Here is a 70,792-nt window from a genome sequence, read left to right as displayed (position 1 = left end):
CTACCTACGCTGGGAACACAATGACTCACAGTCCTTGCTCTTACATTCAGTGTAACAATAAGCCTGAGGCACCAGTAAAGATTGGATAACAACAGCTATAACCATGTTCCAGAATACAAAAAGGGGCACAAAGAAAACATTTGTAACAGTGTCTGATTATTTGCAAACTAGGCAAGGTTAGAATAGTGTTACATCAAATGTATTTGATATCTTTATTTGTTCCGCATTGGTAGGATTCAACTCTCCTAATCTTCTTTCTGTAGCTTTGTGCGACATGCACCCAATGAGGGCCCTTTTTCTGATTCCTAGGAACCCCCCTCCAAAACTCAAATCCAAGAAATGGTGAGTGAACAGTCATACTGCTATTCTTTTGGATTTATCTGGAATGCCTTTTTTCTTTGTTTTGAATGGCCTGAGTTTATTCTGTTCAGATATTAATCAAGTTACAAATACATGTGTATAAAAGTGGAATGTAAAGTCAGACAAAGTGGTTATCTAATGACTAGTGACAAAATGACTACCACACGATGTTAAGCTACATAAACTACCGAGCGCAAATTACCAAAATCTCTGAAACTAACCCAAAGCCATATTTCATGGCCTCACTAAACTTCTCCAACACGTCAGTTTTTGTTTTCAAAACATGGATCTTGAATTGATTTCACAATTAAAATCTTTGCAGCCTACAATGACCTGATACCACGTGCACTTATAAACACCTAATTCTTTATCATAGTTTTTGTTGGGATCAAACTTTGATTAGCAGAAACAGCTAACGATAAAACACATCCCAGGTCCAAATCAAGCTGGGTGCTGCTCCCATTAACACCCTTGCAGGTTTCATTATCATTGCTTACAATAAAGTCCCAAAGCTGAACAACTGAGGCCCTAGATGCACTGTCCAACACCCAGAGACCTTAGCAAAGCTGGCAACATTGAACTGCAATTGGGTGCATAAAAACAAATGTCAGAACCTTGACCTGACCCCAAGACACTGGGACATGGTTCTCTTTTTCACTGGGGGCAAAAAAAATCAGTTTTTGTTGTGTTGAAGGAGTCTACAAGTAAGCCTGTTCACTTCCTCCAGTCCTGTTGCCAGTTTCTGTAGCTGGGGATTGAACCAAGGATTTGCCTTGTACTGCCACCAAATCCACTTTTGAATCCATCATTAAAAAAAAAAACAAAAAAAAAAAACAGCATCATAATGCCAGTATTGTAACATGGCTCATAAATAGTGTAATAATAACGGGGCTAATTACATAGAGAATACAGAGAAAGGAAACGACAATGAATGTACCAGAAATTACTGGATAATTTGCAGCTTTCCAAAGCTGCTGATATGCTTCAGAGCACTTCCGATGCATTTATATCAGCTGTTCCATATCAGATTGTCTACTGAGACTGAAATATTTCAAACTAATTTATCTGAGGATTAGTTTTTCCTCCTTGTTCTTTTCCTGCTACTTAACAAACTCCCTCAGTGACGTTAATGGTCATTCAGCATTCATACTCCAGTGTTTCTTTTTTTTCTCCTTTTTATTTCCAGTCCATAAGTGCTCTTCATTGTCTTGACAATGTGCAATTTTAAAAACATGAGAAATGGAGACAGGAGGAACTCTTAACTGCATGTTGAATTTGAAAAAAAAAAACATATAATGTAAGAAGAATTCGTTTGGTATTCACAACATTGTGTCTGGTGCATTTTATGGTGATCTTATTCAGACATTTTAATGACAATTTCAGGTAAATTGAGTTGGGCAGCAGGTTATTTTTTCATAGTTTTTTAGACTCGTTGTAAAACTCATTATTTTAACTAGTTAAAACATATTTTCTCAATTGTAAATTGAACAAAATCTTTGTCAAAATGTCTTGTGTAATAACAAATGTTTTTTTTAGAAATATTTATTCTGTCTTTACTTATGTATAACATGATTCCCCCCTGGGAAAAACTGTGAAAGCTAAACCTTGTCACCGTGAATCTCATGAAAATGATTTGTCAAAAATAGTTTTCAACAATTAAAAGTCCTCTCATGTTTTCCAGCAGATTGATCTATTTCCAACTTCCCCTCCCTTGCAGGTCCAAGAAATTTATTGATTTTATAGAAGGCTGTCTAGTAAAGACATATACCAGCCGGCCTTCTACAGAACAGCTGCTCAAGCATTCCTTCATCAGGGACCAGCCCACCGAACGGCAAGTTCGAATTCAGCTCAAAGACCATATTGATCGTACGCGCAAGAAGAGGGGTGAGAAAGGTAATGACATAAAATGGAAAGATGTTTATCAGGTGCAACTCTGGTTCCATTGAGTTTAAATGACAATTAAATGAGATTAAAAATGATTTACTCATTTTACTTTTTTTTTTTTACTTTTCTTTATTCCTATTTGTTTTGCAGAAGAAACCGAGTATGAGTACAGCGGAAGTGATGAAGAAGACGAAAATCGTGGAGATGATAGAGAGTCAAGGTAGGAGTTTTATCTTTTCATGCCAAGTACTGAGGATTGAAATGATTGACTGGTGTGTTTGCCCCTGAAAATCCTCCCCCATTCTCAATCTTCATTTTTGGTTATTAGTTCAATCCTCAATGTGCCCGGTGAGTCCACTCTGAGGCGGGACTTCCAGCGACTGCAGCAGGAAAACAAAGAGCGCTCAGAGGCTCACAAGAGACAGCAAGCCCAACTGGCAGCGCAGCGCCGTGACCCAGAGGAACACAAAAGGCAACTGTTGCATGACCGCCAAAAACGCATCGAAGAGCAGAAGGAACAACGCCGTCGACTTGAAGAGGTAATAGTCACCTGTAGAACTCTTGCACAAAATCACGCAATTAAGACGATAATTTTCTAAAGAACCATCTGAAGTCACAACCAAGTGATGATCAACAAAGCTTAGCTATAAAGACACAAAACTTGTCTAATTACAATCATAAGAAATGCAGAAATGCACAAGACATTTGTCCTGGCAGCTACTGTAGATGTTTCTACACAAAATGCTCGATTTATTTTTATGAGACAAATGAGATTTCAGATAAACATTTTTTTAAAAGCTATGAATACAATTAGTCGTCAGTAACTTGTATCTCTTTTGGACTCTTGGTTTTAAACTTCACTGCTGTCACTTAGATGAGACCAATATCATTTACTGAAATTGACTTTTTGCTGAAAAGCCAACATACAGTAGTTACTCAAATAAATAGAAAATGAAAAAAATTCTTAATTAAAATTTGCGAAATTTTATATATATTATTTTAGAAAGATTCACTGCTTTTGAACTGTCGTTTAAGAGAAAAATGGAAAGAAAAAAAAAAAGCAAAAAACAAACTGGTGTGTTCAGACCAAACGCTGAACGCTCGACGCTGGTCACTAAACTGCCACTATTGTGTCTGACGCCCAAAACGCTCCCAACGCCCCTGCCGCATCTGCCGCTTGTCTGGAGCGAGCGGCAGAAAGAGGGGGAAATGCGGAGCTTTTCTTCCCGTCAGTCTGAGGAAAATCCATCAGCGAACAGTAGCTTAGGTGAGCGGATGTAGCTCAAGGAGAATACCCAAGCGCAAAATACTTTACTGCGAATAAAAGTTTCAATAGCGCCCCAACCTCCTTGCTTATAGTCCTCCACGCAAGGTCCTTTCTGTTCCTATCCCGGTAATGAAAATGAGAAACGTTGTATATTACCGGCTTTGCACATACAGCCACGATAAGTTTGTCTTCCATTTTCCACTTCCTCTCGCTGAAAAATGAGCCGTGACGTATATTGCTCTGATTGGTTGATGCCCCGCGTCAAACGGCAAAAGTTCAGCTTTGCCCGTCGAGCTTAAAAAACTCCTTAAATTTTCGGCGCCTCCCCATAGACTTTACAAACCTGCCGCTCTCGATGCTCAAAACGTGTTTGGTCTGAACACACCGTTAGACATTTTAGAGCACTTGATGGATGGGCAGTGGGCCAGAATACCTACCAGCAGGTGCAGAGGTCTGATTGGCATTTACAGAAAACACCTGATTGCATCGATTACCTTAAAGGGTCGTTCAACAAAGTAGCAGTTTCCGGGTCCCATTATGATTGTTTTTATTTTTAATATTCCTTTGAACCCTAATTCAGAAATTATGTCAGTTTTTGTCAATATCAACTCATTTTAGTAACGGCTATAGTACCTATTTAATAGGGGGGGAGCCACTTCAGTTCAATACAAATGTAAGCATTTCTTCCTCTCACTATCTCAAATTCTCCTTGAATAAATTATGTGTAAGCCACTGAAGAAAACTTGTTTCACCTTGACTAGTAAGATTATATTAGACTTTGGTTTTACCTACCTGTCACGTTGAAAAATATGGAAACAATTTGCACTAGTGTGAGAAGTAAAGTGAAAGACATTCCAGCTACATTGAAAATGTTCATACATTTTTAATAGCGAAAATATTTGGTGTAGTGAGATGATTTTTCAAACTTAGAAAGGGGTGTAGAACATGATGTAAATCTGTAAAATGCACTATTAAATGTGAAAAGGTTTTCTTCTCAAGGAGTTTGAAGTTTAGTGACTTGTATTATAAGCCTCGAGTCCTTCTCTACATTAACACCACTAATCTCTCTGTATTGAGGTTTAGCAGTTCAAACCAGCCCCAGAGGCCAAATCAGATTATTTCACTAATGTATTACATAAAAACAATACACTTTTTTCCACACAGTAGCTGGAAAAAAAAAAGTGTGCAAAAAAAGTAATAAATGAATATTCAACATTCACAGATAAAAATAAGCTATTCCAGATCTGGATTACTTGTGAAATGTCAAAATCCTCTTCTTTTATCTTTTTTGTTTGTTTTTGTATATAAATACACCCTACCACAATGTTTTTCCCAGTAAAATCTTTCATCTGTATCAGCTGAATATGATAGCAGCTAACAAAGTGTTATTATGCACACTCCATGAATGTTTATCCACTGCAAAGCATGTAATCTTCTCCCCTTTTTATCTCAATTTTCAACTTGACATTTAATTATGGTATTTGTAGAATGTTACCTATAATTTATGAACTGGAAATGTATCCTGTTGGAAAAAATTAAGACATATCTGCATTATATCTGCTAATAATTGGTGGACTGCTTGCTAAGAAGAAGCATCTCTGAAATTTTTTAGCAGATGTCTGAGATTTCAAAGTGGCGCATGTAGTTTCACCCATAAAGAGATAGTTTCTAAGTATTGTGCAGTAAAGTATTTTTACGATAGACATAAATAGTCATTTTTATAATACTGTCACCTTCTGCTGTCTTGTCTCTGGCTCTTTTCTTCCTCAACAGTAAAGTCAAGATCACAACTGTATTATTGAGGGTAGACAGTTTTGTTTTTTTTTCTGCCAAATTGAGACTTTTTTTAATCCACAAAGAAAACAATATTTGATTTCAGGGAATTGTTATAGATTGGACATTATTCTGTAAAGACTGCTTATTGTCAAAGGTGAGAAACTGACTCTTTAACCATGGATTAGAGCTTCACACTCGAAAGATAATCTGAATGCAGGTTAATTTTTGTTGATGCAAATGCTTCCTTTATCTGTTTTCAGCCCTTTATTCCTCCTCATTTTATCCATTTTTTTCCAGCTCTTCACAGGGGAGAAGTTCCACTCTGCAGTCCTGGCTGCTATGCTCATTTCTCTTTTCCTGTCACCCCTCTCTCCCAGCAACAGAGAAAAGAGCGAGAGATGGTGAGGCAGCAAGAAAAAGGTCCTCATAGGAGACTTGACGATATGAGACGGGAGGAAGATAGAAGGATGGCAGAGAGAGAGCAGGTAACCAACCACAAGAGGCGCAGAGCTTCAATCAGCCAATCAATGTGAAATGTGGGTGTGTCTTGGCAGCAGCACAGTGCAAGTTGCTCTGGTGGTGAAATTCCATGAGTAGGTTGCCATAGCAGCAAGGGTCTAAATTAGTGTATTTACTCAGAGATGAGCTTTATGTGGGTGAGCTCTGAATGTCTCCTGTGCTCTGTTTCCAGTCTGCCTCAGGGGCATCAGAGTCTGGCATCAGGGCACCTTTTATCGCTACTTACTGTATATATTTTCACCTGATACCTGACGACAGTCACAGTTTAATAATAAAGTATTGAATTATTCAATTATTTCACTTTGGTCTGGTGCTTGTAGTGCGTCCATGTTTCTTCTGCTTTGACTTAGTATCTCCTGTCACCACACATAGTTGAATCTTTGATTTATTCATCTGTTTTAATCCATACTCAATTTCTGTCAATAGAAAGGTGCTGCAAGGTGTTATTTGTTTGTCTTCGAGCTGTTACAGTTCTTTTGAAATGTCTTATACCCTGCCTCCTTACCCCCTAACAGGAATTTATCAGACATAAGTTGGAGGAAGAACAACGGCAATTAGAAATTCTTCAGCAGAAGCTGCTTCAGGAGCAAGCTCTGCTTATGGTAACCATTCTTTATCATTATCATTCTTTTGCTTTTTCTTTTTTTTAATTTTTTTTTTTTAAATTGTGCTTGTATGTTTTGCACTTCTTCATATACTTATTAATAAAGGAGATTTCTCTTCATTTTGGCCAGCTTCTGTTTAAGTAGGGTTTTTTGTTTTTTTTTTTTATTTAGGGTCAGATAATTTTTAATAAAAAGTCAGCTGATATATATATATATATATATATATATATATATATATATATATATAAAATGTATGTATATATATATATAATGTATGTATGGTATGTGTGTATATATATATATATATATATATATATATATAATGTATGTATGGTATGTATATATATATATATATATATATATATATATATATATATATATATATAATGTATGTATGGTATGTATATATATATATAATGTATGTATGGTATGTATGTATAATCTTTTTTAACTAGACTTTGTAATTGAAAGATGAGGAATACATAAATAATACATAATAATAATATATAGGAATACATACATAATAATAAATGAATCAATATGAGGAATACATGGTATTCCTCACACTAATTTAGATATGGTTTTAAATGTTGAGGATACATTTGTGAGTGCAGCTCACACAAAATTGCTTAAAAAGGCATGCAGTGACCTAGATATTCAGGGAGTTTTGCCAGTTTCCAGTGTACAATTAATTTTTTTTCCCCATTAAAATGTGCACTTACCATATTCCTGGCATATTTATTTTAAACTTGCACCTGTGGAATTAAGATGTGGCTCTCATTATTTTATGTATTGGTATCAGCAACGCAAATCTGACTGCTATATGTGTGAGGTAGTTCGCAATGCCAATATGATTTCTATGTATATGTATGATTTCATGTTGACCTCAGGACAGGGTCCTTGTTGCAGTTTTAGGGGATCACTGCATTGTCCAAAGGCCATTAGCAAAAATGGTTTAATTGTGCTTGAAGATAAATGTTGAAACACTGCTCTTATATAGCCATTGTACACAGAAAATATAAGTCATTTTCCTGTTTGCTCACAGCTGGAATACATCTGCAAGTAATGAACTCTCATCCTCCTCCTGCTATTTCAATTAAGTCTGCCAATGCATTCCTAATAACTTCCTGCAGCTGTTTCACTGCAAGTGCCTTTCATTAGTTGTAGTTGATCTACTGGTAGATTAAACCATAAGTAATGCAGTTCAAAAAGTTATTTGAAAACTAGCAGAAGTTATAAATCAAGAGCAAGCATTGGGCATAGTGGTAGCTAGATGAAGTGTCTTCTCAGCAACACCATACAGATTGATTCCTAAGAAAAGAATATTAAATATAAAATACTAGTGTTGGTGTTGTATTTGGGAGTAATGAAACATCAAGATTTTGAGTTTATATGATTGTATAAAAAGTAACAAAGTTCAGAGCTATGCTTGCAAATGCTGGATGCGAAAATTGGAGTAAAGGTCTCAATGTTTGGCTACATACATACAGTCATGTGCCCAATAACTATAATGTAAAATTCTCAAACTCCAATGGATTGAATACAAGAAGGCATTGCCTACCCAAAGAAACTGACATTCTTTGTATTCAGAATTGGTAAATCAGTATATACAATGAATTATCTCCCTTCTTAGTAAGAATGTAACATTATACAAGACAGTTGGCCAGCTGTTAATAAATAACAGATTGAAGTTTAATCTTCGTAGAAAATCACATTTAACATGTAGCTTTAATATTTTAGCCTGTGAATGCAGTGACTATCAAAAGGCTTAGAAACATTCTTTGACTTGAGGTCTAATAAGGGAAAAAAGAGATTTGTGTGTATAATGTTATGCATCTCGCAGAAAAAGTTTGATCTACAAATATGATTTCTCTTTTCTACGTAGACTGGTTTATATATTTAAGTCTGAATATATTGCTTTAATAAAGTCCAAAACGTTTCTCATCTTGTCATAAAGGCGGTGGACTGGTAAATATGCAAACCTCTGCCCAATTTGACGTTTTCATGTTTGCTGCTTTATAAGATATGTGACTCAGGCTGTATTTTGATTGACGTACTTTTCTTTACTCAGGAGTATAAGCGCAAGCAGCTTGAGGAGCAGCGTCAGTCAGAGCGGCTGCAGAGGCAGCTCCAGCAAGAGCATGCCTACCTGGTTTCTCTGCAACAACAACAACAACAAGAAAAGAAGCCCCAGCTTTACCACTATAACAAAAACCTGGAGCCTAACAACAAACCTACATGGGCCCGTGAGGTAGCAGTGAATCGTGCTTTTGAAATAATCCCATTGTCAACTGTTTGTACACTACAGAGTATTTCTCATTTTTGCTGTCCTTATTCCAGGTGGAGGAGCGAAGTAAGCTCAACAGACAGGGTTCACCTAAAATCTGCACCACTGTCTCTGACACTGCCATTCAGTCACGCTCGGACTCTATTAGCCAATCAGGAGTGGTCCAGTCTGCACAGACCCCACCAATGCAGAGGCCAGTAGAACCCCAAGGGGGGCAGGGCAAGGTGGGTGCTTTCAAAGGTTTCAAGTTCAGTTCAGCAGAATACGCAGCTACTTTGATGTTGTGCCCTGAACTCTTTAGCTGCTTTACCTTTGGTAGTCTGTGCTGTCTTATTTATGCCTTCCTTTCTTTTCTCTTCTTTCCTTGTCCATTCTTTTCTTACATGCAAAAACCTCTGAAACACAAACACATGTATGCATCCTTCTCCTCTTGGCCCACTTCCTTGGCGATCTTGCTTGCCCTACCTTCCACTTGGCTACTCCTTCCTGCTGGTGTGCCGCTGCTCCTACTCTTGTCCTCTGCAGTTCCAGATGGCTCACTTAGTTCCACTGAAGCCTTATGCTGCCCCTGTCCCTCGCTCTCAGTCCCTCTGCGACCAACCCACTAAGAATATGTCCGCCTTCCCCACTCAGGATCCCTCCCTCACCCCCACACCTCGCCCCATCCATTCCAGAGAGCTTGTACGTCAGAACTCAGATCCCACATCTGAAACCCCGGCACCACTGTCACATCAGATCAGGGAGGATCGTGGGCCCTGGATCCGCCTGCCAGATGTAGAGCTTCCTCCCAAGGTAGCAGCCAGTTCTTAGTTCTGACCCAATGAGGGGCAAACCAAAATATCATCTCACTTAACTAGAACATAACTTTCATATTGGGACACAAGTAAAAGCAAAGGCATTTTGTTAGTTTTCATTAAGTTATTGTTAATAAAGACGAATGAAAAGTGAAAATGTATCTTGTTACTGTCCTTAGATTCCCCAGAGGACTGCATCTATTGCCACAGCTCTTAACACCAACCTAACTTCTGGTATTAGGCATCCAGTAAGAGCTAGGTACTGAAGATGTTCAACTGTTTCGATCAGTTATTTCCTTAAATTAATGGCTTTTTTATGGCACTTAGTTGAAATTCCAACTTGAAATCATTGTATCCACATGGCAGCAACCCAGATCTCAGCCGCAATGATCGCTGGGAGAGAGGAGACAGTATGAGCATGTTATCCAATATGCCCCAGACTGGCTCTCTGGAGAGGCATCGCATCCTCAGTGAGTCCCTGCCTTCCCAACACTTGTTCTGACCAGACTCTACAGTAAGTTTTCCAGGATTGTAATTTTACTCAATGAATTGTTTTTCCTTTCAGGCACATCCAAAATGGATTCTCCCATTCTGTCCCATGAAAGTCGTCACAAACCAGGGGAATCTCGAACCTCTTCCCGTCCTGGACGCCCTGCGGTAAGTGATTATTTAAATAACAATATCAATAACTTTACTGAAGAGGTGCATGTCTTAGATAACCAGCTTTGGTAAAATACAAAATGGCACCAACTGGTTTTTCTGCTTACTTCGATCTAATATTCCAGACTGACTCAAAATTTTATCTACTAAAAGTCCATTTCAGATATGTTGCACTTTCTGTTAATATGACTCACATTAATGTAGGACTTTTAATACTGTAAAAGATTGAACTGCAGATAGCCATGTTGACATGCAAGCATGAGTATTCAGTCTCAAATGGCATTTATTCTGCTTTTAGAATGGTCTGAGAAATCACATTGTTTATTTTATTAACAGCAGTGTCTCAACTTTTCCTGCTCTACTTTTTCTTGTGGTTAAACTTACTTGCTTGTGCCAAATGAACAGGAAACAAGATTCTGCTGAATGCACATTAATTTTTGGATCCAGCTGCATCTTTCTCTTAGCAAATGCTGACAACACAGAGGTGGGGAACCCATGAGAAGTGATATACACATCTAAAGAACAGCTACTCTAATGAAAAGCCAGTGAGAAGCAGCAAAGATCATTGTGTTATGATCAATGTCTGAATAACTGGCTCCTGTCAGACTGAAAAAACATCAATACTAGATATATTTCATGTCTGAAAGAGGATTACTTTATATTTCAGGCATGACTGCTATTATTCCTTATGTGTCTTCTCTTCTTAAATCCCTCTTTGTTGAATTTACCTCAAATGTGCAGAGTTACAAGAGAGCTATAGGGGAGGTTAGTAACAGTCTTCTTGTGTTGGTGATGCTTTGTGCTCATGCATGAATCTTTTTATTGTATTTAAAGTTCATATACTAAATGATAAGCATGTCCTCCCTGTCTTCATACATTGGGTTAAATACGTTTTGTCTGATTTTCTTTTATTGCTGATAAGACCCTTATATGTGTTTTGCGTTCATCATGTTTTTTGGACACCCCACGCTTTTGCGACTCACTTGGAGCTGTTTCAGAGCTCATCTACTTGTTAGACTTAATCATTAGATGTTTTGGTTTACTTTTGTGCAAGTTGAACATTTATCTCTAAAGTGTTGGAGTTTTGTTTTTGTTGTTCTTGTTTTTTGTTTTTCTTGTTGATCTTTGACAAGTTGTGTAATTTTAATGTATTAAAGCCAGTTTAATGCTTTATAAACAATAATCTATCTGTGTGCAGGACCATGGGCTCTTTGCCAAGGAGCGTGCTGAAGAGCCACCAAGGCCCCCAGTCAAGGCCAATGATTACTCCTCTTCTTCAGAAAGCAGTGAAAGTAGTGAAGAAAGTGAAAGTGGAGAGGGAGCTGAGGAGGAAGAAAGCCCAACGGATCGGTAACACTGACCATCAGCTTGAACAGCTTTGTCCTATATAGAATAACTAACACATGGTTCATTAGTATGTCGGAACAGACATTTTTCATTGAGGCTGTTTAGCTGCTGTCACTACACAGATCTGTTATATGTGCTGCCACAGATTTCCAAGCTTACATAAACTATTGCAAATCAGCAATACAATTGTATTAATATGAATCCTTAACATGAGTGAAAGCAACCACTAACTTGTTCCTAACACTAACTTGTTATAGATACGTTAGAAAGCAACATCTTTTTTTTCTTTCTTTTTTAGTTTTTTTTTTAAAGAGAGTTTAATTATTTTAGTCATTTTCATAGCAAAGCTCTCCTAACCTTATATTCTCTTAGTCACAGGGATGCAGACACTGATTCAGTCAACACCATGGTGGTTCATGAAGATGAAGGTGAGGGTGGAGAAGGAGAGCAAGCTGGAGGATATGGGGATCAAACCATGCTGGTGCAGAGAGTGAGTCATCTCGATATGTTTTGATGTTTAAAATGCATTATGATTTTGCAATACGTGGCAGAAAGTATGGGGGAGCTGTAACTTCTCTTAATCCATTTTATTGGTAGGTTAGTTTGTTGCTATATTTATTTATTTATTCATACATACATACATACATACATACATACATACATACATACATACATGCATATATATATTTACAGAAAGTGAATGGCCAGTTGAGTGTAAGAAAATACCTGAAATCCAAAAGAGATTCAGTTAAGTGGATCCATGCCATCATTGTTTCCTGTAAAATTGTCATAAAAGCAGAGATTAGTTCTCCATGACTGATTCTTAGAACCGCTGACCCAAACTGGTTTTGGGGGTTTGAAGTAGTTTTATTAGGCAAGTGTGATGTTACAGGTTCTTTTCTGTTTTTCTTTTTATGTATTAGCCCCAAGAGCTGCACCCTTACATGAGATGTACAGAAACTAAAAGCTAAAAGGAGTCAGAGACATTTGCTAAGACATTTTTCAATTCAATTCAATTCAACTTTATTTATATAGCGTCAAATCACGGCAATGCCATCTCAAGACGCTTTACAGACAGAGGGGAAAACATAATGAAGGCCAATTCATAACAGCCTATATAAGGAAACCAACAGATTGAGTTGAGTCCAACTCAATCTCCCATCCTGAGCAAGCACACTGGCAACAGTGGGAAGGAAAAAACTCCCTTTTAACAGGAAGGAAACCTCCGGCAAAACCCGGCTCAGGACAGGCAGCCATCTGCCTCTGCTGTGTGGGGGGGAAGAGGACAGAAAGACAACAGGAACTGCTACTCCCGGCCAGGGAGACCTGCTGAGACAGGAGACATACATGTTAATGATGCAACACTGTTATTGGGGGGGGAATAAAAGAGAGAGATAAAGAGAAAGAAGCTCAGTGTATCAGGAAATGTCCCTCAGCAGTCTAAACCTATAGCAGCATAACTAAGGGATGCTAACCATCCCTAGCTATAGGACTTATCAAAAAGATAAGTCTTCAGCCTAGTCTTAAAGGTGGGGAGGGTCTCTGCTTCCCTAACACTAACTGGGAGCTTATTCCATAAGAGAGGGGCCTGATAACCAAAGGCTCTGCCTCCTGCTCGGCTCTTTGAGACTCTAGGAACCACAAGTAAACCTGCAGTCTGCGAACGAAGTACTCTGCTTGGTATATAAGGAACAATGAGGTCTTTGATATATAGTGGTGCCTGGCTGTGGAGGGCTTTATATGTAAGGAGAAGGATTTTAAATTCTATTCTAGATTCAACAGGCAGCCAATGAAGAGAGGCTAAAACTGGAGAATTATTTCATTGATTGACAAATACATTTTGACTGTATTTGTCAGGGAGAACCCAGGCCAGTCTGAAAACTTCTTGGAGTTTGTTTACTGAAACAGACAGCAGAATAATATTTCAGATAAATATTTACAACCACTGCAGACAAATGGTAGCAAACTGGTGAGATAAGACACAACCAGCTTGAACTCTTTAGTATTGATCATTCTTATTATTGTTACTATGTACCCAGCCAAGCATGTCATCTCCTGGAAAAGTGAGTATATTGGCTTGAATTTATGTTTGTGACTTCATAAGTGCATAATTCGTTGGATTGTATGTGTGTATTTATTTTACTCAAAAGACCCCAGAGAAGAGGAGCCATAATGGCTACACTAACTTGCCAGATGTGGTGCAGCCATCACACTCCCCCACTGAGTCAGCTACTCACTCCTCTCCTGGGAAAGACTCTGTGTATGATGTAAGTTTTACTGATGTAGGGTGTACCAGTTCTAAATGTGTAGTTTATGTGGTCTGCACAACACAGTTACAGACCTGAAACCTGTTCACACCACATTAGATTCACCAGTTTAGTTTAACGTGTTATCATCAATAATGTAAATTGCGATGCCACACTGGCACAGAAAACATAAGTTTTAAGTCGTTTTTGTCTGTCAAAAGAATATTTCTACTGTCTTGATGCTTACTAAATGTGTACAACTCATTCCTCCACTCTTCTCCATCAGTATCAATCCAGAGGCTTGGTGAAGGCATCTGGCAAATCCTCCTTTACCACCTTTGTGGACCTTGGCATGTACCAGTCACCAGGAGGTACAGGAGATAACATGTCTATAAGTGGTGAGTGACAATCTTTTCAAATGCCAACTTTTAATTGTTTTTAAACATTGACCTTGAAGACATTGACAAAAAAATCTGGACCGTTTTTTTTCTCTTCTTTTTTTATTTCTGTTTATTTGCTATTTGTGTGTTTTTAACTGGTTGAAACTTGACAAAATTGAACGTTCACTGAAATCTTTATTTCTTATACTGTGATGCTGATAGTTTTTAAATCACTTCCATCTTAGTGAAAATGTTTGAATTTTATAGTAAACTGTTGCCTTGCCCGAATGTTTTGCCTAAAGTCTTGACCTGTTTTCAAAATCATCACATTTACCATGATTTTGTTGAAATTGGTTGTTGAAATACAACATCTGCTCTGAAAGGGATGGCTCACGTCTCTGATCTGGTCTTAGTCTGAGTCTTAGTGCTTTTTGTTATAGTTACAAGCATGTGCATGGGATGCACATATGTGTGCGTGCAAAGCCTCTTTCCAAAGTTATATAATCACTGTGTCTGTTATCATCTGGACAAATAAAACAAAAAATAGGTGGACTTATGTTGTGAAGTATTATAGTAACACTGGACTGTGTTAAACATGGAAGCTTTAAATAATTGTTTAGGTATTTGCTACACTAGATTTTTTTTTTCCTGTTATAAAAACATAGTTAAATTAAGTGATTCCTTCATGAAAACTCATTGATATTTTAAGTTGCATTACAATATAATTTTGATGGAAATGTGACTTCAAATTATTTCAATTTAATTGTCAATGGATTAATGGTACTTTGGTTTTTTTGTCTCTCTTGGATAAATTTGTCATGTTTTTGTGTTTTTTTTTACTTAAATAGAACGATTTCCATTTGTTACCTTCATGTGTAGGTTCCAGGTTTGAGCAACTGAAAATGGAAGTAAGGAAAGGATCCATGGTGAATGTAAATCCCACCAACACTCGACCCCCCAATGACACACCTGAGATCCGCAAGTACAAGAAGAGGTTCAACTCTGAGATCTTGTGTGCTGCACTTTGGGGTGAGAACAGATTCAATACTTGTGCCATTGTAAAGAAAAAAAAAAAAGTTCAAACATATTGTAGAGATTAAGAATTTTATACTTTTTTTTTTTTTTTTGTAAAATTAATTTATATATGGGGAAAAAGGTCTTAGGTTGCAGACATACTAAATAACTGAACTTGCTTCAGAGCGGAGTTATTTTTTATTCCTCACATCTTCTAAAAAATGTGACAGCTCTGGGAGGGCATTGGCTGTTGTGATTCAGAAAATACTTTAAAAACAGTTTAATAGAAAAGACACTGGCAAAAACCTTGGTAATAAGAATGTTATTAGACAAAATGATCAAGTTCTGTTTTGGTGCATGTGTGTCTGCCTCCAGGTGTGAATCTGTTGGTGGGCACAGAGAATGGATTGAAGCTGCTGGACCGTAGTGGTCAGGGAAAAGTTTATCCCCTTATCAACTCTCGCAGGTTTCAACAGATGGATGTTCTGGAGGGCCTCAACCTGCTCATCACTATATCAGGTCATGACTGCTGCTCAGTCTGCCTGATCGCTGACCAGCTGAAAAATGTGTGATTTTTGTTAGAAGACCACCCTTTTAGATAAAATTCCTAATACCAGAGATGAAACTGTGCTTCATATCACAGTTTTATTTTACAGTTATTGATTGACTGATTATTTATCAGTTTCATTAAAAACTGAGGTGAACTTGGATGCGTTTACCAGATATTTAAGCCACATACTGAAATATTTCTACTTTTTATTTTATTTCCTGTCCCCTCCTATCCTTCATAGCATGAATCTCTAATATTTGTTGCCAATTTTTAAAGGGTGTATCTCCATTTGGTAATTTAGGCAAGAAAAACAAGGTGCGTGTCTACTACCTGGCATGGCTGAGGAATAAGATCCTCCACAATGACCCTGAGGTGGAAAAGAAACAAGGTTGGACCACTGTGGGGGAGATGGAGGGCTGTGTACACTACAAAGTGGGTGAGTGTCTGCTGTCATTTTGTTCCTCACCACAGAAATTCTTATTAATATATTTAACACAGTGAAGTAAGTGTTCAATGCGATATGGCCTTGTGTTTGTTCTGTCTAGTGAAATATGAGAGGATAAAGTTCTTAGTAATTGCTTTAAAGAATGCAGTGGAGGTATATGCTTGGGCACCCAAGCCTTATCACAAATTCATGGCCTTCAAGGTAAGACCCTGCAAAGGCAGTCAACCATGAGAACATTCAAGTTGATCATCTTCTCATGATCACTTTGTGCATCCATCTCCCCCTCCCATTTTTTTTTTAAAACCAGTCTTTTGCAGACCTCCCTCACAGGCCTGTCTTGGTTGACCTGACAGTGGAGGAAGGCCAGAGGTTGAAAGTCATCTACGGCTCTTGTGCTGGCTTCCATGCTATTGATGTGGACTCTGGAAACAACTACGATATTTATATCCCTGTTCATGTAAGTTTTACAGCTTACAAAGTCTCGGGCCACATGTTTTCACTTCAGTGTTACAAGTGCTTATCCTATCCGCTTTCATGTTCAACAGATCCAAAGCCATGTGACCCCACATGCAATTGTCTTCCTGCCCAACTCGGATGGCATGGAGATGCTGCTGTGCTATGAGGATGAAGGCGTTTACGTCAACACTTACGGGCGTATCATCAAGGATGTCGTCCTGCAGTGGGGCGAGATGCCAACGTCTGTTGGTACAGCTCAAACCCAGTTACTTTGGCATAGACCAAATTAGATGTGTTACTTGTATAAAGGTGAATTAGTTTGTTATTGATAATCTTCCTATTTACTTTTTAGCTCATATTTGCTCAAATCAGATCATGGGCTGGGGAGAAAAAGCCATAGAAATCCGCTCTGTGGAGACTGGCCACTTGGACGGTGTCTTCATGCACAAAAGAGCTCAGAGGCTGAAGTTCCTTTGTGAGAGAAATGACAAGGTAAAGAGCAAAACTTCTTGAAAAGGTGCAATAGTACTAACTATACTAACATTTTTTACAAAGAATTTCAAGTATCAACACTACTCTCATCTGCTTGTTATATATAAAGTAAAGAGAGCATCCCTTGCAGCATATTTGCGAGTTGCAATGAAAATAGCTTTCCAGGCTTTATTAACAGAACAATATGCAAGACAGAACCTCAAAGTGGCTAAAACAGCTACATCTCCTTTGGTTTGGTTAGTAAAAAGACCAAAGTATAAAAGTGGAAATCTTCATTTTTAGGATGTGCTGGAATGTTTCTTAACCTAATCATCACATTGAAGCTTCCCTGTGATTAAAAATAATGCTCTTCACCAAGATGTCCTTTTGTAACTAAACAGAAGGTAGAATAATCAGCTAGTTTCATGTCTCTTCACATTAGCAAGGTTCCTATGCATTCATGAAAAGTATTGAAAGTATGCCATTTTCTTTTACCCATTTCCAGATCCTGATACGCTTTTAAAGTCTGTTTTGCAATTTGTTTCCCCTTTTTTATTTCTTGTTGCATAAAAATCTGAATTTCATCAAATCAGTGGGCAAATCAGTGTTTTGTTTTTTTTTGTTTTTTTCCATTTATAACCCTTGATTTGGAGAACAGATGTATCCAAAATGAGTCACCTCTTGGTTTTCCTACAATGTGGAACATTTTAGCCATCTCCACCTTGGTTTTTGAGATATCACAGTATAAGTTACTGATTGGTTCCACACAGACGTTAGGCATGCTCATACAACAGGATGGATGTCGTAGAAGAACAGCTTGCCTACTAACTGTGAGGCTTGTGTTCAGTCTGCATCCTCTCTATGAATACTCAGTCCCAAGTTGCTCCCAATTACAACAGCTTGTATGACTACTGTGTGTCTGTCGGTGAATGAGAAACTTATAGTAATGGATTTTATGAACTTTGCTTAGATACTGTCTAAGCACAGACTGGAATATTTTGAACATGTTAATCACAACTCAAAGCGTACCCTGATTGCTGTCTGGTAGTGAGAACATAGTTTTATAACATTGACAATGTTATAGTGAAAAACTTGAAGCGAGTAGTTATGACCTTACACCTCTGGTTAAAATGAAAAGAATTCTTTTTTTTTTTTTTTAACGTGTTGATTAAATTAAAGACAAGACTGATCAACATGTCGCCTATGTTTGTGCTGCTCCTCAGGTATTTTTTGCTTCAGTGCGTTCTGGAGGCAGCAGCCAGGTGTACTTCATGACTCTGAACAGAAACTGCATCATGAACTGGTGAAGGAACAGCTGCTCTGGTCAGTGTATTGAGCCCAGCAGGGTCCAGAGGGGCCATGTGCATCCGCAATCCTCACATACGCATGCACACAAATGTGAACATCACTCTCTTTCTCCACAGGTCTCATACACTCAAGCACTCGTACTGCAAAGACAAATGCACACAGTCGCACACAAAAGTACACAGATAATCTCTAAATCCATTCCAGCCTACACTCCTTACGATGCAGTTTCTACAGAGGCCCCTTGATGACATTCTCCCTGAAATCCTCATGAAAAATTGCTGATGAGCTTCAAATGTCAATACCATTCATTAATTTGTACTCTGTGTATATATATATATTCTTGCTTGATTTACTTTTCTTGGTGGATCTGTGTTTAGTTGTATCCATTTAGTTTTTAATTGTGAAGTGTGGTAACATTCCTAGATATCTATCTGTAAATCGATAGTACCTGAGGCTCATAATAATTTGCAGATGTCTCACTTAGCCCCTCTTTGTGGGAACATTACATGAAAAAATGCTATTATGTCCATATATTGAAGCTTGTGGACCTTGATTAGTTTATGGTTTCCTACGGTTACACAAAGGCTTCAACAAAATATCTGATAAACATACACACAAAGATACATTGAAGTCAGGGGGCAAAATGGCTTATTTGAATATTTTAGTTCTCTTTAGAAGATGGCCCAAAGCTTGATATAATTTTTTTTTCTGGCCTGAATAGCAGATGTTGCTACAGAAAAAAGTTCACAGAAAAAAGCCTTGAATGTTTTAAAAGTAAATAATCAGCACCAATCTGAAGTTTCATGAATTCGCAACACCAAGAAGTACGCTGCCTTCTACAGTGTAGGTAAATCCATTTATTATTCCCCTCTTCAGAGTTATATTTGAACTACTTGTTTTTAAATAGGTTTATGAAATACACAAATTTGATATTTATCTTGAGTGATTCTGTGTTGGTAATAGCCTGTTTTTTTTTCTTAATTTACTGTAATTCAATTGCCAATATAATGTAATATATATACTATTCTTGAGGAGTGTTGGACGAGGGGAGGTAATGTGTGTGACTTGTAGTGTGAGGCTCTGCTTTGGAGTGGAGATGAGAAAATTGTCTGAAAAGGGGGCTATTGTTGGCAAATAGTAGGTTGTGTTGCCTTCCTGTCACAGTGATCTGCTCTACTGTATTATATTTTAGTTATTAGATTATTTTGTTTATGTGGATTGTTATGTGAGAAGTGTTTGTCCAGGGGATCTTGGTAGAACAGCTCTTTGCATGGTATAGTTTATAACTCGTCTTGGGCCTGTAGAAAAATGTAATGTATGGGGACATGGCTGTAATACAGAGCACTCCATCTCATCAGGCTCTTTGGAGAACACAGTTGGAACTTGTGAGACTATATTTTATTTCTTTCATTCTGCCAAAGTTCACAAGATATTTTACAACAAGATGTGAATCAAGGCCAAAGGACGTGGAGTTTGAATAGAGTGTAGATGTAATGAGAGAAAAACTATTCGCACAGATCACTAACCAGTATGTTCCTCTGGCTTTTTTTCTAGTTCTAGCTGACTTTTTGTTTATGCAACATTGTCATCCTGTTAGTTATTTTTGGAACTTCCTCTAGAGCTAGACTCTTCTTTATTTCTGTTGTTTTTACTCCTTTTTATAGAAGACTAAACCGCTTGGTCGAAGCATCTGAGTTGGGCTTTCAGCCATAAGACAGTACAATATTAGTATGATACTTGCTTCACACTTTATGAATAAAGTTTTGTGTAATTTAGTTTACTGTGCTGCCACAGCACTTTGTTGGCTTCTGGTGGACATATTAAATTCAAGATGGCTGGACTAACTCCTGACCCACAATTGAGTTGATTTTATTTTATTTTTTTTTCCTTTTATCTTCTTGCATGTGTCGTGTTTAATGGGTTTACTAGGATGAAAAGCTTTCGGAAAGTATGAAAGAAAACCAGTGATCAGTGGTAGAGTCTGCTAGAGCTTATCCTTTAACATGGGGATATATATAAGTGATACAGTGATGAAGAAAAATATCAAGAACGAGTAAATGTTCAGAGCAGAGAGCATAAAGTCAGACTGTACAGATAAATGGTTTCTTTTACAGTGAATATCTGAAACTGTAAATGAGCACTGAATGCTGTTGTACTTTAGAAAACATACTTTTACAAATATAACTCAAGCAGATACGTTAGTGTGCATGTAAGCCATTGAGATAGATTATATAGTACTGTATCAAAAGTTGTTACCACTAAAGCAAATGTGTTTTTGTTGTTGAATATATTTTATGTGCCATGACCTACAGTACAGATTTCTCTATTACAATCCACAGGGAGCATTGTCTCTCTTTTTTTTTTTTTTTTTTCTTTTTTCTTTTTGATTTCTTAAATCAATCTGCCATGTTTACAGTCTTTGCAGTGCCTTGGAATTTGGAAGGTGATAGGTTTTAGGAAGGGTTGTAAGGCCCCCTGCCCCACCCTCACTTGTCTCTTACTTGAAATCACATGATAAAGAAGAGGCACAAACGTATTTGCTCTCTTGTCATGATTAACATCCGGTGCCAGTTAAGTGCACTTAAACAAACTCATGAATATCCCTTAAATGATCTTGAGATGCCTTTTTGGCACCAAAAATAAAGACTTTGAAGGATTAACACTCAATTATCAACTCAGAAAAATGGCAATAACTAACAAGATATTACACGTTAATTGAATTTGCAACCTGTAAAGGATCCAGAGTCAGAGCCAGCATAAGGAAAAGCCATGTGTGTGAAACTTATTTGTAGAGAAAAGGTAGTTTTTGCGTGTACGTCAGCTCAAACGCTGTGGTGTCTGCTCAGATAATATAGGCTAATGCTGCACAGACTAAATAAGCGCTTATTCTTCAATTATGTTGTTTGTGTAATCTTATAGTGGGGAGAGTAGCTTGATATATTCTGAGAAACATATTTTATAAACTGTAAATTTAGTCTATATTGAGAAATAAAGGTGAATGTACATCTATGGCAGGTGTGTTTATATAAAAATGTGTTCCACACTATTAATCTAAGCACAATGTATTTTAAGATGGAACCATCAAAGCTATAACTGAGTGTCACAAACGTCTTTTTTTTTTTTTCCTTCTTCTTTTCACATTAAATCAGTCATCAAGCTTGTTAGTAAGAAATCAATCTAAATAATTGTTGCACTTGAGCAAATATTCAGCTGAGTTCATATGGACGGTATCAAAAAGTGGAGCATATGCGATGTTAGACAGAAATTTAGTAGTTAGAAGAATGGTGGCTGCTATGGTGATTCACATACTGGTTGTTGATTGTGAGCTCTGGTTGTGGATCTAAAATCCCCACAGCCTGACAAGCTGTCAGTACTCTCAGGTGATCATCATAAAGGCAGAGCGGAGGTGTCTTTAAGAGCCTTGTTTTGACATCGGTGCTCACAAAAATATCTTAAGAGAGTAAATCAGCTTGTTAACAGATAAGAGGGACAGACAAGTTGATTGTCATGGTTGACAGTTTAAGTTATTGTTTATAAAATATAATGGTTAAATCTGCAATTTTGCGCATCAGTCTTGTTCACAGGTGTTACTGCATACATATGGAAAGCTTGTAGGACGTTCAAAGAGCTATAAAGTCTTATAAACTGCTTAAGTGGTTCCGAAGACCAGAAATCTAAAAGTAGGAAGGAAGAAACAAAAAGAATTTTCTGAACCTGGTACAAACTGTGCATTAAACTTTGATGTGTAAAATTTTGTCTTTGGTTGATAAATATTGTCAAATCTTCGTTTACAGCTACATGAGATATAAAATGTGTAACTTAAAACAGACACTATACGCTTAAATGCTGTAAAAATGAAAATTTTGTAAAAGAAGTTCAACTATCTGTTCATGTAAAATACAACAAAAAATAGCATCATTATTTACTTAATAGAATCATTTCAAGTATATCATTTGACTTGTAACTCTATAAAACTGATTATCACAACTTAAAGAAGTCATATCTAAATCTGGTCTGCTGATCTTCTGCAGCACAAGTTACTACAGAATATCACAGTCTGAAAGCAGAAGATACGTTTTTGGGTTGGTTTCCCTAAAAGTACCTTATGATGTAAAAGTGCTGTTTCATTTGTGCCAGGGGCCGGAAAAAAAGACCTGAACCTCACAGCTCTTCTACATCTAGGAAGTTTTGTTAGTGTGGCTGCAAGTTTGAATAGGGTAGATTGCTAAATTCATGCAAGTTATCTTTGTGCAGCCAAGATACAAGTTCATCATCAGAAAGACACGCTGTTGAGATGATGCTTTTGTTTAATAAGCAATACGAGCATTTGAACTAATCAAAAACCCTGACTGACCATCTCAGTGTGGCTTGCAGGAAGTAATTCTCCAGTGGCCTTTGGCAGACTAAATGTAGGCTGGTTTGTGTGTTTCAGAATCATTCTGTAATTTTGTCTGTAATCACAATAAATGAACGCTTTTGTCTGTCAGCTTAACTTCACCTGTTGGGATGCTTCTTAAGATACAAAATCTCAAAACCTGCCTTTATTTGCCTGGTATAAAATGGTCAACATATGATTTAATGTTCTGAGGCGCTCCTGTCTTATAACTTTTTATATTTCTACTACTTTGCATATGAAAGGACAAGCAGCTGTAGCTGAAAGCGAGGCAGATTAAAACTAAGAGCTAAATTGTCAGGATCTTTGAACAGAACTACAGTATCCATTTGTTCTTTTTTTTTTTTTTTTAAATTAACATCAGTGCAATGTTTTGGTGTGCGCGCGTCTGTGTTACTTGTGAGAGGTTAACTCTAGATTTTATTTCATAAATCGATAAACTTTAAAGAGGTTGTGTTGAATGAATTCATGTCCTAATACAGATTGTCTGGAAAAATAAAATATCTTGATCTCATTTTGCCTCTACATGCAGTCTTTCTTTGTGCTTTGATGAAACGTTTTACCAGTTTACATTTTTTGGAAGCTCTGTTGGACATTCAAAAGGCAAAACCTTTTGCTAAATCTTTAGTGATTAAAATAAATCTGGATCTGTGGGTGCTGTCCGTTGATCAGTGATACAGTTTTTACTTAAGAAGCACAATTTGATTTTAGATAGATAGATAGTGTTTGTCAGAGGAAAGTCATTGAGCCTCATTTTGTGGGTGAGCTGCAGCACCCTCTGGTTGCTACAACCTATATTACCTTGAGCCTGCATAAAATATACTTGACCCAGAAATTAAGGAACTTTCTGTTCGATTTGATAACACAGCCAAACATTTGGAAAGTGCCCACCAAAAATGTGCCAAAAACTCTGACAATATCTTGTTGGTATTCACTCTTGTATTAAGCTGATTGGATGTTTGCACCCAGCCATGGTAATTAGGAACAAAAAGTACATATTGGGTATTTTCCACACTTGATTCATTTCACAATGTTGTGGACTACAGTATCATGCAGAAGATGCATGCAGTGTCACAACATCTTTGCACCTCCTTATGGTGGTCACCTTTTCCTGTGAGATGGCATTCCATTCCTCAGCCAGAAGTTGTTTAAGGTCAACCAGCATGAACCCAGTCTGATCCTGCATGTGTTTTAATTGGGCGGAAGTCTCGACTCATTGCAAGACATGACATCCCATTCATTCTGAAATGTGTGGGGTTACCCTGGAGGCTGGAGTCAGACACTAGATTTGTAGAATATGTCATTGCCAGTGGCTTTAGAATTTCATTCCAATATTTCTATAAAATTTGGATGTTAATTCTGTGCCAGTCATGCACCTGGAAATGGCACAAACCCAGAAGCATTGTTTCAAAGAAGAGTGAATACCAACAGAAGACTATTAAAAGGGATATTTGCACTTTCTATTTTTTAACTTCCTAAAAGTTAAGCTGTGTTGCTCATACTTGCACCATACTTACAAGATATACCTGGATGAAAAGGTAATTTAATGGGCCTTTCAATAATACAACCCCAAATTTCTTTACTTTACAAGTTTAGATGCAGTTTCATCATACTGTTTACAGACTAACTGTTAAGCAAAGTAGACACTGGATAACAGAAAAAAATCATAAAACCTCATTAGCATGCAACACAATATTCACTGGTGATTAAATAAGTTTGTTTGGTGTCAAAAACTATAACCTCAGTGCGAATTTTGTGTTTTCTAAAAGTTTTATACATAAGAAGTCTTACTTATTTAGCGCAAGAAAAACACCATTACTATTAATGGTGTTTTTCTAAATGTCTTAAAATAATAAAATTACTGAAGTTACTAAAGTATTCAAAATACCAGTCAATGCACACTTACTTTCCACTGATTTTATCTGTATGTATGAAGAAAACCTTCCCTTATCTTGGAGACAATGTTTTAACAAAGAAACCACAATAGTTGGCAGGAGAGACTATTATTTATTCAGGTTATATACAGTTATGTCAGAGTAATTTCCAGATAATACAGTGACAAAGTCAAAGTATGAATACTGGCTCCTGCCTGTATCAATGTCTTTTGTTATTTCACTCTTTTCATTCCGGATCATTTTGAGTTAATTTTACTGTATATTATCATCAATATTAGTGTATCTGAGGCACACGGGGAAAACATGAATAAAACAAATGTATATAAAATGACAATAAGCTAAAAAAAAAAAAAAACCTTGCAGTCAGGGCCTGTAGTATGAGGCAGGGTCTAAATAACCACAGTATCTTTGGGTTATCTGGTTTAACCAAACAGAGATGGTTTCCCAACTCTGGGTGTGTCTGCATGTTCGTATAAAAAAGGTGGAGCTGGCATGAGATGACCAATCTCAATTTTATATAGCTAGAAGTAACACAGCTGCCGCACCCAAAGCAGGAAGGAAAGATGACAAAGATAAGTAATGCTTACCATGAGCGCATAAATTAGCATCATTGTTACATCGTTAAAGCACAGATCAAAATTTGTTGGCGTTTGCCAGTGTATTTTCTTAAATATTTGCTGTGTGCTCAATGTAAAAAAACAGAAAATTAAAAGTGGTCACTGGGATTACTGTAAATCTTTAAATTCATGTTTGATAATCCACACTAAAACAATATATTTAAAAGGGTTTTAAAAATCCGGTGATTTCATATGGTCATTTTTAATGGATCATGACCATGAAGGTACAGATATTATTTGTAATATGGCAAATTTTCATACTGCACTCTGTTTGGGGGAAAAATGGCGAGTAATTATTTTATAGTTGAGTGTGAATATGTATAAATGATATCTCTTGTTTCATACTATAGGCCTTAGATGTACTGACTATAAAGTCTAGGAAAATACCAATAAAACAGTAACTACATGATATGAACCACATGTTGGTCTTTTTTTTTTCTTTTTCTTTTTTTTTTTTTTGTTAATGGACTTATGTAATTCCTCCTTCACATTAGTGGTGTAGAGATACATGGTACTGAGACAAAAGCAGAAGAGAAAAACCTGAAGTGCATTTTGAACTTCATTGTAAACAAAGACATAATTGTCCAAAAATATTTTCTCCCCTGCTTAACTGGATGAGCAGTGTTTCTCAGGGAATATGTGTAAAAGGGTGTGTGAGATGTGTTAAAAGGCTTCAGGTAACAGTGGTTTTTGTGTATTTATTGGAGCAGCTGAAAATTCAGCCGTTTTTGGTCACATTTGATATTTTACAGATTACGTGTGTGTGCATTGCAGTGCACTTCAAACAGCAGTGGAAAGTATTCAGGTTTTGTGTCATCTGGTCTTCCAAGCAGTGTGTGTGTGTGTTTGTGTGTGTAAAGTCATATGCAAGTCTAACATAATATGTACAGTACAATGTTGAAGTTTGCCTGTGGAATCTTACATACAGTGTGAATACAGGTGCAAACTGTGTCCTGGGAGGGGGGAGCAGTCTGTTGCTGCTGGACGTGTGTGTTTGTTGTTTATGTGCAAGGCTCAGTTCCAGATCTTAAGGAAGCTGTCCCAGGACCCAGTGCATGCCGCCATGCCGTCATCAGTCACCCCCAGACAGCTCACACGATTGTCATGGCCAGCCAGGACTCCTACAGGAAATGCAAAAAAAAAACAAAAGAACACTTGTTACTGCGAAATATTTCACTCTGACGTCAATTCTGAGACTTCATGAACACCTAACTGAGCACAGTGAATCGCTTCTCTGTATAACTGAAAATGGTTTCTCAATAATTATATATAAACCTGAAATTAATAGTAACAAATTAGGGAATTTCTGTTGTATTTTGCAGATAAATGTTAGTTTACAAACCAGTTATGTGCATTACATCATAAAATTTGCCTGGTGTCTCCAAGTTTATTATATTAAAGTCCTATTTTGAAATAGTTTGGAACAAATATTTAATTTTTTGTGTTTTCATGTTTTTCTTCATCTTTGATTGTACGACTCTTCCTTAGCCAAAATGTTAAAGTAGCTGTTTTAATCGGGGACCCTTCTCTTGAGCTCTGTGTTGTTTAAGTTCACCTATTAAAATATTTCAGTCACATTTTCCATTTGGAGTAAAAGAAAAATGTAAGTAACTTGCTTTTAACCTTTGTGGAACAAACTTTTTTGGCATTCGATCGGAACACTTCAGCTTTCTCTCGCTTGTTCTGCCCACCTGCTCTGTCTCCCTTCATGGCGTCCCAGATGTTGCAGTTAAAGTCATCGTAACCAGCCAGCAGCAGACGGCCAGAGCGTGAAAAAGCAACAGAGGTGATGCCACAGATGATGTTGTCATGGCAGTAGACGCTCAGCTCCTGGTCCGCTCGCAGGTCGAACAGCCTGCAGGTGGCATCGTCTGAGCCTGTGGCGAAGGCGCTGCCATTGGGGAAGAACTGGGGATGCAAAGAGAGAGAAGAATAAGAAGCAGGAAGATGATATACACAATAGTACATACATACATATAAATAAAAATTTTAAAGAAAAAAAAATCTGAGGTGTTCCCACATTACCTACATGCTGTAATAATACAACAGAAAACTATTTCTAATTGCAAATATCTGCTCTCACACTGAATCTGACACCTTTGATTGATAGTGGCTACTTTTAATAGTGTCACTGCCACTGCCAGTTAGCCTGTATGTTGAATCCATAACAGTAATTGGAGATCATCTAATGTTTAGGATCCTCTGGTGGTGTGGAATAATCTTGTTGAACATGTTGGTGCAGTCTAGATTACTCTCAAACTGGAGATAAGACAGAAGAAAGTTTCATTAGAGCTGCTTTGTTGAGTTTATACTAGACAGTAAACAGAAACCCCTGCCAACAGTTGATATAACAAGTGGCAGTTATTTGGCATTTTATCATGTCTATATTTGCATTATTTTAATCATTAACGGACTGCACGTTAAGCATTCAATTCCCATTATGCTTGTCTAAACAGAGAGAGAAAAAAAGGGCCTTTCTAAATATTTTTTCATTTGCAGTTTGGTTACAAAGTAACTTGAGGATACTCACACAGGTGGCATTGATGTCTGATTCGTGGCCTATGAAGGTTTGCCGGCACATGCTGTCCCTGATGTCCCACAGTTTGACTGACGCGTCACAGGCTCCTGACACAAAGGTGCGCAGGTCAGGCGACAGGGACAGGCTCATGACGTCACCGGTGTGACCAGAGAAGACTGTGGTCTGCTGACTTGTCTCAATGTCCCACATTGCACTGAAGCAAAGAGTAAAGAATCTGTAAACAATCATCAGCTCTAGGGAATGTGTTTGGGTTCACAACTGTGGGACTCACCACGTGGTGTCTCCTGAACTTGTGATGATTTGATTGTCATCAATAAAACGGCAACATGAAAGGTAACCTGGTTTTGGAGAAAAAAGGGAGAGATTTAGGTGAACTGAAACTGATTTTCACGAAGCCTCAGTTAAAGTTTTCCGAGTTATTGTTATTGAGCAAAACTAAGCTGCAGTACTGAACATATTATTTGCTCATCCTTGTGACAATAAACTACAACAATTCCAAAAAAAAAGTTCAAATGCAGTATAAATTTGATCAAAACAGAATTAAATGAATATTTTATTCACGACTAATTGAAGAAAACATGTTAATTTTTTTTTTTTTTTTAAATTACTCATTTGGTGTGACTAAACTGTCAGGACATGATCAAGAACAGGTCACTTAAAAATAAGTGACAGTCAAAAGAAAAAGGCTATCAGAGAAGACACTGCAAAAAATACCCATTCTCTTTACCACTTGTTCCAATCAAGTGTCTCAGGATGCTGGAGCCTATCCCAGTAATTATTGGGCAAGAGGTGGGGTACACCATGGACACGTCACCAGTCCATAACAGGGCCAACGCAGAGAGACAACACTCACACCATTTACCCTAACATGCATGTCTTTGGATGGTAACAAACTCCACACAGAAAGGCCACAGATTGAACCTCTCCCTAGCAGAGAATTGAACCAGTGACCTTCTTGCTGTGAGGTCACAGTGCTAAGCACACTTGTAAAAAAAAAAAAAAAAGATAGTTGCAATTAATCTGTAAAATGTATGTACGATAAAGCTCTTGCACAAGGGTGTCAAAGTTAAGGCCTGAAGGTCAAAATCAGCCCACCAGAAAGTCTGATCTGGCCTAAAGTGAGGAATTTGGTGAATATGAAAATGACAGAAAACATCAACTGCAGGTTTTAATAAAAGCAATTAAATCTTAATTTGTCCACCTGAGGTGGAATTTTTTACATATAAAACATTTCCAAGTCAGGATGAGCGTCTTCTATCTTTGCTACCGGTATATGACTAAGCTAATATGTGACTTCTGTTTGTATCACACAGTGAGTCAGTTCAGGTGGTCAGGATTACTACACACGTGGAAAATAACTTCAAAATAAACTTTTACATCATGAAAAGTTACTCTGATCATTATGTGAAATACTAGATTTTCCACCTCCAGATGCCTGTGATTAAAGGTTTTCTGGTTTTGTAGATTCATTTTAATCAGTAAGAGTTAATTGATTAAAACTCATGAATAAATAAGCCATTTCATACATAAAACGATAATAAATATATAAAAACACATGTTACATATCATATAATGTAAAAAATGGTCTAAGTTTAAAAATACTTATAAAATTGTATAAATTCACACTTACATATGATTCTTAATGAAAAATATATATGAATATATTTTCACATGTTAAATATAATAAATATTACCTGAAAGAAATATAAAAAAAACTGGTAAAATATTGTGGAAACTTCACTTATTTTTCTCAAGAATATTTTGGTTGTTTGTAATGTTTTCGTGAAGAAAATGCAGACATCTTTGCACATAAACAAAAAGGAAATATTTAGAGTTGACATAATATATAAATTACTATTTATTATTAATCCCACTTGGGATTAAATTTCCTGAACTGAACTAAATTTGACACTCCTGCTCTTGAAGAAGCCATTTGTAAACATGACCCAGAAACAAAAGTGAGTTCTCTTGATCAAAACTCATTTTAAAATGGAAAAAGTAAGAAAATGTTCTGCGGTCAGAAAAACATAAATGTAAATTCTTTTGGAAACAGCAGAATGTTTTACCCTTTGAATGAAAAAAGAAAAGAGGAAAGGGACAATCTGACTTGTCATCAGCGGTTTGCTCAAAAGTCAGCATCTCTAATGGTATTGTGGTATATTTACACCTATGGAACTGGCATTTTGCAAATCTGGTAAAGTACTATTGATGATTAAAATGACTGTACAGGTTTTAGAGGAGCACATGGGACATCTCTTGCAAGAAAGGCCTTGCATATTTCTGTACGAACAAACCACGTAATGAATTTATAACAACAGCATGGCTCCATAGTAGAGTCCAGGTGTTGGACTGACCTGCCTGCAGTCCAGACTTTTCAACAACAGAAAATATTTGGCATATGAGAAAAGGCTAAATAAGATCTAAATCCTGTATCAGACAAGAGTGGAACAACAACCTTCTCCAGGAAGTCTGTCTGTCTCCTCAGTTCCCAAATATTCCCCCTGTTGTTAAAAGAGAATGCTGCAGTGTTAAACATCAGCCTGCTCCAACTTTTTAGAGATGTCTTTCTGCCATCAAATTTAAGATGAACCAGTATTATTTTTTTCACACTAAAATGTCTCCCAACATTTGATATAAGTTGTTGTGAATAAAACTTTACTGAGTAAGAGCCACTGGTCATTGCATGGTATTATTAATTTGCATGTTTCATAGTATCATAGTATTGCAGCTTATCTGGAACTGAGGTTGTAAAACAAAATGAGTTCAGCTGAATAAAAGAAAACAACCCAGGTGTTGCATATCATTCCCACACACAAGAGTTGATGTCCCGCCATATTATGATTGTGTTACCTTGTGATTAATTAAGCACGCTAATGAAATCATTGTTTAAAGGCTTGGGAGTGGAGTTTTCCCATGAGGCAGGGAACTGTGCATGCTTGTTTGAAATGCGTCATCAGTTTGACTCACAGGAAGAATCTAACCCAACTTGTAGGTGGATAAGAGCTGTGCATCTCTCTCACCTGTATGGCCAGGTAGCTCCCTGCTGACCCTGACGTTTCCCTCCCGTGTCTTTAAGCAGTAGATTGAGCAGATGTTGTCCAAGCCTCCGCAGGCCACGTAGTTCCCAGAAGGGGCATAAGCACAGGTCATTACCCAGGAGGAGCGCAAGGGAATGGCGTGTATCTAGATTCAAGATTTAAGATAACTTTATTGTCTGTTCTATAGCAGAAACAGTCATTTCTAACAGGGCTCCAGTCAATTTCTGTTTATATTTTAGAATAATAAGGTTATTTTGTCTCTATCTTGAATTTAAAAAAAAAAAAATATGATGAAACCAAATGTAAATTGTTTATACCATCATCATCCATCCAATTTCTATACTGTTCATTCCAATCAGGAAGCTGGGGCATATTCCAGGTAAAAAACACCCTGGAAAACTCCACCCTGGAGATGTTGCCTATCACACGGCCATATATAATCATATAAATGGTTTAATATTGAGGAGAAAACATGAAACTTTTTCACAGGTTTATATCTTAATTTTGGGTTCTACTAAAAGAAGATTACACACATCAATGTTTGAAAAAAGAAACAAAAACACAAAGCTTTTTTTCCCCCCATACTATACACATCTGTATCATCTCGCCCCCTGTACTCTGAGATACTCTTTAGGCCCTCGACCTTTCAAAAAGACTGAGTCTACTTTGATTGGCCCTATTGGTCAAAAAGGTTAAGTACAAGTATTTTTGGGGTTTGAAAAACCTAAAGTGTATAAATGTCCCATTTAGTTGCAGAATTATTGCTGTAGTTAACATTATGACCTGGCAATACTTGCCTGGAGGCTGCAGTGAGTCAAACACTCTGTAAGAAACTTCTAGTTCAGACAGATTACACTCATGATGACTTCATAAAAAAAGTATTCTTGCATATTTTACCTTGTTAGTAGTGTGGCTGTCCCAAATGATCAGTTTACCATCTTGAGAGGCACTAACCAGGAGCCTGTACAGATGGAAAGAGAATATACAAAAACATTTATGCTATTTTTGCACATTACACTACGCTTACATTTTCAAGACATATGCTGAAGTACTGTCCTGCCTGTGCACGCCATCCAGACACCACTATGCAGTATTTATAACACGCACAAAGGTTGTTTTTGTTTTCAACGTTTGCACCTTGGCTCCAAGAAGACCCAAAAAATTAAAGATAACAATCTGTTATTTGGTAGCAAACACTACATCTCACTCAGATATAATTATGCTATTTCATATGGTGCTTAGTTGGTTTTTTTTCTGTACAAAAATCCCAGAACAAACAATGCTTTGAATAATAATCTGATAAAAACAATAGTAAACAGGAACGTAGAGTAAAATTGAGTTCAAACACTGATGTAACAAATGATTTTGTGCAGCTGTAAATGAGCATATAATTATATAATGCTGTCGCTCATGTTCACCATGTAAGAATAATGTGCTAGCTAGCATGTTAACATTATCTAGCACTGGTCATCAGCACCTACCAGCAAACTATGACTTTGCTCTAACAGTTCATCCTGAATCACCATTTCTGTATCGATTTCATTGTGATGATTTCATTGTAATATCCACATACCAAAAAATATGGATATGAGCTATTGCTTCATTTAACAAAGCAGGGGATCAATAGCACTAAGTTACAGGAGTACAGTCTCACCTAGAATCTGAACCCCAGTGCATGGCATAGATCTTGGCGAGGTGGCCACGGAGAGTGCGTCTTGTCCGCATCTGAATCCGTCCCACAGGATCCAGACCAGCAGCCATCTAAGTTTGTCAGGAAATAAGTTTAATTCAGTCCTCCTCCCATACATATGTTGGAAAATTCGAGAATAGTGTAAACTTTCAGACAATATAAATAAAAATGGTTGCGATGTGACTTATTGTAAGGGTAAAAGTAAACATATTTAATGTTAAGTTACCCTGTGGCGTCGAGATTTCGGCTTAAAATTAAATCTTTAAACTTTTCCATTCTTAGTTTTAAGAAACTGAGCTTCACCTAACTGAGAGGAAAGCCTGTGTGGCAACCACGCTACATTACATTTTCTTTTTTTTTTTTTTAAAAATGTAACAAAAACAACAGTCATTTCCATCCAACTGCAATGCACATGGACACTTTTGAAAGGTTTTTGCATATAAATATTTGTCTCATATAAAACATTATTTGAAAGAGTGATTTAATATACTTTTCATTAAAAAACCTGTCAAGACTCTCAAACAGTGTCACTGGCTATAAAATAGAAGAATAAGATAACATCTGTGCCTGTCCATGATGACTTCATATTTATGACTAAAGCTAATCTCTAAAATGAGGCCAACCAAAATATTTCCCATCTTTCTCATCACATAACATTTACATTCAGCAGCCTTTACCTGTGTAAGTGTAGAATCTCCACATGCTTTCCTAGCATCCTAATGTAAAAAGGAATCACAAGCAGAAAAACAGCATGTCAACACAGGTTACTAAAGTCACATTTAATGCTAAAGAACTTTAAAAAACACAATTTACTCTTATCTGGTTCCGAAGCTGCTCGGCCTCTTGGCGAAGCTGCTCCAGCTCACTCATTTTTTAATTTGTCCAAGCAGTCCCCTGTTGGTTAGAGCACAGCTTTTATTGTCATTCATTCATTCATTCATTCTATAAAGCCTATTCCAATTCAGGGTCATGTTGACAAAATCAAATTTAAATAAAGCTTTATCTTCATTTAAAAAAAAAAAACAAAAAAAAACAACTCCCAGCTACAAGTATTTATTAAATCCCATCTGAGATGATATAGTATCATGCTTTCATAATCCAGTAATCCAAGAATTAGCTTTAATCAAATATCATTCAAATAAGCAAAATTGTTTACTTTAAATATTTCTTTAATCATCCTGGGATTTGGGGAAATATAATAATCATATAATGGAACCTATTTAATCCCTAAGGTTTACTGCAGCCACAGTGAGAAAATAAAACACTTGTAATCTGTTTATGACTGTGAAACCGTGCCTGGTTTAACTAGGAAGAATAATCTGTAGTGACTAAGCCACTACAGAGCTGCCAGTTCTGCTAGCAGGCAGGCAGGGGATGGAGAGGGAACATTTCCTTTAAAGAAGTGTGTATACAGGTCAGTCAGGCTGCACATTAATGCTGGACACAGTCGTTATTGATCTTCTGTCAAAACACAGATCTTTACATTTTAAACACCATGTATTCTTAGCTGTGAGTCCCTGAGGTTACACACCGTATGTCAAGTCATGTTTTCAGTAAGAAGCAGAATTTCCAGTTCCTGGAGGAGAACAGTAACACATTCAAATAGCTTCCTGCACGAGGGGCCTATTTGCATTTTGCTCAGTGGTTTAAATTCCCAAGAACCCTCGACAACAAACATGCATACAGTGACACACTCTGCAAGGAGGAGCATTTTGCTACAGTAGAGGACTGCTCCCATGAGAAACCTGCGACCAGATGGATCTCACAGCACTAATGGAAGCCAAAAGGGGTGCATCATAGGCCCGAGTCTCCTGGCACAGCTGCTCATTTAGCCAATGAGGAGCAGAAAAAGGCTGGGGGAGGGGGGTCATCAGAGATCAGGCCTGAATGAGTCCAACCAGATGCTCAGATGCATGTTTTTGCTGCCTGTGAGCATCAGCTGGAAGAGATGCAGATTCGTGATGTAGACATGATGTCAGTGGACAAGGTGTAAAAAGAGACACAGATTTCCACCTGAACAGACATGATGCCCAACAGCAGACAAGAAACTATCCTCTTGATGATGAGATAACTACCCTTTGAGAGTATGTTTCAAAGCACACGGTGACAGAAATTCAAAGATGCTAAGACTGAGTGGCCCCACCCCTCTGGACGCATATCTGATGTGGAACTACACTGACATGGCTACATCTGCAGCTGGAGGATAGTGCGGAGGCTCAAGCACTGCTGCATACATGACAGAAAAAGATGTTACAGTGACACAATGTAAATGCAAGCCCCATCTGAAATTAAATCCAAGACCAGTGGTACATAGCTTTCAGATGCACTTCAGGACGAGGATTTTATCTCAGTATCAGCCGTATTTACAGAGCCACACCAGAAGACTAGCTCCACGAAGGCAATCCATTGATCAGCACAGTCGTGAAGGCCTTAACCACCTCTTTCCACCCCATCTACAAACCGAGCTCTTGAAATGCGGATGCAGATACAATCGATGGCTCTAAACGATTCCATGAATACGCACATCATCCCCCAGCCATTTTACTCAGAAAAGGCTGACCGACTGTACGGCTGCTGTCAAAGCGTTTGATAAAGGGTGGCTACCTGTTAATTCTCCCGATGCTTTTTTTTTTTTTTTTTTTTTAAACACTGAGAGCAGCGTCCCCAAAATGCCGTGGAGGAATGAATTATGTGTCTTTTTCACGCATTAAAGATGAAGTTCTGGGGAGATCCACACAAAAAAAGTTCCGTGTGTCACGACTAGGCTGTTTCCAAGCCCTTCTTCAGTAAACAGCCAAACGGAGGAGGGCTGCAAACATTTCCATTTCTCTGCTTCACAGGAGCTCCAGGGAAAAAAAATGAAAGAAAAAGATGCGATCTGCTGCGCTGCGCTGCGGTTTCCTCTCCGACACGCTCTGCCTTCAGTTACAGCCGCTGCGTAAACAAAAACATTTTTTTTGTCCAAATCGGCGTGAACAAAAAACAGTTGGCCCCAGTTCTTCCCCTGGCCCGCATCAAGGATCGTCCATTAAACACCGTTCAACCCGTTTTACTCTGAGTCTTCGTGACGTTATCCTCGTTTCCTTCCTCTCGCTGGTTGCCTCCTCCCTCCTTCTGCCGACACTTCATCCAGGATATCAGCCGCCTTCAGCTCAAACCATTAACAGAAATATGCGAACTGCGTTAAATGATCATAAAGAAGCGACAGATTGCAAGAACTAAGTCATCAGAAGGCAAAATGTGTATTTTCCTTTAGTTTAAAGAAATTATGGCCTCATTAATCCACACGGTTCCATATTATAGCCTACTGGTTTTAAGTTTACAATCACGCATCAGTGCTTTTTATTTTCACTTAACCTCAATTTTTCTAATAGAAATACAGTATGGTATTCTGCCATATGATTGATATAAATTTACTCTTATACACAGGGAACTGGAGATTTATTCATTTTTGAAATCCTAAGCTTTTATCAAGATTGATTTAATTTCTTATATAAGCTCATTTCAAAAGTGAAGGACACAAAATACGCCTTCTCTGCAAATATCCTACTTCTTTGTTCCAGTGCACATATTTGGACGCATGCCTATAAACATCCATACAATCTGAACATTCTTTGTTCAACAGCAGTAAAGAAATGCAAAATTCAGGTCGTGTACAGAATATAATATGAAATGTACAGAAAAGCAATAAAATCTTTACATAAAATTGATAATCAAAAGTATCAGCCAACACAAGGTTCTAATTTTCCGAGATTAAATCAAATTAAATGTAATTAAAAATTACATTTTTTTTTTTTTTTAAATTACATCCCCAAGAATGTAAAAGTTTTGAGTTACTACTGATGTCTTTAGGATAAGATTTCTTGAGCAATAGTTCTTCAGTCATTTTAAAGCTTTGCATCCAACATTGCATCCCTTTATTTGTCAGTGATAACAGGTCTTATGGAGTGATGAATCCTGCCCAGATCCTGAAAAAAAAGAAAGAAAAAAAGAAAAGAGAGAGAAAAAAAGGTTACAAGCTGAGATCACGTGCCCCTCTGTAGAAAAGCGTGATGTTATATCGTGACCCCTGGTGGTAACAAGTGGCATTACAGCCCAGGCTCATAATACAACTTTTCATCAGTTTGCTGCGCTCAGTTGTCCATTGATTTTGTCTTAGCTTACACAAAATAAATAAAAATTTGAAATGACGAATGATTACTTACTGCTTTACACTTATTTTAAGTTAAATTACAGATTAGGCCAAGTTTGACAGCTCTGGAAAATAGGGGCGTGGTTACTCTAAACCAACAGTACCTTTGCTCATTTTTTAGATGTTTTTGCCCTCCCCTATGGGGAGTCACATGGGTACTATCTGCTCTCCCGTGACACTTTGAAGCAAATAACAGACGGGAAACGAGGCGTGACACAATTGATATGTTGTTATTGGGCAGCACATCTTCCACAGACAGCATCCAGCTCTCGGAGCAGCACATCCCCCGTCCACAGGACGACCTGCTGCGGTCACATCTGACGGTCAACTGCTGATCCGGAACATCATCTCTACACCGCCGGGGCATTGTGAAGCGACCAGCCTCAGTGGGGGGGCCCACACAAAATAAGGAGTTTTCAAGCAGGAAGTGGGTGAAGCAACGCAGAGAGAAGCAGCGAGGTAAGCTTGGCAGTTTTCCTGTGTTTATGCGGGGATTTGCACCACGATGCTTCTGGTCTGGTCGCAAACATCAAGGATGTTTGTTTGAATGGCATACAGGAGAATTAAAAAAAAATAAAGCAGAGTGGTCGGCGAGGCGTGGAAACTTCCTGACCTTCACCTCGCAAGGGTAAACAAATACGTCAACGAAGTAGCAAGTGCGCAAATTATTCAGGTTTTCACCATTAAGAATGCCAAACTTTTTTTTTTATACCGCACATGCTCATGCAATTATCCTGTGGAATAAATGGTTATTTATTTTAGTCACTGATCCAAAAAAAAAAACAAAAAAAAACCTTATTAGATCTGACACAGATTATGCCGAGCTGCAGCAGTATCATAAATTCAGTGCGTCATCAGCAGCCTCCTGCGGAACATGCAAGGAGTGTCAGCATCAACAGCAGAGGCAAGTAGTTCTCACTTAACTTCCTCTCTGAAACCACTGCTATGTATTAGGTGATGACAGGGTTAAAAGCTCCTTCCACTTTGTAGCATATCTATGAAGAAAATAAAGCAACATCCTCTCACGTGAGAGTAGGTTTGCTTCATAAATTGATGCTGATTAATAAAAAGTATTCAATTTATAGCCTAATCTCCATCTTGTCCACGTATGCCTTGTGACTGGGTGTGATCACAGTAATGGGGTTATGTCTTGTACATGCTTGTCTGCGTTCTACTTTGGGTTTGCTCTCATGTGACTCATGTAGCTGAACAGAGAAGCTCACCTGCTCCAGCGATGAAAACTGCACCCTTGAGGACTGAATGCTGATAGTTAGAGGACAGCTGAGGCCACCTGAATACAGAAAGATTTGCTTCACAGTTCAGACATCCTCTTCTTTGGTCTGAGTTACTTGTAAAAACAAACAAGCTGCTGTGAATCAGCTGACTGCAAATACCAACCTCAAGTGTGAGTGGGAGCCTTTAATGAAGAATTGTGAGATACGAGCTCTCTCTAAGGGCATCTCAGTGCTTGATCCACTTCTGTCTTGTGTAAAAAAAAATATAAAAATTTTTATTTTTCTTTGTACACTAAAAGGTCATGCAACAATTCTATCTGACTAAGTATTTTAGAAATGATTGCAGGACATGTGCTTCTTGGCACATGACCGTCTCTGTTATTATGATGATCTGGAAGGAGCAAAAGCAATGTGAGGCCAAGACTGTGTCTTTTTGAAAAGTGGGAGAATGTTTAACACAAATTTACTGTACCTGAAAGTGAATTTCATGCATCCATTTTCACAAAAGATCCTCATCCATTCAGCGTGTCTCCTGGGGGAAAAAAGGATAACAATGTGTGAGAAATGAAGCCCCCTTCATTTATTACGACTGTACAGTTTATTGCCTGTCGATACAACAACTGTGATTATTTCTTCCTTTTAGTTTATGGTTATACTTTAAGCTTATAACTGCAGACATATTGTTCTGTCTGTCCTTCATGAAATACTTCCAGAAATGAAGACCAATGGTCAGTCATGCAACTAAAAAATGAGAAATTTGACTAATGTGTTGCATTTGTTTCACTGTCTGTAACTGTTTGCAAACCAATGGTTTTGAAAGCTAAGTTTTATATTTTATCTTGCAGCTGCTCAAAAGTTTAAGTCTCTTAGGTTTCATATTGCAGCAGATGTTTGCAGTTGGTGGCATACCTGTATTGCAGCAAGACAAGCTTAGCGTTTCTTACTACAGACTCATGTTGCTAGGTCTCTAGTATGTGTAGCATGGTATTGTCTTGCTAAAATAAGCAAGCCACTCATTAACAATATGACACTGTGTGACAGCATATCTCCAAAACCTGTATGTGTAATTCAGCATTACCTCTGTTACTTCAATATTAAACTTTCCCTCACAGATATGCAACATTTCCATGCACACAAATGCATCTCCAAACAATCCCAGATGCTGACTTTGTGTTGTGTGTTCATAACAAGGCCTATTTGTTAGACAAATAAAAAATCTGAACAGCAAGCACGTTAGCTGACAATGACTTTCTGAGTTTAGCAGCACAGGATAATGTCCATTTCTAATCCAGTGCTGTCTCAGAGCTTGAACATAACATCCGTTCAGTATGAGTTGGCTCAGCTTTATGACTCCCCAACAGAGATTTCTCCAGGTTCTCAGAATCTTCTAATAATATTATGTATTGTATATCTTGAACTGACACTCACAGACTTGTAAACTCTTAACCATCCTCACTTTTAGAGGATTCAACCTCTTTAGATCGTCGTTCTGATGTGTATCTAGTAATCTGGAGCCTGGCTGAATGTTTGCCTGCAGGGCTTAAGAGTGGAGAGCAATCTGTTTTACACACAAGGCAGCAGAGCAGATGGAGGCGGCTGGAGACCATCCTCTCCAGAAGAAACCCTTTCTAGACAGCAGCAGATTCAGTTCAGTTGTAACATGTCTTTCTTTTTTTTTCTTTTTTTTTAAAATCTATTCTTAATAATTTTCTTTTTCACAGGGTTGTAAAGCTAATCTGAGGCCTCCTCGCAGCAGCCATGTCAAACGAACACACCCCTCTGATCACCTCAGGGGTGTGTGGTCTGACTATGACCACAGCTACATGTGGAGCTGTGAGAGACTCCAGCCAGGAATCCAGCTCTGAAAAACCAAGTCAGGACCCTCGGAGGCTGAACACCTTTTTCGGGGTGATGGTGCCGACCGTCCTTTCCATGTTCAGCATTGTGTTGTTTCTCAGAACAGGTGTGTAAAAGCATGACTGGAGACTTCAGAGATGGAAAAAAAAGGCTCTGGGTTGTAAATGGGGATGTTTGTGTAGTGCATGTACAGTATAACTGAATCATTGTGCAGAAGTGACTCACGGTCGTCTGGTCTCCCTTTACAGGCTTTGTGGTTGGTCATGCGGGGCTGCTGCAGGGTCTGTTAATGGTGGTTGTCGCCTACACCATCATATCTCTTACAATCTTGTCCATCTGTGCAATTTCCACCAATGGTGCCATACAGGGTGGAGGAGCATATTGTATCCTTACCAAGCAAACAGATTTTAGTTATTGAATGTTTTCTTTGTTTTTCTGGAAAGGTTAGTCATTTTGCCGACAGTTTTAATGCTGAATCAAGTCTTAACAACATGAGACCAGATATGATAAGCCGGTCTTTGGGGCCTGAGTTCGGGGGAAGCATTGGTTTGATGTTCTTCCTGGCCAAAGTGTTTGCATGTGGCGAATATGTGCTGGGTCTTGTGGAAGCCATACTTGATATATTTGGTGCAGATCCTGGTAAGTTTGTTTGCTTTTCTTGTTAACTAATTGCACTCACCTGCCTCGCTGTTGATGTTTTGTGCCTTTTTTTTTTCTTCATATTCAGAGTCATCTGTTTCTCATGGGGTGCGGGTGCTTCCTCAGGGTTACTGGTACACAGTGCTGTACTCTTCAGTGGTACTCTTGTTGTGCCTGCTTGTGTGTTTGGTGGGCGCCCACATTTACTCCCGCACCGCCTTCGTCATCCTGCTGGTGGTCACCATATCATTATTGTCCATCTTCATCAGTTCAGCAGCAGTCAAACCTCAGGACTTTGTCATCACTCATCAGGGTCCTGGTAACCAAACCCTCCGCTACAATGCCAGCTACACAGGTTACAGCGCTACCACACTAAGGAACAACCTGGGCCGTGAGTGTTAATACTAATTAGGGATATATAAGCATCTATTTATCATCTGTCCTGATATTACTTTCCTTTATATTTTTTTGCCCCCAGCTGGTTACTCTTTGGACTACAGCACCAACTCTGTCATGTCTTTTTCCACTGTGTTTGCTGTCTTGTTCACCAGCTGCACTGGAATCATGGCTGGAGCCAACATGTCAGGTTACAGCTTGTCAGAATATTCCAAATATAATGCCATTGAACTACAGGATATCAGTACGAATAGCAGCATACGTTTATTTGCTACTAGGGTATAGATTTTAAATAAATAGTCAAAATGTTCAATATTTCTGTTGGGTTTTTTTTAACAAAAAATGTTTTAGTGGAAAATATTGTTTGTTTTGCTTCTCTAAATTTCAAGTTTTCATGTGGGTCACAGACACATTTGCTTGAATATGAGGTCATTTTAGCCAATGACAGTAAAGTATTGCATGTTTATTTTAAAAGGGGTACATTGAGCTGTCGTAGCACAGATTTTCATAATTTATCCAAAGATGCTCATATGTTGCTGCCACATATATGAAAAATGCATATGTGCTGATTTTTTTGCTTTTGTTTTTTACATCTGTGAAGGGGAGCTGAAGACTCCAAGTATTTCCATTCCTAAAGGCACCATCATAGCTGTATTTTACACATTTACAGTCTATGTCCTGCTCTTCATCTTGGCCAGTGCAACATGTGACAGGTCTGAAATGGTTTATAAACACATTTCCGATAGGAACACGTGGATCAACACTCAAATAAGAAATGTGAATTGTAAACATTTTTGGCAAACCTTAAATGGAATATATATTTGTTCTTGTTTTGAGGAACCTTTTGATTCAGGATTATGGGTTTTTCCAACAAATCAACTTATGGCCGCCATTTGTCACTATTGGAATATACTGTGCCTCTTTGTCAGCTGCAATGTGCGCCATGATCGGAGCTTCTCGCATCCTCCATGCTCTCGCTCTGGACAAACTCTTTGGTAAGACTTATAAATTTTTTAATATTAATTCCTTTTTTACATTTTGATGACTTTCCTAAAAGATTTGTGTTTTGTTCACAGGGTTGCCATTAGCCCCAGCTGCCATCACATCGAACTCTGGGAATCCTTGGATGGCAGTTCTGTACACTTGGGGCCTTGCACAGGTGAGTTTCTGCAGCATGCAGTTATGTAAATGGTAAATTGGGAACATGGTAAACTTAAAAAGGCACCTATTTAAGCCTGAACTCCCTATGTTACTCTCATTGTGTATTATTATACATATTTTCTCAATATACGATGCCCAAAGAACACATCAACACACTGAGGAGCTGGAGATTGACTTTCAGACCTTCCAGATGCCAGACGGAAGGTCCTTTGGTTTCCTGACATAACTTGTGGGTGTGTTTGTGTTTCAGTGTGTGGTGTTTGCAGGGCAGCTTAATAATGTGGCAAGTCTGGTGACTGTTTTTTACCTGCTTGCCTACGCTGCAGTCGACCTGGCCTGTTTAGCTCTTGAGTGGGCTTCTGCACCAAACTTCAGGTAAGATTTGTTACTGTTTTCTCTGTAACCTCAAAAAGATAGAACCTCATCATTGCTTTTTTAAAGAAGAAATTACAGTAACATGTTACTGTAATGGGAGGTAAATCCTTAATACACTTACTGTACATGTACTTGAATAATAAGGAAAAGTAAAGTAGGCTTTGTAATTGAATTAGTTGAAAACCTTGAACTTATGATGCAAAGTTCTCTGCCATCTAGTCTGGAGCATTGGTTCTGTCTCACTCTTTGTCTTGCTCTGTCTCTGTTTTGCTCATTTATATTTATGACTCTAAAACTAGCCGTCAAACTATTTTTGAGGGGGGAAAAAATATAAGAAGCTTCTGCTCCACTGTGATGCCAAGTTGATTGTTTTGTATTGCAAATGTCATAAAAAATATTTAACAGTTTGCAGAATTTTCAATCCATCACTTCAGACATTAGGGGTGGTCAACTCTGGTCCACAAGAGCTGCGATCCTACAAGTGTTCAGAGTTTCCCTGCTGCAACACACCTGTTTTAAATCAATGAGAAATTAGCATTTCCAGTTGACTAAGCATGCTAGGATCTGGCCTACATAAATAGTCTATGCTTTATTTAACTGAGGGTTGCTGTGCAGCTACAATGCTAACAAATCATCTTAAAAAGTAACCTTCGTTTCAGTTTCTCTACATCTCTTTCGTGTCTTTGTGTTTCACAGGCCGACCTTCCAGCTGTTCTCCTGGCACACCTGCCTGCTGGGTATTCTCAGCTGTCTGGTCATGATGTTCGTCATTAACCCAGTGTACTCTTCAGGCAGCATCGTCCTCCTGTTGCTGCTGCTTCTTTTCCTTCACTACAGATCGCCCACCAGCAGCTGGGGCTACATTAGCCAGGCTCTCATTTTCCATCAGGTATCCGCACACGCGTACACGTGCATGTCTGATATGAACAGTTTTTCAATGATGCTCTTTTTCTTTGTCGCCTGTTGTTAAGGTACGGAAGTATCTGTTGATGCTGGATGTGAGGAAGGACCATGTGAAGTTTTGGAGACCGCAGGTGTTGTTGATGGTGTCTAACCCACGCTCCTCCTGTCAGCTCATCCTGTTTGTAAACCAGCTGAAGAAAGGAGGACTGTATGTGTTAGGTCATGTGCAGCTGGGAGATCTGGGTAATGCTCAGTGGGTTATTTGTTGTTTCCATCTGCAACTAATAGTATTTTATTATTATCTTATGAATTTATTTCCTTTGCAGTGACATCCTTTACTGATATTAATTTTGCACATTGTGGAAAAACTGTCATCCTGATTCGGTGTGTGATTTATTGTTTAACTCAAATTCCATGTGTGATGCTCTGCAAGTTGGGCAGGCATGTAGACCACACCTTACTTCTGGAACTGTCATGTATCTGGAAGTGTTTTTCATCTCTGACTCTCTAAACATCTGGATCTTCTGCAATATTTTGTTGTTAAAAGTCTACACTCACAAATATGCAAGAGAGTAACACTGATGTAAATATTTCTATTGAGAAATAAATTTTAAATTGCAGTTTATCAGCAGCATAAAGTACATTTTTAAAGCTTGAAAAGATTGTCAAACATATTAAAATACAGCTGAACTTAGAAAGTCCAAAAGATTTTACCCAAACTGTTTTTACCTTGAATTTCCTTTTTCCAAAAAATATTTAATTAACCTTACATGAATTATTTTGGGATATTTAACATGAATTTGAAGCGTTTGGCAGATTGTTATAGAATAACTAGATAGAAATTAAATAAATAAAAATAAATAAATAAAAAAACAGTATAAATACTTTTACTTGCTCCAAGTAACGTGAAGCTCTTCTCATCAATTGCACTCTATTAAATAAAAGCTCAATTCATGATTTTATCTTACAGTAATTCAGATATGTTCAGTAAAGTAATTTCTGCCATCTTTGTGTTGCAGACACCCTGCCATCAGACCCAGTCCAACAGCAGTACAACTTCTGGCTCAGCCTAGTCGATAAACTTGGAGTGAAGGCCTTTGTAGACCTGACGCTCTCTCCCTCAGTCAGACAAGGAACTCAGCACCTGCTGCGCATCACAGGCCTCGGTAAATTTAGTTTTTTTCCTCAATATGTTTCCCACATTCAGTACAGATTACCAGTTTGCTTTGCCATATTGAATCATGCACATTCTGATGTTTATTTCTCTACAAGGTGGCATGAAGCCCAACATGCTGATACTGGGTTACTATGACAGCTGCACTCCTGATGACTTCTTCTTGCAAGACTCTGCCTTCTGTCATTCATCAGTGGGACAGGGCAGTGAGGGGGAATATAATTTTGGAGTTGACTTGCCATCATTGCAGGCCCATTTTCCCCCTGTTCGACATGTTGAGAGTCCTCGATGGCTGTCACCAGAGGAGTATGTTGGCATAATATCTGACGCCCTTAAAATGAATAAAAATGTTTGTCTTGGTCGATACTTCTTCCAGCTGCAGGGAGAATGTAAAGGCAGCAAAGTTGACGGATCAGAACGGACTATAGATGTGTGGCCTCTTAACCTGCTCCAGCCAGGCAACAGTGACTATCAGGATGTGTGCAGCCTTTTTCTGCTGCAGATGGCCTGTGTTCTCAACATGTCTAGCAAATGGCGCTATGCAAGAATGAGAATCTTCCTGAATGTGGAAAGCGGCTCGTGTGACCAGGGCTGGGTGGTGAATGAAGAGACATTTAGAGAGCTGCTGAAGAAGCTGAGAATCAGGGCGTCCATAAAGATCGTGCCGTGGGACTCTGTGGTGCAGCACCACTCTCTGCCAAAGGGGGAGCCCTCTGCAACGTCAATACAGGTTTTATCAGAGCACTTCTTGTCTGCGGTGAACAGCATGTTGATGGAGCACAGCTCACAAGCGGCTGTGCGCTTCCTGTATTTACCCCGGCCTCCTGCTCATCGCAGCCAATCGCAGCAGTACTTGGCTCAGCTGGAAGCTGTGACCAACGGTTTGGGGCCAACACTCTTGATTCATGGTGTCACCCCAGTGACATACACCGATCTCTGAGCATGTGCTTGTATTGATGAGGTTTGTTCATTTGATATTATACATGCAAGTATTGTTTACTTAAATATAAGTAAAATGAAATTAACAATTTATTTAATTTATTTTAAATAAATATTACTGTACTGTATTTAGAACTTGTTACTGTAGCTTTTTTGTGTCAGAAATTGAGCGAAGTCCCACTTTGAGTTTTTGCATATAGATAGAATATTTTCCTGTTTTTATTATATACTTGAAATTTGGGATTAAACCAAGCTATAGTTGTTATGTTGAAGGAACCTTTTTTTTTCCCTTTGCATTAGCTATAAGTCTGCCTGCCACAGAAATATATAGACAGAAATAAACCTGTCAAAACACTAGAGCAGAAACAGTTTATTTGAGCAACACAGATGCTAGGAATACCAAATATAAAAATGTCTACATATAATTTAAGGAATGAAATGATGAAGACTGTAATCTTTTTGATAAGTGGAAACCTAAATCTTCTTGTTTTTTCTTTTTTTTCTTTTTTTTTTTTTTTAAACTGCTTTGTCTTTTATTTCTGTTGGTTGCTGGACCATCTGATCCAAAGAATTTCTGTTCTCATCTTCACACACTTGTACAACCATGTTGTCTTTAGGCTTTTCAGTGTCATTCTACTCTGTGTACACATAGGGATCTAATTTACCCATTTGACCTCTCAGAGCAGCATTAAATGATGCTGCGTTAACATAAAACAGTGGATTGAATTTTTGAACTTCAGAGTACAGATTATATAATTATACCAGAAAGGATAATGATGATGGTGACATATTACTCCAGTTAGGTCATTTTCTCAGACCAAAGCGGGACAAACAAATAAAAAAACTTATATTTTTACACAATTTTGAATAATGAAGAAAGATCCTTGCACTTTCAGTTGTTTTTGCTGAAAACTATATTGCCCAACTTAAGTGCTTAATAAGGAAGCTTCAAAGGACTCTTGTTCATTGCAGATGTAAATTTAAACCAAATGTTTAACGGGATTAAAAACATTGTACAACATAAGCACTGTTTCTTTTCAATTTTGTGACTTAAATTTTAAGATAATTAAAACTACATGCAGACAAAATTATATAAGCTATTTGTTGGTCTTCAAAACAACATGACTCATCCTCCTTTGTGCTGAGCCTTTCCTTTTCCTTACACACTCCTCATTCATATTTTCTTGTTTTTGAAAGTTTTCGCAGTCTGCTGATGAAAAATGTTGACATGCGAAGCCAGTCAGGCAAGAGTAATGCGAGAGCCACGCTCTGTAGGGATAATGAGGGGGGAATTGTTAAGATTTTGCAACCGAAGATTTGAAAGAAATTACAGTGTACCTTTGCTCTAACCTGCAGTGTGTGAGACAGACAGCCGCTGGTATAGCTGGAGTGACCCACGGTGTTCACAGCCTCATGGACAAAAGCTGATGCGCTCTTCACAATAGAGCTGACTTTCATGTTGTGAGTCATGTTGGTGGACACCATGAGGGGGGCCACACACTGAGGAAATATTACCAAGAAGTTGAATAAACAACATTTCTTTAACATGATGCATGAAACGAGCAGCAAAGACAAACATTTGTTTCTAAGCTGCATTGATTGTTCAACTTCAGTTTTTTTTTTTCTCCTAAAAGACTCTTTGATTTTCTGCCCATCCAACAGTGTCTGTAGATGTGTTGGAAAGTATCACTAAGTGGAAGGAAAAGGCCCAAACATCGACTCATCATCACAGTGTATAGACCTGACTCATCCTGATGACAGAATCTGCTTCATCTAAAGAAAGGAGCTCCAAAACATGTAAAAACTCTGCTACACAACTCTTAACATGTGAATGCATCTTTACCATTTATAAACAAAAACTTACAACTCACTTTTCAACACCTAAGAAAACAGAAGTCTGGATAAGCAGCAGAAAATAGATGGATGGGCTTAATTCAAGATATTAGGATTATCATGAACTGATCGCTGAGAATCTGTATCCATAAACCTAACTAATGTTTCAGCACCCCTCCACACTGCCTTGTCTTGTACTTTAAAATCCAAACACATTTGTATTTCTACTGATCTGTCTACAGTTTTTTTTTGTTTTTTTTTGCGTGAGGTAATGATATTTAAACTTAGTCAATACATCAATACAATTAGACTGTTTCTTTTAGAAAATATGAGAGCACATTTGCTTCAATTTTTGATACAGTTGTAGTTGAAGATTAACAGCTGAAGTATAATGAATCAAGCTGAAAGTATATTTGCAGTTGGCTGAGATTTTGATTTGCCTTGCACATCTTAGAACAAGGCATGTGACGCTTACCTGCACATGAATTCCTTTAGATTTGTACTCTGCATGCAGACACTGGGAGAAATATGTCACAAACACCTTTAAAAAATACAGAAAATGAGCAGAAAAGTGAATAAGTTACTTGTACTTATGTCAGAACTATTATAATGTATGCATGTAAATACTATAAAAAAAAAACAAACAATAATTTAGCCCCATTTTAGAATATGAAATACTTTGGTGGCAGAATACATGGCTAGCAAAGGCTGTGGACGGGCACCCATTTCAGATGAGATATTGATGATCAAGCCTGTCTTTCTGAGGAGAGGATGAAACACAAACAATCATAAATCTATGCTCATCCCATTATCACCCTTTACCATTAATAAATGTGTAAGTACCTTTCCACCATGCCTGGAAGAACCAGTCTTGTCATCTGAGTTCAGAAAACATAACAGATCATCATTAGCACATATTTGTATGAAGCAGTGTGCACAAGTGAATGTTGAATATGAAAAAAACAAACAAACAAGAAAAAAAAATCATACAGTAAACAGAGCGAGGCTTCTTACCTGAGAGACAGACAGCGTGTTGCAATTAATTATCTGAGAGATGGTCTGTTCAGAATAAACACAGAGGTAAAACAATTCAGGGACAAACGAGATTTCGAACAACACAAGTCAATTACAAGACTTCTAAAAATGACATTTAAAACAAATAACTTACCTGTTCAATTTCTGGCATTTCTAGAAAATAGGCAAAATGGTCGGAACAGGTCATCCCCACGTTGTTGACTGTATGGTTTACAAAGACACAAACAAAACCTCTTGTTATGAAGTTAATTGCTGAACTAATTTTAGATTACACTATTATTCTAATGTCTTTTCATTCATTTATTTAAATAAACAATTGAACATAATAAACATAAGATAAGGGGGGAAAGTAAATGCAGGTAGAGTTACTATTACTGATCATTCACATCTGTTGTCCTTTAGCAGGTAATGGACAATCCTTCAACATTAAAATAACAATGTACAAACAAAAAAGCAAAGTGTCCAGTTTAACCAGGCCTTTCCTTTCAGCATAGCTATGAATTAGCATTGCTTTAGATTAACTTATCTTAGTTTAAATTAGCTTGGCACATAATTTAGTTGGTCAAAGGAGAAAAAAAGACTGGGTTACTACTAACAACAAACCACAGTCTTGTTTTTACTGTCTGATTATTTGTGTTAGTAAAAGGTGTGGCATATGCTAATGTGTTAAACAATAAACCTAGGGCCAGTTTGTGCAATTCATTGCTCAACTTTTCTCTGCCTTGTTAGCTTTTATACTATCTTTCTGTCAGCCAGGCAAAGCTGCCAGTGGTTCAAGATTTTTACTGTATGAACTCAAATCTTATTGTGCTTCTGTTAAATAATAAACACTTTACAAAGATTGCTTGTACATGTGTGGTTTAAATGTTCCACTCACAAAACTTCACAGTTTCTCAATAATTTGTACTAAAACCGAGTCTCTAAACACATATATTTTAAAAGAAATACTTGCAAGAGTGCTTTTCCTCTTTTACCAAGAATTCCAATCTCGAGGCCTTGAAGGTCCTTGTCTATAGCAGGGTAAATGCTGCCGCCAGCCGTGAAGTCTGCTTGGATGGTGTGTGTGTGTCTTCCATACTTACTCTCTGTGTGAAACAAATGATACTTGAATTATTTCAGTAATGCTGTTACACACTAGTAAGACACAGGTAAGTAAAATGTGTTTACTGTCATGAGCACAGAACAGCAGAGAATACTTATCTGACATTGACTCACCAATTTCTTTGGCAACCATTCTGAGCTTATCATTAGATCTGCCTATCAACACAACATCCAGACCTCTCTGTGCCAGCTGAGGGAGACATGCAGACAGACATGGTGTGTAACTAAACTTAATTAACATGAGGCTATCATTAAAATACCTTTGTGTGAAAATTTCATTGTTTTAAGCATCACAAAAGTGAAAGAGAAAACCTGGAGACTCACCTCACAGGCATAAGCCTTACCAATACCAGACGTGGCACCTGTCACAACTGCACAGATGACAGTGCACAGATATGTTTGATGTTTGCATGTCAGCATTTGTTAGGGTAATTAAAACATATATAATTGCATAATATGATCAATTTATAGTAATAATCTATTTTGATAGATCACAATCAAGTAAGAAAACATGTGAAAATTTGCCAAGAACCCCATTTTGCCAACATTTTACAGTTATTCATTTAAGTGAATTACTGCTGAAATGCTCCCATTCAGAATGTAGAAGTAATGTCAACAGATATCAAGGTTCACCAATTAGTTCTCCATATGTAAATGGTAAATTGTCTTGTTTAGGAGAAAAGTGGGAAGACTACAGAGAAATAGAGTAGAGAGGAAAAGTGAACAGAAACATTCGTAGACAAATAGTAGACGGAAATACCCCATTAAGTAGGAATGCAAACAAAAAGTTTTAATTACACTAGCTTCACAGAGACGAAGCCTGGTGTGCTCATTTAATAATGAAAAGCAGTTTTCTAAGTTTAAATCTAGTCTTATCCCTGGAAAAATTTCTAATCTCAATAATCTGTTTTTATCACCACACTGACATGAGACAATAGAGTTAGATTGTAGTCTGACTAAAATCTCCACCTGCCATGATTGATATGAGCACAATAAAAAATCTGAGCAACAGTTACTTGCATTTCATTGTGTGAACAATTTGTTCAGCACCCAACAATTCAAAAGGGACACCTGTCTCCTTTTTTGTTTTGCTTATATAGGCAGTCTGCATGACAACATGAAATATAATACTGACTTACCTGCCCATTTTCCATATTTCCTTAAATCTGCTTGCCAGTACTCTGATAAGAAGAACTCTCTGAATCCACACCAACATCTCCAGGTGAATTTCAATAGGTACAAAGCAATTGTTATACCCCCAAAGAGGGCCAGCATGTTAGTGAATGACATCTTGCAGCAAAGTTCCTGACTTGGCAGGATTTCTTTGTTTCACGGTGCACTGATGTCTAGTAGGTGTTTAGTCCTAAATATATAGTAGTTGAATTTTTTTCTTTTCTTTTTCTATCCTTTGCTCCTCCTCACATTGCTCCACCCCTTGCTATTTTGCTGTTGTCAAGTAAATCAAAGTGGCACACAGTTAACCCCCCTCAAGCCCTTTTCTAAAAGTGTGCTGCTCTCAGGGATTTTTGATATGATGAGTTCACTGACACAGACGGTCTGTGTAACCAATAAGAACATCCTAAAGCTTCATCCACAAGTACATTGATCTGAAGAAGTGCTGAAGTGCACCTTTAAAAACTCTGTAGGAGTTTAGCATGAGGTCACAACTGCAAATTCATATACCCTGTCCTCATTGTGAGTGCACTGCTTGCATCTAATCACAAAAGCTTGAAACAAAACTATGATTTGTAAAGTGGTGATAAAAACAACAACATAGACGTGGATGTGACACAGTATTTCTGACAAATCTCTGTTACTGTCACAATCTGTCAGGTTTTTATGTCAGTAAAAACAGTCCTATCCTTTCATGTAGAAACAGTGCCTGTACGTTTATAGACTGATAATACTCTTGATTAAAGCACTGAGTGATAAGATTTGTGATAATCTACAAATGGCCTTTTTTAATCTTTGAACAAAGGCAAGGAACTACAAAAGGTTGCTTTCGAGTCTCTGTCATCCTTGTCATGGTAATCCTTTGAGCTTCGACTAAAGCACTGCTTTTTCTTGTTTTGTTTAGGAATAATCACCTCACTAGGACCTATAATGTATGTTTGACTGTCCTTCCCAAACATCTTCGTGTTGGTTCTTGCAAGAACAAAAACAAAAAACAAACAAACAAAAAAAAACAAAACGTACTTGGCAGTGGAGCAACTTACAGTTAACAATGTCTTCAATCAACTACCCCGTGTACAGGTGAGTAAATGACACACGTGACCTTAAAAGCTCCCCAAAAAGAAACAGTCTTTCAACAATGTGTAAGCTAAACACACAACTAACTAGTTGGAAACTGAAGAAGCTTCAAAGATCAACAAAAACGAAGTTCAGCTTCCTGTGGTCAAACTTTTACGATAACCGCTAGAGGGCGCTGCAGGACCTTAAGAGGTCAAACATGAACCGAGGTTTGACAGAATGGCACAGCATCCTGTAGCAAGAAGAGCTGCTCAGGTGGGACATGCTAATATCTCAGTGTGATTCTAAATTAATACTCACAGAAACATACTCTCAAATAATTTATACCAGCAAGTTTAGGATTTTTCCTTGTTTTAACACGCCTGTTTATCCACTGTGCAGAACTCTACAACAAGCTGTTGAATTTATTTTATATGAAAGACGTCTGTTGAAGTAAAGACAGTGGGCTGAATCTATCCATTCCTTAGTTATATTCTGTATTTGTCAAAAAAAAAAATGTGTAAAGGTGTTATATTATTTTGATGAAAATGAAATAAAAATAACTTTTTGTAATACTTGTTAAAAGGTCATATGAAAAGGTAAAGAAAGGTAAAGAAATAGTTTTACAGCCTTGCTTAGGTAAAGCTGCTATAAGTCTCATTAATACTTTTTAAATAAATAGATATCTATTTCCAATGTTATCAAACATCACATATATCCATGCATGCTTTACATTGACATGGTTGTCAGGGTATACATCCAGTAGAACAGTAATTCTCAATCCAGGTCTTCAGGACCCACTAACCTGCATGTATTAGATATTCCCTCCTTATAAAGCTATTTGCAATCCTGTTAATGAGATATAGATACCCTGCCCTGCATGTTTCAGATCAGATGGTTGCATACTTTGACATATCTGGATGAAATGAATGTCATTTGACATATCATCCAGATATGTCAAAGTATGCAACCATCTGATCTGAAACATGCAGGGCAGGGCATCTATAGCAGCAGGACTGAGAAACACTGCTCTGGAGGAGAGTGCAGTGTTCCAAGTTCATTGTTCAGTTACACTATTAGTTTTATACAATAGCAAAGATTGTGAAGGTGGACTTCCCTGCATTTGTCTTTCTTTGCTCTTTATTCTAAATGTATAGATTTGTAACATTATTATTATCACTGATTTGTGCTACTCTTTGTTTTTCTCGGCAGGTATCCCTGGCTTTGAATTATTGTTTTAGTTTACTCCTCCATCCTGTCCTCTTCACGCCCCAACCAGTGAAGGCAGTTTCTCTGTGAGATAATAAAGTATATTTCATTTCATTTTATTTCATTCATGGATCTGGTTCTTCCTGGTTCTGGTTTCTTTCAGTTTAGAGGTACGTTGTTCCTTTCCACTTTGTCCTTGCTCAGGATGTGGACTGAATCAAAGAAAGGATTTGATACTATCTGTTGGTTCTCTCAGCCTGATAGTTCTATTTTATGGATAGGCTAAAATGAACACAGTCGTTATGAATTGGACTAATGTGGATGATATTTTCGATTAAATCAAAGTTGAACTACAATGAACTACATTAGAACAAACTGTATCTGTAAAAGTGCCTTAAAATGACTGTGTTGTGAAGTGTTGCTTTATATATGAAGGTGATCTGAATTTAACTGAAACTGAATTAGTTTAAATTCAATTGGAAAATTAAAAAATAAATAAACATGGTAGTAATAACAATGATAAAACTGACAATGAAGTTTTAAAAGCACTTGATGCAATTAAAAGATTCAGGACAATCGATGTCTCTGAAACAAATTTCTTTAGCAGACGTTGTGATCATAAAAAAACAAACAAAACAAAAACATTTAAAAAAAACTTGACCAACATGTCAACATTTAAAATTGTGTTTGTTTTATTCATGGTTTTATTTACTTGCATTTTGATTCAGTCACCATTCCAACTTTTATGGAAATATCTCATGATGTGCTGCATGCATGCCTTTCTTTGTTCCTCTTTGCTATTGTCTGGGGTACCAGCATCCAGATTAAACTCTCTTAGGCCAGTGTTTGCGGACAGTGACAGACGGTCTCCTATTACATTGTTTAGGATTACACTGAATAACAGTCTCAAATGCTTTTCAGAGAAGATTCCCTGCTTTCCTACATGCCGTTGATCCGGTGATCCTGGAAAGAGTGAGTGAGTGATGTCACCTTAGGAGGCTGCCAAATTAATTCACCTGATTAATTAAGTTGGGTCAAGGAGGATACAAATATCTTAAGCTCCTTCATCGCTCCTCCCACAGCTAACCCCCAATGATCTATTGATTTACATTGAAAGTTATAAGTAAATATAAGTTTTCTGCGACAGATGTTTTAGCTATTAATCACACTTTACAAATTGTATGAGCATGTACTTACAAGATACAGACTGGTAAAAGAGTCTGTAGATCAAAGGTGCTGACTGCCTCACTGCTATGGGCCAAGCTGCTTCTTCCTTGCTGGTTTGGCTGTGCATCTGACCTTGCTTTAGAGTGATCTCTGTCAGTGCCATTAACCGTTTCACTAAGAGGCTTGCATGCAGCAGATCAGTTTAGCAAGCCCTCACCTGACTAATCTGATTACTGTAACAAGTCCTCTAGCAATGTAAAATACAGGATAAAAAAGAACAAAACAATCTTTACATATACAATATAATTGTCATCCAATGGGAAGTTAAGTGTTCGACAATAATTTGTGAGGATATTTGTTGTATGACCCTCATCCCCACCCCTTTAATTCGTGGGGATTGTCTTTTTTCCCATAGGCTTTAAATTCCAGCTGCAGGGTCACAAGAGCTACTTTCAGTAGCTTACTAGAGATAATGTAGTAGATATTTTCAGCATTTCGCTTCATCTTACACAGCTCATCAGACTTTTTTTGCATTACTTGCACATGGACATGTAACATGCTCATGTTGAACTGAAATGATTCATCTTATACTGAATTTTCTTGTGCTCGATATACTGAGGAAAACTGACAACGTGAGAAATAACTTTGTAAAATTTTGAAAAGAAAAGTTCTATTTTTTTTTTTTATTGTGATGAGATTTAACACATTGGGATTGACTGAATGGTGGCACAACAGACATGTTATTTACGTGCAAAGAAAGCATTAGCTCGCTTTTCACTCGGCATCATTAGCTCATTTAGGAGGACAATGACAATCGCAACAAGCTAGTGAAGCTTTCAAAAGGATTATCACTGCAGAAGCAAATACAAGTGTCTTTATTACTGCGCATGTCACAGGTTGCACTTCATTAAATGTAGCTATGTTATTTTATCATGTTATGGCAGCAGACTTGTATCTGAAGGACTCACTTTTCCTTTTACTGTTCTATGCTGAACCTTGTCGCTTTAATTTCAATTAAGCAGAAAGATGGACAATAAATTAGTCTAAGCTTCATTAACTGTTGCTTTTCTCCAGTTTCTCCCAGCTCTGCCCATTAAACAATTTCATCAGTATTTACAAGACTCAATTAAATATTTCAAGATTGTCTTTGCAGTTAATAATAGCTTGGCTAAATCAGCACAGTGCATCAGTATACTGTGCATTCAGAGTGAGTGTGCTTCTACTTTCACCTTTGCTTCCTTCTGCCCTCCCCCAGGACACATACACATACACACTCACTCTTCCCACACATGGATTAAGAGCTAAAGAAGGTTGAGAAGTCAAAGCTTGTCAGTTGTTCCCACTCTTGCCTTTCGTTTACTTATTAGCTTTCTCCAGCTTTCTGTCAGTCTATTTTTACCAATCCCAACCCTGGAGCAGGGTTGCACCTCCTCTCACGCACCTTTGGGGAGGGTCTTAGTCAAAAGCTGGGACAGCAGAAACGAAAGAGGGACTAACCCACTGGAAATGTGGAGTTTATTTTTATTGTTATTTCATTTAAACATCGTCTTTCAGGAATTTAGACAGAAAAGGGGATAATCTGATTATTTTTATTAACAACTATTTCCTTTTATGCCACATCCTTTTCTTTTTTTTTACATCACATGACATTTGGATTATTATCATCATCACATTTGTCCACAATGAAAGACCAAGTATAACCTAATCCATTTGGATCCTCGATGGTGCTATTTAACGATGGACATGGCTCCTATGTAGAAAAACTGCTCCAGGTAAGAACTATGTCAAACTGAAGTACCTTTTGGACGGGCAATCTCTTATAGATAAGGTCAAATTGATATTCTGAATATGGCCAATGTCTTCCTCTCTGTAGCATTGTTGATTTATTTGTAGGACAGGAATCAGATAAACATGAGACTGTTGGACCATAGAGGATTGTTCAATATCATATTTACTCTAAAATAATCGAACTTTCGGTAATATCTAAATAAAATATAGGATGATTATATAATCTCTCTTTTTTTATTTATTTGTTGTGACTAATTGCGGCAGAGCCAGAGCTTCCTTGTACCCCTCAATTTAACAAGTGATTAGCCAATGTCAGAATTAACTACTTTAGTGGGCTTGTTAGTTCGTATTTATTTGCTCTATTCAAGAAAGAAATTAGATTCTTTTTAGTCAAATTCTTTACATTAGATTCCAAATTATTACCAAGACTATCTTTAATAAATATTTTGCACTAGCTTTCAAAAGTATTCCTGATAAACTATGGAAATAATGATTATAATACATATAATAATATGATACTTATGATAGCTTTCAAAGTAATATGACCTGTCTTTCCAGGATTAGATCATTTAAAAAAAAATAAAAAAGAAGGTTTTTTTTTTTTTTGTAAATTTGTTTTCTGTATTAAAATTTAAGTTAGCTTAAATGTATTTTAAAATGTATTATATCGTAGGAATTTAAAAGACTAGTAAATTGTATACATTTTTTTCAGAAAAGAAAATAAACATTTGATCTCATAATGTTTTTTGTTGAATCATGTTTGGTCATGAATGATAGGAAAGCCCTGAGGAGTCAGAGAAACCACACAGAGAAATGAAGGCCTGAAGCCAGAAGTCAGATTTAGCTCCTGGTTACCTGACATTTGATTTAAACTCTATGGATGGAGCAGAGCTAATCAGCTTGTTAGGCACACACTGTTGATTCTTCAAGGGACGTTACAGGCACAATATCCACTGTGATAAGGTCAGATGGATGTAGATAAGATCAAAGATATTATGGCGTTCAAAAGAGGAAACTTAGTTGGATAGAAATTCAGGCTGAGGATCATGACTATTGTGAAAGTTGTATAAGCCCAAGCACTTGGCTAAATCACAGAAGTCATTTTTTATATCTATTTGAAAAAGCGTTTCATGTTTTCACATTTGTAATTCTTTCCACCTTTTGTATTTGTTCCCTGGAGGCAGTGATGGCTTGGGGTCTTGCTGTCACCTGTCCACCTTTGGACTAAAACCCTTCCGCGTGCCAAGGAAGATATTCCCATTAACACAACTTTTCCAAACTCAACATTATAAACTCTCAGTTCACTTTCTGTGTCTGAGGTATCAAAATAGCTGTGTGAGAAAATGTCAAATCACAGAGACCCTCGCTGTCTGCACAACCTCGCCTACTACCCCCGATGGCGGCACCACTCTGTGAAAGTGAAGAGAAAAAGGCATATATGGAATATGGTTACAAATAGTATAGATGGATGTAGTCTGTCATCAAAACCACAGTTGCCATCACACCCTGTGCAGCACACCAGGAGCTGGATGGGGAACCGGTTTCTTCTGTTTTCACTTATGATCTCATTATTCCCCTGTCAGGCCTGGGCAACCACTTTTAAAGTAGCCCTAGTTGGCCCCTGGACGTGTGACCTCTTATATTCAAAGGCCCTCCCTGATTTGGCGGCTCGCCTCGCCACCAGCCGCATAAACAATAACCCCTACCTCAACAAAGGTTACTGGTATGACTACACACTGATCAATGAGGACTGCAAGTCAACTCGTGCTCTTGCTCGCTTTGGTGATCTGGACGGTTATGGAGCCGCTTTCCTGGGGCCAGCCAACCCAGGCTACTGCTCCTCAGCTGCTTTGTATACCAAAGAGTGGGATATTGGGATTCTTTCCTGGGCTTGTCTCAAACCCGACATGGAAACAGGACCTCTGTATCCCACCTTCCTAAGGCCACTACCACTCTCCTCCCAAGTACTTTTTACAGTGTTGCGGTACTTTCGCTGGGCTCATGTTGCCATCATCTCAGAAGAGACTGACATTTGGGAAACCACAGGACAACAGCTGGCCTCTTCGCTGAGGACCCTTGGCCTGCCTGTCAACCCTGTTGTCACGATGGAGCCTGACAAGGATGGACCTCGCAGAGCATTGACAAAAGTACGGGAGGCAGACCGAGTCAGAGGTGAGTTGCACCTTCACGATGCACAAAACTTTGAAGTGCATCATTCCACACCAATCATGCAAATATGTTGGTTTTTAAACTATTTTTCTTCCTGCAGTTATTATCATGTGCATGCCTTCTGTCTTGATTGGTGGCCAAGCCCAGTACCAGCTCCTGACAACAGCCTTAGCCATGCGTATGATAGACCGTGGCTATGTTTTCATTCCCTACGACACTCTCCTGTATTCACTACCCTACAAAGATGCATTCTACTATGCACTAGGTAATGACACTAAGCTCAGGAAAGCCTATGATGGGGTTCTCACCATCACTATGGAGTCTGGAGAACGCAATTTCCATGAGGCCTTCAGAGATGCTCAGAACAATTATGAAATACGCAGCAGCACTCCACCAGAGCAGGTGAGACCCTTCAATGAATTTTCCATGAGCAAAAAGTTAAGAGAACAGAATCATAAAGATTAAATAAAAGACATATATAACACTAACATTGGGATTTTAACCAGAATCATTGCATTCTTCTGTTCTCTGTTAGGTTTCTCCATTCTTTGGCACTATTTACAACATGATATACTTCATTGCTATGACTGCTGAGCAGGCCCGGACAAACACAGGCCGCTGGGTAACTGGACAGATCCTTGGAGAGAGTAAAGGCGGCTTCGAATTTGAAGGATTCAATCAACACTTGTGGGCTGGAATGAACGGTGAAGGGATGCAGGCCAGCTATGTAGTCCTGGATTACAGTGGCATGGGCAGTACACTATACTCCACCCATTTTCTTCATGCTAGACATACAGATGGCCATACTGGTGGCCTGAAGTACCTTGGCCGTTCAATCCATTTTGCTGGCAGTTCTCCCTATACAGACTCAAGCTGCTGGTTTAGCCCATATTTTGCTTGTTCTGGAGGTGAGTGCATGCACAGTGTGGTCACAAGAAATATATCTACGGTATCTATATGCTGGACATCGCAGGGTTCACCACGTTTAAGTATTTCTTCTTTTTTCTTTCTAAAGGGTTTGATTCGGCTACCGTTTTCTTTCTTTTTGTTTTACTCATCTGTCTGGTTGCCTTTGGAGGATACATTTTTATTCGCTTTAAGTATGTACACCTTGAAAAGATGATATCACATCCTGATCTGTATTTGTGTAGCTTCCACAACTTATTATCACTTTATCTGATAATCTGTCTCCTCAGGAAAGATGGCAGAGTTGGCTTCAGCTTTGGGTTCGGTGGAAACAGTGGATCATGTAAGGTGATCCTTACTCTTGATGATCTGGTATTCATCAATACACAAATCAGCAAACGGGTCAGTATTATTCTGAATAAATCTTGATAACTGTTTCTGTGTGCATATTTGATGATCTAAGCTGAGCTGTCCTCTTGACTTCTATGTGAGCAGAAGCTAAATGATGACAGCATTGTGAAAAGTCAGGTGGATGTGAAGACGCCTCAACACTCAGTTTCTGGTCGCAGCTACTTAGCCTCCACACCTGACAGCTCAAATGTAGCTGTGTTTGAGGTGAGGAAAACACCACGGGACATACAGTGCACTTCTTGATTCTGTTTTGACACTCATGCCTTTTGACACTTGTTTCTTTTACACCACAGGGAGACTGGGTTTGGTTGAAGAAATGTCCCACCGGAGCAGTGTCAGGTGTCAACAGCACCACTGAGATGATCTTTGTCAAGGTAAATGAAAGTCTGAAAGAAAGGGAAAGAATTATGGCAGAATTTTTGTGTTGCAATGTTTTTGTTTTAAACTTTGTCATGATCAAAGGCATTATAATCATGAGTACAACCGAATTCAACTGAAGCAACAAACCCTGTAAATTCAGTAGTGTGACACATTCATGTTATCGTACCAATAAAAGTGATATTCCAAACATAACTGTGATGTTGATATTGTTTCGTCTCAGGTCAGAGAAATGAGGCATGAGAACCTCAATCTGTTCCTGGGACTGTTCTTTGACTCTGGGATCTTTGGTATCGTGACTGAGCACTGCTCCAGGGGCAGCTTGGAGGATTTGCTCAGCAATGATGATGTGCGTCTCGACTGGATGTTTAAGTCTTCCTTGCTAATGGATCTGATCAGGGTAAGACAGATAATATGAATTACTCCTGTTTCGTTTCATACCTAATCACCTTTCATCATCAATGAAACATTATCCATCATCAGGGAATGAAGTACTTGCACCTTCGTGAGATCATCCACGGGCGACTGAAGTCCCGTAACTGTGTGGTTGATGGGCGCTTTGTGTTAAAAGTGACAGATTATGGCTTTAATGAAATCTTGACAGCTCAGAATATTGACATTGAGGAGGAAAAACCAGAGGGTAAGTAAAAAAATGAGAATGATCAATTTCTGAGTTTGCTTAATCGCATCAAATTATTTATTATTGTTTGTGCACGTCTTCTCATAATAAGACTTACTCTGGACGGCTCCGGAGTTGCTCCGAAACTCTAGTCGGAGGAAGAAAGGCTCTTTTGCTGGAGATGTCTACAGTTTCTCCATCATCACTCAAGAGATTGTCTCACGCTCTGCACCGTTTTGCATGCTGGACATGCCTCCTAAGGGTGGGTGTCATGATGCTACTAACCTTAAAAGGTAGCAAAATAAAAATACACTACTTCTTCTAGGAACCCAAAGCAAGAATGTGCTGCTCCATGTACAGATTAGAGGCAGTGGAATTTTACTAAATCTTTATCTTTGAATGCATTTTTTTAATTGTGTTTTGTGTTTAATTTTTATTATTATTATTATTGTGCATGTATTGACAGAGATTATCAGCAAGGTCAAAGAGCCTCCTCCTTTGTGTCGACCTATTGTGTCAGTGGAAGAAGCTCCATTGGATGTAATACAATTAATGAAGCAGTGCTGGAGTGAAGACGCAGCGAAGAGACCAACCTTTGAGGACGTATTCAAGCAGGTAAAAACACTGAAAAAATGCTGACTTGTATTTTTGTTACATAATGGTTGTTCCTGATTGCCTCCTTTTCTATTTTTACTGTAACAGTTCAAAGGCCTCACGAAGGGAAAAAAGACCAACATCATTGACTCTATGCTGCGCATGTTAGAGCAGTACTCCACCAACTTGGAAGACCTAATTAGAGAGAGGACAGAGGAGCTGGAGGTGGAAAGACAGAAGACAGACAAGCTTCTGTCTCAGATGTTGCCCAAGTGAGTGGATAAATCTTACATGCATCTTAAGCACAGCATCTTAAATGTACTCTTGTTGCTCTTGTTTCACTTTGCTATGCTCAGCACCCATGTGGATGTTGACAGAGCATCAAATTTGTCTAAACAAAACATTTTGATAAGATTTTACAAGTTATTCTGGTGATATTTTTCCACATCTAAAGATAAAGATGGATAAATAATAAGAAATTATTCAGCAATTTTTTTTCTATAAAATCTTTTTCTAGCTCTTTCATTTGTCACAGCCTGTGCCAATCACTGTTATTGTCGATTTAATAAGTGATTGGATCATTCATGTCAGAGCCCAGAAAACATATAATAGTGTCAGTATGTGTGAAAGGTATGCTAAGCAACCTCCCATTTGTTAAGTTTGTTGTGTTGTGCAACTGTTGTTTCAAAAGGAGCTCAATTTATCTTTGTATCAACAGGAAATACAGCTGAGCTCAAATTGCCACTGAAATGAGCTTAGTCGATCGTACAGAATCCAAGTTCTATTAAATAATATGAAATACGTCTGTAGTCGTTTAAAGATAAGACATGGCCACAGAAAAGTAAATTTCCTCTGTTAGACAGTATTTACACTTTCATTATGCATTCATGTGTGATGGTGGGTGGGTCACAAGATCTGACACACTATCATTCAAGCATTTCAACAGGATGGTACTTGCGTTGCAGCTTTAAAAGTTTATTTAAACTGAACTTTCCATAGGAAAATACACTTGCACAGTGAAGCAGTGCGCCCACAGTTTTAATTCATCAGTGCAAAACATCACACGCAAAATGAATGTGACTTAATACTTATAACATTTTCCTTTAGGTCTGTGGCCCAGTCTCTGAAAACAGGCAAGCCTGTGAAGCCGGAACATTTCACTGAGGTTACACTGTACTTTAGTGACATCGTTGGTTTCACCACCATCTCAGCTCTCAGTGATCCCATTGAGATAGTCGACTTACTAAATGATCTCTACTCACTCTTTGATGCTATCATTCCACAGCACGATGTCTACAAGGTGAGTGTTGAACAATTTGAAGTCCTTCTGCATATCTCTAGTTTCACTACTGTATAACTTCTGTATAACTATAGTCTGGAGTAACTGAACCTTTTTAAGTTCTTATATATAAATACAGTCAATTTATGTACATTTTTACTGACATAAGCAAATGACATCAAAGTTTGATGGATTTTACTTGCACTGTTAAATTGTAACATCAAAGATGAAGATGCACAGAATAGATTTCTGTGAAGAAAAGATGGGTCTTGCCTCATAAATCTGCGGCCAATTTATCTATGACTTCAGTTTCATATGCCCATCATTTATGAATAGAATTGCTTTAAAAGTCCAGTCCTGTTATTTACTTGTAAAGCACGCTGAAGGACCACAATTACTTTTTCTCCAGTGTGTTTGTTCAATTTTCCATTTCTCTGTTATTCAGGTGGAAACTATTGGAGATGCTTACATGGTAGCTTCGGGAGTTCCCAACAGGAATGGCAATCGTCATGCAGCAGAAATGGCCAACATGTCCCTTGACATTCTCCACTGCATCGGGACCTTCAAGACAAGACACATGCCTGACCTAAAAATCAGAATCCGTATGGGCTTGCACTCTGGTGAGTGGCACACATGTCTTTTATGCTCAGTGATAAATCCACCATTGTCATAATGAAATGTCTAAATGCTTCTTTGCTATCAGTAGTTTAATGTTCAAACACATGTATAGTGAGAAATATGGTGTGAACTGATCCCAAACTCAGAAAGAATCAAAGATAAAGTGTTTAAATGTTAGAATGCAAGCACCCAAGCTGCTAAGTCAACGAGTTATTTTTACCTCTTTTATCCTCGTCTGAAACTTATTCCTGGAACAGTGAAACACTATCCACTTACAGCACTGTCATCCAATTAACACGCCACACACTTTAGATTTCTACTTCTGTCCAATGAATTGCTTAATGTACTCACAGGTGGTAGTGTGCAGTTTTAATACCATGTACTGACAATAGCAAATGAAGAAAATGAATCTTTGTTAAAAACACCAAGAGAATATTAATCCACCAGAAAAAGCAGGAGTAAGTTTTGAAAACATTTTAAAATGTTAGACGTAGCAAAATTGCAAACAAAACAACTTGTGATTTATCAAGAAGAGATATTCTGCTTATTGCTGCTGAACATTGCGCTGGCATGTTGTAATTGCAGGCCCAGTGGTAGCAGGAGTAGTGGGCCTAACAATGCCACGGTACTGCCTGTTTGGAGACACTGTCAACACCTCATCTCGAATGGAGTCCACATCGTTGCGTAAGTGTTTGGGCATCATTATACGAGCTACATAAGATCTGTAATTTCTTTTCTGATTAAATAAAAGGTGGGGAGATATGGAAGGACAGTTTTAGTGCATGCAGCTTGACGTTAAATAGGGCTTTAAGAGTGCAGGACTCACTAATCCTTTAAGACTATAAGCAGAATTAAAGGCAAAGTTTAACTTTTGGAACAAATGTCCTCAAATGCCAAATTAGTCTTGGCTGTACTCTGCACACATCATAATCTAACTATAAATGTAAACATTAGGTAACAAGAACTCTACCAATTCTTGATATAAAAAGTCATCTCTAACAAAACATTTTTTTTTAAATTAAACTTTTCATATTAAAATAATCTGTTTTGGTTAAACATACTCTAAAATTATACCTCATTTGTGGCAAGGATGCTGTGCACCCTTTTTGTCAAGAGCATGACAGTCACAGGTAAACTACTGCCACCAGCTGGCTCTATGCCAGACAACAGTTTAGTTCATCAGCTGCAGCACACTTTTTTCAAACCTTCCGAGGCCAGTATTGATTTTGATGTTGACTTGGATGTTAAGTTATGTCTGTGTACCAAAATTAAGATTTTGCTGTATTTGCGTAGCTTACAGAATCCATGTCAACCAAAGTACAGTTAATCTCCTGAACAGCTTGAACCTGGGATACAAGCTACAAGTCAGAGGCTTGACAGAATTGAAGGTAAATGTAATATAGGCAAATGACAAAATTCAATTTGGTATGCATGGATAGTGTGCAAGCTCACTGCTGCGGCAAGGGCATTGTAACAAGCAAATACAAACTATCTATTTCTAGGGAAAAGGTATTGAGACCACCTATTGGTTGGTGGGAAAAGAAGATTTCAAGAAGCCCCTACCAGTTCCTCCAGACCTTGATGGGTAAGAAAAATTGTATTTAAATGTTTACAAATGCATAAACGTGATTTGTCTGATTCCAACTTTGAACTATAGTACTGTGGAGGTTTTTGAGGTAGCCTTTAATTCTTGTTTTTTTCCTTTGAAAGTGCAAAAACTTGCTTGTTTTTCTTTAAAGTGGTTAGCACAATAGTTTCCTCGGTCAATTTGCAAATTGGCTTCTCATCTTCACTTCAGTCTTCTACCTGATCATTTTCAGAGCTTTTTGTTAGTTTTGTCAATGTGACACAAATGTTTTTGGAAATGAATTTTGTCATGGAAACAAAATATAAATAAGTAATCAGTAATTCTTAGAGAAAGGTAACAAGAAGGAAAGGATGACAAAATGCTGAACTAGACAAGAACTGACTTAAAACAAGTAGCAGCAGGTATTGTAGAGCGATGAAATATTCTCCAGAGCTCAGACCTAAACGTCGTGTTGAAGCATATGGCATAATTTGGACAGAAAATGGAGCAATGAACATCCAAAGAACAACTCTGGAGTCTTTCTAGAAGCTTGAGGAGGTTTCCTAAAAACTAATTATAGAAATGACAAGTGTGCTTGTTGAAGAAGGTTGAGGGTGTGTTAAAAAATAAGGTAATATCAAATATTAACTTCAAAGTTTATTAGAATGTTTTTTTTTTCCTGGTATGACGCAAATCTTGTTATGTTTGCACGTGCTTTTACAATTCGCTTCTATTTAAAAAATTTTCTGATAGTATAAAGAAATAAGGGCTTTTAACAGTACTATATATTTAAATTGTATTATTCTGGATTACTGGATTAATTAAAACAGATAGACGTCATCAAACTGCACATTTAAAGCAGCTCAATGCCACTGAGTTGTACTTGGTCAAAGATACCTATGATTAAAAAAGAGTTGTCTTTTCTTTTTCAGCGGAAAGAATCATAATATTGGTATTGATGAGATACCTCCCGACAGAAGACAAAAATTCCTGGATCGACAAAAGAAGCAGAACTAGCCTGTGGTTTATCCTAATGGCCAAGAATCAGAAAATAATGTTTAATATGCGGACAGATGTGTGTGCCGTACAACTAAATGAAAAATGATGTGAAAAAATTCAAAGGAAATCCACAAACTGGAAAATCTGGAAATTCACATCACTTGATTTGTCTGAATAATTTCATAGATGAAAGTAATATTTATTGTCCATTATAGGTTTTTTTTTTTTTTTTTAAAAACTATTATTATCATTAGTGTTTAATCACAGCAGTGCCACGATAAGTTTCAACTCCTGGATGCAAAAATGGAACAGTAACAGGCAACTATGTATACTGTGTTTGCACGTTAGTTGTTTTTATGTCACAGTATCATGTGACATAAAAACATGATACTGTGCTTCATGTATTGTATGTATTTGTACAGATTTCTTTTGTCTGAGAACTTTGGGGGCGATATAAATGATATAAAAGTATAAATGCTTGACTTATGTTGGACTCATTCTGAAAGTTTTCACAACAATGCAGGTATTGCACATCAATATGTTTTTGTAGTACTTTAAGCTGGATGGTTAGTGGTTAGATCAGTCAGGATTTAGATGGTAAAATGGTTTAGGACAGCTCTGAATATGCATCAGTAGCAGCCATACTGTTCACAGAACAAATTATGTCTCATTATCAAATAGTATGTTGAAAATACAAACTGTTTATTAAAGTTAATTTTGTTTCTGAAAATGGTTTTGAAAACTAATGTCAAATACATTTCAACCACTCGGCCACAACATTTACAATACAGGATGGCTGTTTATCTTCTTGACTTATTGACTCATCAGCTCTATGCTTCTCAACCTAATAATGTCATAATACAATATATACTATGAATTCTAATGTGTGCACTGCTTTTAACAATTGCTTTTGGTATCCTCTACCAAATACAAGAAGATATATGCAAGCAAAGCTTAAATGACAACAACAGCAACGTTACGTCTCTATATGTATTCACTTATAGTGCATACAGCCTATTACCGAAACATGCTACATGCATGACTGAATCGACTGTGTTTAACACAGTCTCAGACCTTATTTGATGCAGTATGTTTGTTCTGCCCTGATGCACAAAACATCTAAGTCAACTGGCTGAAATGGCCATCTCCAATAATGCACTTCAGAAGATGAAGCCCTTTCATGTGTATTACCATCTTCTAGAGGGACATGCCTATCCGTTTCTGACTACTCCAACCACTAGTTTGTTTGGATTCTCTAGAGCTGCAAACAGTGGCTGTATCTGGAAGTCCTCTGAGATTAAATGCTCAGCTACCACGTGCACTCTCAGGGGATTCTAATAATTTTACAGGGCTAAAGTCCTTCGAGTCACTTCTCTTTGTCTTGGGAATTTGTTAACACTGTAAATATGTACATAGTTTGCTTCTGGCAAAGTTAGGGACATGAAATTGAGATGTCAACAAAACACATAAATTTTAATCACAGTGCTCTCAAAATGCAAGCAGCAATATTGTTGTGCTGCTAATTGTCTGCTTCAGGACTGATTTTGAAGTGACAACAGGCAGACGATGTCAGTGTGTGATTTCCCTCCGAAAACAAGCTGCAGACGTTTTCCTTTCTTGGCAGCTTGCTTCTGATCACTTTGAACCTACTCTGACTTGTTGCTGTAGTTCAGTGTGTAGACAAGAAAACTGGACATCTGATGACTTGATTATCAGGTTGCTTGTGGCATATTCTTTCACACTTTTTAAGTGTAGCACCACTGGCTTTTCAAGCATGATTAAACCCATGACAAAGAGGACATGCACAGTGCTGAATTAAGATGAGCAACACAGGAAAAGCAGTGTCCATGTTGGTCTCTTTGACGGGTATCTATCTGAAGGACAAAAAGAGTGCTTCTATTTTAAACGCAAGACCTAACTTTTCTAAATTTATCAATTTGCCAAACAAATAGGTCACATTATAAACTGACTGGACTGCAGTGTAAAGTTTGAAAGTGATCTGAGTTTGTTTCTGTGAATAAATTATTATTTTAGTGAAAATTGTGTGGTCTGGTTGTTTTATTGTCTACATGTTGGGGAAAATCTCCAAAACGCCTAAATGTACACTTTATTTGTAGTGTAATATTAGAGGTTGATTTATTAAGCACAAGATCAAAACAAGCCAGGAAATCAAACTGAAAACGACAAATAAGGAAGAATGAGGTTTTATCAGTTTTAGCTGTGAAATTTAAAAGAATTAAATGCCCTCACCTCATTACTTCCCTGTGATTTGGGCTGTTTAGGGCACTTTAAACTGCAGCGACTCTGCTTTATGCTGTAGTAGAACAATTTATCAAAATGAAGGAATTGTTGCATATAAAACACCTTCCCATACATTGCAAATTTGTGCATTTTGTTTTTTGCATCTATGCAGTCAAGCTGCATAGTGTGAGAGGAAAGGGGTGAAATGACTGAAGTGTTTTGATCTAAATAAGAATGAGACAAAATGTCTGCTCTGGTTGCAAAAACCATCTCTAAGGACCATGCCAGCTCAAAAGCACTTATTTCTGCTGCTAATGGATTACTATGAGAATAATTTGGTTACTTTGTAAGGGTGCCATTTCTAGTGCTTGGCCCAGTCATATCCTCAGATCCACCAGATTTAACAATCCAGGGTATCAATTACAACCTTCCTGAACTCTGATGATGTGGATTTTTATTGATTAGCAGTAAACACTTAGACAATCTATGCTGAGGATGTATGTGATGTGACATGATGTATGTAATTCTAAAAGTTTTCAGCTTGGGAACATTATTATTATTATTATTGTTATTATTATTACTATTATTAATAATAATATTATTATTATTATTATTATTAATAATAATAATAATGATAACTCCCTCAGTTGACCATTTGCTTCTCTATAAACTCAGAGGTTTTAAATAGCAAACTGAGGTCGTCTCAGTTTACTGCTGAATTAAGCCCCATGGGTTGAGTTCATTTGTCTTGCATATGAATATATTGAGCTGACTTTATGTTTTTTTTAAAAATTTCTTTTATCATCATTTCAACCTTATATTTCTTCTATATTATTTGGGAGATTAATGATGTTTGGCTGCCCAGATGGTTTTTGAACATTTCTACTATTATTTCCATTTAACTGAGCTGTAAATCAATTTGTTTATCAGCCTAATATCTATAAACCCATGTGACAGTTTCCTATTAAGTCAAATATTAGAAGTTGTTTTCGCCATATTGATGCTCTTATGCATCTCATAACTCTCCGACATTCGGTAGCCGGCTTTATTGGCCCCTTTTCTGCAGATAATTTTCAACCACACTCTGCAGCTGCTGTTCTGTTTCCAGAAAGGCAGACGTAAAAATGCTGAATTATACAAAATATAAATAAATAAAAGAAAAGAAAAAAACTGTCCGGTAGTCCACGTGATCATGGGAGAGTTCCCCGGTTGAACACAGCGTTCCCCTGCACACCTCACCAACCCTGAACCCCCCTCCTTGGATTTTAACTGACACACCGGCTTAGAGGTGCCAGTCTGCCAGGAGTCAGATCAAGTCCCCGGTAGTGAGGCCAGGCCTTACCGGAAACTGAAGGGGCCTTCTGTCAAAATAACACAAAGGTTTTTCCAGTCAGACTTCTGTAGAGAGAATAACAATAAACTGGACCTTCAAGACCTTCAAAACACTGTTAGGACAAAGAGGATCAGTTTTACTTGATAAGATCAGTTTGTGAGGAAAATTCCTCTGAAGAGAAAGAGTTACTTTCTTTCTTAATATTCTCTAAATCCTATGTCAGAATCTTTTGTCATATCTTTATTTTTTTCATTAAGCAACAGTGTCAAAATACAGTGATGCTGTATCATGTATATAATTTAATAAAACAAACAAAAGCATACAAATGGTTTGCCTTTCATTTTCATATGATGTCAAGCTCAAGCTTCTCATTTAATCAGTTTTAGTACCGTCAAACAGTCAAAAAAGATGCTGTTCCAGACGCACTGGCACTGACTCAACCCAAAAAAATGTTTCATTTGTCACACATAGAGACCCTCTGGATATACAGTCTACTATCCAATTTCTCTTAAATATAGTACAATCTTTAAGTTGAATGAGACTGTCTTGGGTTTTGCTTATGTTTTCAAGACACTTTTCTAGCATATCCTCTGGGATGTGTCCTCTAAAATCTTCTACCCATTTGGATTTATGCTTTATATTTATGTGTGATTCAATCACAAAAAACTATTTATGTTGTTTATTGCCATTGATACCTTACAAGTTAATCCAGACAGCCATTAACCATTGTTTGATGTAATTTTTGGTGTCCTGGCTTTTAATGGACTTGAATATAATTTATTTTAGTTTGTACATGATAAATCAATCAGCACGCAAATCCGTTAATTTATTATGCAACTCTTTATGGAGATATGTAAGCAGGTTGCATTATGTTATTGGTTTGCTTAAGGTGATACAGGCTTTTTATTTTGAAAAGCCTATTCCGGAAGTGAAGTCTTTATTCTACTGCACTTGACTCGGGTAGATCTGCACAGGCTATGGGCAACCTCAGACAGGTAGGGGAGACGTCCTCAAGCAACTGAATTGCACCGTGGTGGAACTTGAGGACTGGGTTGGGCTGCAGGACGAGCAGCGGTGGACGCTGTGCACGCACGGTGCGCGGATCCTCCTGCAGCTGCTGGACTCACAATATGATTCCAGATCCAAAACATGCTTTGACTGATTTCACCAGCCAGGAGCCCTCGCACACATGCTTGACACAACAGTGTCGAAACGGGGAGGACGAGGGATGTAGCTGCAATGGATAAATGAGGAGAGCACATGGGCTTCATTTTTTTCCCTTGAGATTGTTTCTCTATCGTAGGCTGTTTATTCCACTGCCTTGGAAATGGAGAACCAAGCAGCCGAGCCGCAGAACTACGAAGATGTCCAGAAAAGCGGCTATCTCCGCAAGCATAAATCAATGCACCGGAGATTCTTCGTGCTGAGGGCGGCCTCGGAGCATGGTCCTGCTCGACTTGAATATTACGAGAACGAGAAAAAATTCCGCAGCAAATCACCGGTGCCCAAAAAAGTCCTGAACCTCGAGACGTGCTTCAACATCAACAAGCGGGCAGATTCCAAAAACAAGCACATGATAGTCCTTTATACCCGCAGCGAGAGCTTTGCCATCGCTGCGGACAGCGAGGAGGTCCAAAATGAATGGTACCAAGCGATGCTGGACCTTCAGTGCAACTGTAAGAAATGAGAAGTGTGATGTGATTTTTCCCCCCTGTCTGTTTCTGCAGCAGGCCTATCCTGCCTTGGGCTGTTTGTTCTCATTACACTATTTTGCTCAGCCATTCCTGTTTGTTAAATGCACATCGCATTCTCGTTGTTTTTCAGTATAATTGCTACAGGTGTGGTTTATTTGTTCCAATCGAATAAATGTGCCGAAGTAACGCAGTTTGGACAGGTCCATTATT

At 37.9% G+C, this 70,792-nt stretch overlaps 6 protein-coding genes across 11 annotated transcripts in view; 4 read left to right on the top strand and 2 right to left on the bottom strand.

Annotated features, from left to right (window-relative positions):
* Positions 1 to 19,331, top strand: part of mink1 (misshapen-like kinase 1) — a 32,959-nt gene extending 13,628 nt beyond the window's left edge. The window contains exons 8-32 of one of the 6 annotated variants that reach the window (XM_079247567.1): positions 264 to 342; positions 2,078 to 2,253; positions 2,395 to 2,464; positions 2,573 to 2,783; positions 5,665 to 5,772; positions 6,322 to 6,408; positions 8,483 to 8,662; positions 8,752 to 8,922; positions 9,224 to 9,490; positions 9,672 to 9,751; positions 9,859 to 9,962; positions 10,058 to 10,149; positions 10,894 to 10,917; positions 11,351 to 11,502; positions 11,872 to 11,989; positions 13,650 to 13,757; positions 14,032 to 14,143; positions 15,005 to 15,154; positions 15,515 to 15,658; positions 15,991 to 16,125; positions 16,235 to 16,335; positions 16,442 to 16,591; positions 16,680 to 16,839; positions 16,943 to 17,082; positions 18,285 to 19,331. In XM_079247567.1, the coding sequence (XP_079103693.1) occupies positions 264 to 342; positions 2,078 to 2,253; positions 2,395 to 2,464; positions 2,573 to 2,783; positions 5,665 to 5,772; positions 6,322 to 6,408; positions 8,483 to 8,662; positions 8,752 to 8,922; positions 9,224 to 9,490; positions 9,672 to 9,751; positions 9,859 to 9,962; positions 10,058 to 10,149; positions 10,894 to 10,917; positions 11,351 to 11,502; positions 11,872 to 11,989; positions 13,650 to 13,757; positions 14,032 to 14,143; positions 15,005 to 15,154; positions 15,515 to 15,658; positions 15,991 to 16,125; positions 16,235 to 16,335; positions 16,442 to 16,591; positions 16,680 to 16,839; positions 16,943 to 17,082; positions 18,285 to 18,368 (3,203 nt within the window). In that variant the 3' untranslated portion in view covers positions 18,369 to 19,331. Of the gene's footprint in view, positions 1 to 263; positions 343 to 2,077; positions 2,254 to 2,394; positions 2,465 to 2,572; positions 2,784 to 5,664; positions 5,773 to 6,321; positions 6,409 to 8,434; positions 8,663 to 8,751; positions 8,923 to 9,223; positions 9,491 to 9,671; positions 9,752 to 9,858; positions 9,963 to 10,057; positions 10,150 to 10,893; positions 10,918 to 11,350; positions 11,503 to 11,871; positions 11,990 to 13,649; positions 13,767 to 14,031; positions 14,144 to 15,004; positions 15,155 to 15,514; positions 15,659 to 15,990; positions 16,126 to 16,234; positions 16,336 to 16,441; positions 16,592 to 16,679; positions 16,840 to 16,942; positions 17,083 to 18,284 lie in introns of all 6 variants that reach the window. The other 5 variants (XM_079247566.1, XM_079247565.1, XM_079247563.1 and 2 more) reach the window with 5 other exon arrangements.
* A 5,473-nt stretch (positions 19,332 to 24,804) lies between these two features.
* On the bottom strand, positions 24,805 to 35,643 carry gnb2 (guanine nucleotide binding protein (G protein), beta polypeptide 2). Its single transcript, XM_079248287.1, has 10 exons — positions 35,146 to 35,643; positions 33,355 to 33,435; positions 33,219 to 33,257; positions 32,506 to 32,612; positions 31,749 to 31,812; positions 30,834 to 30,996; positions 28,085 to 28,151; positions 27,805 to 28,006; positions 26,966 to 27,182; positions 24,805 to 26,395 (listed from the first exon to the last, which is right to left on the bottom strand). The coding sequence occupies exons 2-10, from the start codon at positions 33,409 to 33,411 to the stop codon at positions 26,289 to 26,291; spliced, it is 1,023 nt and encodes a 340-aa protein (XP_079104413.1). The 5' UTR covers positions 33,412 to 33,435; positions 35,146 to 35,643; the 3' UTR covers positions 24,805 to 26,288.
* A 1,462-nt stretch (positions 35,644 to 37,105) lies between these two features.
* Positions 37,106 to 45,413, top strand: slc12a9 (solute carrier family 12 member 9; the record flags this gene model as incomplete). Its single annotated transcript, XM_079248191.1, has 14 exons — positions 37,106 to 37,192; positions 39,690 to 39,931; positions 40,074 to 40,208; positions 40,327 to 40,464; positions 40,553 to 40,855; positions 40,943 to 41,050; positions 41,462 to 41,573; positions 41,698 to 41,855; positions 41,937 to 42,019; positions 42,272 to 42,396; positions 43,093 to 43,285; positions 43,368 to 43,542; positions 44,319 to 44,465; positions 44,572 to 45,413. Exons 2-14 carry the CDS (start codon positions 39,727 to 39,729, stop codon positions 45,411 to 45,413), a joined length of 2,724 nt encoding a protein of 907 aa, XP_079104317.1. The 5' UTR covers positions 37,106 to 37,192; positions 39,690 to 39,726.
* Positions 45,414 to 46,582: 1,169 nt separating this feature from the next.
* Positions 46,583 to 50,671, bottom strand: hsd20b2 (hydroxysteroid (20-beta) dehydrogenase 2; the record flags this gene model as incomplete). The annotated part of the gene is made up of 10 exons (XM_079247424.1): positions 46,583 to 46,912; positions 47,721 to 47,786; positions 47,924 to 48,005; positions 48,089 to 48,123; positions 48,260 to 48,304; positions 48,414 to 48,481; positions 49,255 to 49,365; positions 49,496 to 49,571; positions 49,706 to 49,752; positions 50,521 to 50,671. The coding sequence occupies 10 exons, from the start codon at positions 50,669 to 50,671 to the stop codon at positions 46,583 to 46,585; spliced, it is 1,011 nt and encodes a 336-aa protein (XP_079103550.1).
* A 6,446-nt stretch (positions 50,672 to 57,117) lies between these two features.
* gucy2d (guanylate cyclase 2D, retinal) lies at positions 57,118 to 65,332 on the top strand (the record flags this gene model as incomplete). The annotated part of the gene is made up of 18 exons (XM_079248115.1): positions 57,118 to 57,946; positions 58,044 to 58,345; positions 58,479 to 58,851; positions 58,959 to 59,043; positions 59,140 to 59,251; positions 59,345 to 59,464; positions 59,554 to 59,634; positions 59,862 to 60,038; positions 60,122 to 60,278; positions 60,370 to 60,519; positions 60,724 to 60,872; positions 60,960 to 61,123; positions 61,959 to 62,151; positions 62,576 to 62,750; positions 63,334 to 63,432; positions 64,042 to 64,136; positions 64,251 to 64,333; positions 65,248 to 65,332. The coding sequence occupies 18 exons, from the start codon at positions 57,118 to 57,120 to the stop codon at positions 65,330 to 65,332; spliced, it is 3,429 nt and encodes a 1,142-aa protein (XP_079104241.1).
* Positions 65,333 to 70,215: 4,883 nt separating this feature from the next.
* The window catches only part of LOC306761298 (insulin receptor substrate 1), a gene marked incomplete at both ends in the record, with an annotated part of 14,514 nt that continues 13,937 nt past the window's right edge, over positions 70,216 to 70,792 (top strand). The window contains one exon of the mRNA XM_079247423.1: positions 70,216 to 70,564. Within this exon, the coding sequence (XP_079103549.1) occupies positions 70,216 to 70,564 (349 nt within the window). The remainder of the gene's footprint in view (positions 70,565 to 70,792) is intronic.

The sequence above is a fragment of the Telmatherina bonti genome (assembly GCF_933228915.1).
Source record: "Telmatherina bonti genome assembly, chromosome: 10".
Lineage (NCBI taxonomy): Eukaryota > Metazoa > Chordata > Actinopteri > Atheriniformes > Telmatherinidae > Telmatherina > Telmatherina bonti.
Note: the sequence above shows the minus strand (reverse complement) of the source record. Positions and strands in the feature narration are given on the sequence as shown.

Coding starts and splice junctions, on each gene's coding strand:
- gnb2 (XM_079248287.1), bottom strand. CDS start 33,411: ATGAGTGAGCTGGAGCAGCTTCGCCAAGAGGCCGAGCAGCTTCGGAAC. Junction 33,258..33,354: donor AGCTTCGGAACCAGATAAGA/GTAAATTGTGTT, acceptor TTTTTACATTAG/GATGCTAGGAAAGCATGTGG. Junction 26,396..26,965: donor CATGAAGGGAGACAGAGCAG/GTGGGCAGAACA, acceptor CATTTCCTGTAG/GAGTCCTGGCTGGCCATGAC.